This window comes from Tympanuchus pallidicinctus, unplaced genomic scaffold (assembly GCF_026119805.1).
Source record: "Tympanuchus pallidicinctus isolate F22 unplaced genomic scaffold, pur_lepc_1.0 scaffold2, whole genome shotgun sequence".
In the NCBI taxonomy this organism is placed as follows: Eukaryota; Metazoa; Chordata; class Aves; order Galliformes; family Phasianidae; genus Tympanuchus; species Tympanuchus pallidicinctus.
In genome coordinates, this window is record NW_026294721.1 from 4,368,200 (window position 1) to 4,440,288 (window position 72,089).

The 72,089-nt window shown below is 38.8% G+C and overlaps 1 long non-coding RNA gene across 1 annotated transcript; it reads right to left on the bottom strand.

Annotated features, from left to right (window-relative positions):
- Positions 1-9,330: 9,330 nt before the first annotated feature.
- LOC128080661 (uncharacterized) lies at positions 9,331-41,174 on the bottom strand. The gene is made up of 2 exons (XR_008206841.1): positions 41,038-41,174; positions 9,331-9,850 (listed from the first exon to the last, which is right to left on the bottom strand). It is a non-coding gene; the product is annotated as an uncharacterized LOC128080661 (long non-coding RNA).
- Between the last annotated feature and the right edge of the window lie 30,915 nt (positions 41,175-72,089).

Below are 72,089 nucleotides of genomic sequence, written 5' to 3' on the forward strand. Positions count from 1 at the left end.
TTTGAGATGTTACAGAATGCATGCTTTGTTTCCAGCCCTGAAAGTAGATCTCTTTAGAAGGCAAAAACTCATTATCTAATCTATAAAGGCTGTAGGAACCAAGAGGGAAATGGAAGATTTAGAACTTTTATGAGTTATCTGTATGAGTTTTTCTACACTGTATATAGTCATCATCTGTGAATGTTTTTTGCTTGTTTTCAAACTCATATACGTGGCATAGTTTTGTAATATCAGAAGAAGTTGCTAATAGGAGAATGGTAAAAAAATATATATATTTGTAGCTTTTTTTTTTTTTTTTTTTCCCTCCTTCATCTTTTGGAGGATTTATCCATCCTCAGTGAGCTGGACTATTTTAGTCCAGAATCTATTATCCTTTGTCTATTAGGAGAAATTCTGCAGGATTTCAGTAGCAGAGGTGATCTGCGCGAGAAGGCCAAGAGCTACTCTAGGTGATGCACAGCTGCTTCCATGCAGTTCTGACAGCCCAAATCTCAGCCCAAGGAGCACATGGCCACTCAAGATGTTTTAGAAAGAGTAGCAGCTGCCTGGGTGAAAAGTGAGAGTTAGGAATACAAAAGGCACATTAAAAGAGAAGCTCAAGGTTCCTCATGGAAGGGAGTGCCTCACTCCGAGTAGGGATTATGCTCATGGGAGACTTGCACTGGGATACGGATGGTCCAAAAGAGACTATAACCCATGGATGTCTCACACCAGGGCAGGGACACCTCTGAAGAATCTGTGTCCTGTGAATATCCCACAGTGGATCAAGGATGATTCAAAATGGACGACAACTTATGGGTAACCCATACCAGAGCAGAGGAAAACAAGTATAAAAAGCAAGGAATGATAGATTGAAACCATTATATGCACAACCCTGAACTCCCGTGCTGCTCCCTTACTGAAGGGATTAAGATGGGCTGAGTGTAACACACAGTGAAAGCAATTAAAGTTGAGACTAAGTGGAGGAGAGAAACTGGGTTGGAGTTGAGCATGGGTAAGGGGAGAAATGTGTCCCTTTCAGTTTGCTTCACCGTTTATCTGTTCTTCTTTTTCTCAATTGCCAAATCAGTAAGTAAAATTTTAAGTGGCAATAAAATAAAATAAAAAATTGCAAGTTGAGACTCTTTTGAGTGCAATAATACCAAATAGTGTTTGTGTAGCAGCAGGGAAGGTCTGGATTCAAGGTCCTGCCTGTTTGGTTGTCTGATACCAGGAACATTTTATAGCTCTTCACTACCTGCTGCCTTTACACTGGATGGTTTTTATTCTTGGCATGCATTCAGAATAAAGTCAGGCTGTGTGCCCCAAAGATAGAAAATCCAAAGCACTCTTGGCACCCACAGCTTAAACATAAACTAAGAAAGATGAGCACTTCCAGCAAGTAGTCAAACTAACTGCACAAGGAAGTGTGGACGGCATAAATTAAAATAATAACTACAAGATAATCCGCCAAAAATCAATCCCCAGATGATTAAAAATGGGAAATATCAACACGTGTATAAATCTTGCAGTAAAGGTTCTCACGTTAGTTTATGTTTAGGTGTTAAGCCAACATAATACTGTACCTCTTCTCCATAATTAAAACAATATATTTAATGCTGTACTCCCATTTCCCTGGAACTATTGATAATGCAACCTGTATTTTAACAGATTATGAGTGTTTCACATAGAAAACAAACTCCTGTGTCAGAAGTTCTTCCTTGTCTTCTGATCACTCTGTTTCAAACAACCAAACTGTTTTTTCATCATTATACTTTGACTACAGGTTCCTGTAGGGTGCAGAAGTCCACTGATGTGCTAATGTGCACCACAGCCTTGCACATCAGTTAGGTCATATCCACACAGGAAAAAAAAACTTGTTTTAAAAATAACGATAACATTCTTTAAGCGTAAAGAGAATATATATATATATATTCATAAATATGTAGAGATATATGTCTATATTTACGAATTTCAAAGATTTTTTTCCTCAATTTGTGTTTTTTTGTTTGTTTGTTTGTTTTTTATCCTAGGTGTGGATTAAAAGATTCTTCTGGTAAAGTGCCAGATAAGCAAAGAGTGACACAGTTTCCCACATGACGCTTAGGCTGACCTGCTTGGTTTAGCTTGCTGAATAATACAGATCCCCAATGCTTTTTTCAACAGCCAACACGACTGGCCTAGCAAGAAACGTTTCTGCATACCAGCGATAAATGATGAAGAAATGATTCCATACTCTTCTCCACTTTCCTCCAACTAAATTCACACCTAGTGTAATGCAATGGAAAACTCAGGAACATCAGCAGAGCAGCAAGGTCCCAGGCTGCAGCAAGTGAAGATTTACTCAAATACAACAGCCATGGGCTGAATGCCTTCTTTACGTCTGTCTTTAAAAGTCAGACCAGTTATCCTCAGGATACTCCTCTCTCTGACCTGGTAATCTCGGCTGGGGAGCGCACTAACCCCCCCGTGATTCTGGAGGAAACAGTCAGAGACCTACTGCTCCAACTGGACTGCCACAAGTCGATGGGGCCAGATGAGATCCACCCAAGAGTGCTGAGGGAACTGGCGGAGGTGATAGCCGGGCCGCTTTCCATCATCTGTCAACGCTCCTTGTTGACTGGTGAGGTCCCAGAAGACTGGAGGCTTGCCGATGTGACTCCCATTTATAAGAAAGGTCGTAAGGAGGATCCGGGGAACTACAGGCCTGTTAGCCTGACCTCGGTGCCAGGGAAGGTTATGGAGCAGATTGTCTTGAGGGAGATCATGCGGCATGTGCAGGGTGACCGGGGGATCAGGCCTAGCCAGCATGGGTTCATGAAGGGCAGGTCCTGTTTGACCAACCTGATCTCCTTCTATGATCTAGTGACCCATCTGGTGGATGAGGGAAAGGCTGTTGATGTGGTCTACCTAGACTTCAGCAAAGCCTTTGACACTGTCTCCCACAGCATTCTCCTGCAGAAGCTGGCAGCCAGAGGCTTGGATGGATACACTCTTGGCTGGGTAAGGAGCTGGTTGGAGGGCCGGGCACAGAGAGTGGTGGTAAATGGAGTCAAATCCAGCTGGCGACCGGTTGTGAGTGGTGTTCCCCAGGGGTCGGTGCTGGGGCCTGTCCTCTTCAATATCTTTATTGATGACCTCGATGAGGGCATCGAGTGCACCCTCAGTAAATTCGCAGATGACACCAAATTGGCTGGAAGTGTGGATCTGCCTGGGGGTAGCGAGGCCCTACAGAGGGATCTGGACAGGCTGGAGAGTTGGGCTGAAGCCAATAGGATGAGTTTCAACAAGGCCAAATGCCGGGTCCTGCACTTCGGCCACAACAACCCCAGGCGACGCTACAGGCTTGGGGCGGTGTGGCTGGAGGACTGCGTAGAGGAAATGGACCTGGGGGTATTGATTGATGCTCGGCTGAACATGAGCCGACAGTGTGCCCAGGTGGCCAAGAAGGCCAATGGCATCCTGGCTTGCATCAGAAACAGTGTTGCAAGCAGGAGCAGAGAGGTGATTGTTCCCCTGTATTCAGCACTGGTGAGGCCGCACCTCGAGTACTGTGTCCAGTTTTGGGCCCCTCACTGCAAGAAAGATATTGAGGCCCTGGAACGTGTTCAAAGGAGGGCAACAAAGCTGGTGAGGGGTCTGGAACACAGGCCATATGAGGAGAGGCTGAAGGAGCTGGGAATGTTCAGCCTGGAGAAGAGGAGGCTCAGGGGAGACCTCATTGCTCTCTATAACTTCCTGAAGGGAGGCTGTAGTGAGCTGGGGGTCGGCCTCTTCTCTCGTGTCATTAGTGATAGGACCAGGGGGAATGGCTTCAAGCTACGGCAGGGGAGATTCAGGCTGGACATGAGGAAGTATTACTTTTCAGAAAGGGTGGTCAGGCACTGGAACGGACTGCCCAGGGAGGTGGTGGAGTCACCGACCCTGGGGGTGTTCAAGGAAAGACTGGATGTTGTATTGAGGGACATGGTTTAGTAGGAGCTATTGGGAATAGGTGAACGGTTGGACTGGATGATCTTTTAGGTCTTTTCCAACCTTGGTGATTCTATGATTCTATGATTCTATGATACAGTGGAAAAAAAAGAAGCTGCTTACCTTCAGAAGGCCTCAGGTGTTTAGGGATCTCCAGCAAGAGATACCCTCACCTCCACTGCCAACCCTTACATGAGTTCTGGAAAGGGGTGGATCCTGGCTCCACTCCTTGTGGTCACTCAGGGACATTGCACACACCTGGGCTCCCCTGGGCTGGCCCTGCCTTCTCACCAGGTGCTCAACCACTGGTTCAAGCTGTGGCTTAGCTACACCTCAACACAGAGAACAGTTGTAAAAGAGGAACAAGAGACAGGAAGGGAAAGACCTACTCATTCTTTAATGAGAATTAGCCACCAGGCCAGCATCCAGCTATGATTGTGACAACTATTTTGTTCTAAACTAGGAAAATCACTTTAAACACTGTTGTGAACAGATGTCCATAAGAAATACAGGATACAAATCAGCAGTTCACAGGGTGCACAGCATGTAGCATGAAGGTGTTCACATGGGGAGAAGCTGATGTGTCAAGATCCATCTCAGAAACACAGTTCCTGTGCTCCTATGTTCAAAACATTATATGCCGCAAGAAAGTTTACAGCCTAAGGGATATATTTCAGGTTGGATATCAGGAAAAATTTCTTCTCTGAAGGATGGTATTGCATTGACACAAGCTGCCCAGGGAGGTGGTGGAGTCACCATTCCTGGGGGTGATCAAGAACCATGGAGATGTGGCACTGAAGGATATGATTATTAGGCATGATAGGGATGAGCTGATGGTAGGACTTCATGGTGTCAGAGGACTTTTCCAATTTTAATGATTTCTATTCTTATATCAAAAAGCAAAACTACTAGAAAATTTATATATCTCGCTATTTGTTTGCATTCTGTTGGGTGCTTGAAAATCAGCCTAAGCATAAACATTCTGCTGCAGTCCACTCTGAGATGAGCCTGGCAGAAACGCATCAAGAGCACCAATCTCAAGGCTCTTAAAACGTAGGAATCCAGCCACTGCAAAAAAAGAACCTGGGAGTACTGGTGGACGCCAAGCAGGACATGAGCCAGCATGAGCCCTCACAGCCCAGAAAGCCAACTCGATGCTGAGCTGCATCAAAAGAGAAGCACAGCCAGCAGGGCGAGGGAGGAGATCCTGCCCCTCTGCTCCATGCTGGTGAGGCCTCACCTGGAGTACTGTGTCCCTGTATACACTAAAGGTCAGGCTGGACAGCAAGCTGATGGAGCTGTAGGTGTCCCTGTTCATTATAGGGGAGTTAGGCTAGATGACATTTAATGTCACTTCCAACTAAAAAGACTCTATGCTCAGAATCTCAGAAAGTTAACAGATGTAGCAGGTGAAGCACAAATGGTGCTACTGGGTTTTCCTATGGGACCTGTGGCTGTTAGCATCCATTCTACAATTTTGTCTTTATTCATGTTTCGTACCTCTTCTTAACAATACAAAGTCATAAATACAAATACTAACGACACTGCCCTCGTGAGAAATAGATGGGTGGTTGCCTTCTCCCTCAGGTAACATATAAATTGCCTACTCTGAAGAAAGGTGTTTAAGGTGCACTGGTTTCATTGTTTCTAACCACTTGCCATTATTGCCACCTCTTTTCATTTGAAAACTATAAAGACATCCAGTTTTTATACATTTTAGACAAAACACCTCACAGACAGAGCTAGCTGAAAGAAACCATCTTTCAGTATGACAGCGTAATAGTGTCTATTCATCTCAAACAAACAGCTTCTGCTGTAGAATAGTTGAGAATTCATAATAATTCCTCCATACAGAATGGAGTCCTTTCATTCAGTACATCACTGCTGCTTGAACGGTGGATTCTTCTGTGTCACAATTTAGAAAGTAACTCATAGATACACCTGTACAGTAAATGTGATCAATTTATTTCTTCTGTACATTTTTCCCTTGAGTGTTTGCCTTTTTTTTTTTTTTTTTTTTTTTATAAACAATGCAACAAGTTGGATGGCTGAGCTGACAAACACACATGAAAATTTTTTAGTACTTGTAAACAAAAAAAATTCTGATGGCTATGCAGATTTCCAATAGTAAATGTGTAACAGCAATGACACACAACTTATCAAATGTACAGTATAACCAAACAGCATTTCAAGTAAGACTCCCATCTAAAATCAGCTTAGAACTCTCCCACCTATTGGATAGAGTAAACCCTCTGGGAATCCTACACTGATTTCTGTAGACCTTCAGTTAAAACCAAGATTAGGAGATACTTCTTTTGCAACCATTTGCAGAAGCAGCTGAGATTAAACACCTGTCTATCGTTGAGGATCTTGTGCTTCTATGATGAAAAGTATGGTCTCCTAAGGACTAATACAGCTTTGTTCCTTAATGAATCACCCAGCAGAACAGGGTTGGTCTGTTGGTTTTGCATCTCTAAAAAATTGCATAGGTACAGGATATTCAACAACTCTTACTTCAACATCAGTTTTATACTGAAAAGGACAGAGATGGATATTAAGTTATGATCAAAAGAATAGCCTACCTGTACTAATCAAGTCCAAAGGGAAAAGTCCACTTTTTAAATTCCACTCACTGCATCGGAGCCAGAACAGCAGCTCTACACCAGCCCAGTTCTCTGCAGCATGTGGCCCTAGCAGATTAGCCCTAAGAGTCACACCCTAAAACTGAAATTATCCATTCACAGCCCAACTCATTTCACCTGAGACTATTCTAAAATTTCAACCAAGCAGCAGCTTTCAGGGCTGGAAACATGAAAGGAACCAAATAGCATAAACAGCCTCCTAAAGTCACATTTCTTCCTTCTTTATCCAAACAGAATTGTTCTTTCTTTCAGCTGCAAAGCAAGTGAGTTTAGATCAAGCCTTAGTCCTCCACCACTGAAAATTTGCTGATTTTCTGTACATACTGTTGTAAAGAACCATTCCATTGTACAGGGGTAGAAACAGGGCCTCTATCCACCTGAGAAAGAATTTTCTGAGCTCTGTAGTGGGACCTAGATTTCTACTCATTGTATCAGGTCTTAAACTAATTGACTGCACAGAAGAGCCCATTCTGTACATCTAGCCTGATTTTTGAGCTTTAAAGCTGTGTGTAACATCTCCAAGACATTTAACGGCATTAAAAAATACATCCTTTCATCATCCTAGCTTTGTGCTCACCCTCTGTCTCTCTCTGTCCCCTTCCTGCCATGCTCTCTCTGATCTGTGCAGCTGGAACACACAGTGCTTTTTAGGCACCTGAAGCACAGACATTCCCACCTGAACAGTCTGTCACCCACTTTAGGATCTTTTTTCAGTTAGATGAATTGTGGCCTAAAATAGCACCCTTTTCTAATCATGCAGCTAGCTCCAGTAGAGGAACCTGACTGATAAAAATTAAGTGGGGTGAAAGAGTCATATGGTCACAAATACACGCTAGGACAACCTCAATCCCAATTTGGAATAGGAGGAAAAACTGCCTAAATAACAAAGTAACATGTCTATCAAGCCACCAGGATTGAACCAAGCTTGAAGCAAGATTAGTGAATGGTAGATTGCTGCAATTCCTTTATCACACAACCACAGAGTGATAAATGAAAAGCATTCCTTGCTATTTTTCAAATCAGGTAACTGAAAGTGAGAATGCAGTTTCTCCAGTTTTGTATCCTCTTTAAGACAGTCCAGTTAATTACTGCTATGGACCACCAACATCAAACATTGGAAGGCCAAGAGTTTCAAAGATTTCAAAAATGTCACTGCGTGGATTTGCTATAGAAGGAGAATTGCACTGTATTCTGCTAGATAGTAAAAATTTATAACTTCTTCCTGAGGACCCTGCAAGAAGAGAACATTGTACAATCAATGTTTTTTTTGTTGCTTCTTTTTCCTTCTTTCCCCCCCCCCCTGCAGGAATTAAATGGAGGATTTTCATTTCTTATGATTGTTTTTCCCAGCTGTGTTAATTCTGTGCCATTATTTATTTCATAGAATTTAGGGCGTGAATCCTGCATTTTGCAAGGTCCTAGAGCTTGCATTCTTCATTTTAAACACTGTCACTTGTGCTATTAGCTTTGAAACCACATGCAAAGTTAACCATATCCATAAACATCTTCAGGACTGAACCTGAATCAGAATTGCATACAGCAAATCTCCCAGTTACAAGTACTTGCTAGTACAAGTACTTGCTTGTGTATCTAAACAAGGATGTATTTTTAGAGGCTTATCACAGAATCACAGAATCACAAGGTCGGAAACGACCTGCAAGATCATCTAGTCCAACCATCCTCCCATTCCTATCAGTGCCACAAGCTACTAAACCATCTCTCGTAGCTCCTCATCTAGGTGCCTCTTGAACACTACCAGGGACGGCGACTCCACCACCTCCCTGGGCAGCCATTCCAGTGCCTGACCACCCTTTGAGAGAAAAAGTTTCTCCTAATATCCAACCTAAACCTCCTCTGGTATAACTTCTGGCCGTTTCCTCGGGTCCTACTATTTGCCTGGGAGAAGAGGCCAGACCCTTTTGCACTACAACCTCCCTTCAGGAAGTTGTAGAGTGCAATGAGGTCTCCCCTGAGCCTCCTCTTCTCCAGACTGAACAATCCCAGCTCCCTCAGCCGCTCCTCGTAAGACTTGTGCTCCAGACCCCTCATCAGTTTCGTTGCCCTTCTCTGGACATGTTCCAGGGCCTCAATGTCTTTCTTGTAGTGAAGGGCCCAAAACTGAACACAGTACTCGAACATTCAGAGTTTTACTGTTAGTGCAAAACTTTGCTCTCATCAGCGTGACTGCAAGACTTGCAATGGAAGCAGTCTTGAGTTCTTGTCAACATTTCTGAATATCCAACTCTTACCCTAAACACGGACAATAAAAAGCATGTCCCACAGTCAAGGAGAAAAACATGTAACAGACACTTTAGCAAAAGAAAAGAAATGGCCACACTCCAATAATCTCACTGTAATTACTTATCCATAGTTATCTGCATGGAGCTGGAATGCATCATTATCTCTATTTCCCTCATTTGCAGTAGCTTTTGCCTTTTTTATCTCATGATTATACTGCAGTTGTATTCCTTCCTAATGCATGGGTGATTAGTTATTTCAGTGGAGCAGTAAATTTCTATTTGTTTTCCTTCATGTGTTGGGTCAGTAAACTTATGACCCAGACAAAGAGATGAAATAGCCATTCTGGGTTGATTATGAAATGGTTTGGAATGGGTCTGTGTTATGAACAGAGTCTGATACTCTTACTTTGTCTGGAACAATTATCCTACACTGTTCAATTTGGTAAGAAATGACTGCAAAACAAGAGATGGAGAAGAATCAGAAATATGGTCCAAAATATTCCAGCATCTTTTAATAAAAAACAGAATGATGAGCGTGACATTCTTAAAACAATTGAAAAAACAGAATTGTTAGATTTTGATTTGTCCTAAACATTAGCTTCAGTGGCTTCCTGCTCTCTCCACCACAACATATATCTCAAACTTTCAATCATTCCTTTGTGCACTGCTCCACTGACTCCATTTCCTCGTTTCCATGATGGGAATGTGCTTTAAAAATAGCACAGTTTAGCCTTTGGCTAAGACAGCTTCAGATCACCACAACAGATGTTTTCCTGAGCCGATGAGGTGAATTCCCATCACATATTTCAGCTGATGGCATTGTATTTCAGCTTCATTAAATGAAGTTTAAGTAGCACGAGAAAAGCCGTTCCTGGACCATTTCATGCTCCATATAATCCTCAGTGTGCTGTTTTTCACCAGTATTGAGAGAGAAGGTGACGGAGAAAGCTGCCATGACCACAGGTAGCAGGGAACAGGGCTGCTGGCTGGCAGCAATATATAGCAGTGCTAATAAGCCTAAGGGAAAAGGCAGAGAAAGACAGGTCCAAATAAATGGATGAATGAGTGATTTAACGGTGGCCTAAAACAGCAAAAGTGTGCATGCATGCCTGGTACAGAGGTTACAGTGTAGTGAGAGGTAATGAAAACAGCCACAGCAATGGAAAAACATATTTAGAGCAAGAAAAAAATCTGTGATTAGAAAGAAAGAGAAAAGGAAGTAACCTATACAAGTCCCCTGATATTGCTGTTGTATTGCTTTAACTTTCCTTCTAGATTTATGGAACACTGACCTTATGAGACCTACCAGCGATTCAGTATCATCTCAGAAAAAGAATCTGCTATGAAATATCCATACACTTGTATTGTTAGAACAGCAAATATCTAACATGACTGATTTGAAACATGAAATATCATCAATGAATGAGAAAAAAACGAACAAAAAACCCTGTTTCATTCCGTAAAAAAAACATGGAAGCCACGTAGTTCTCATCATGGTTTCCTTCAGGATTCTAACTGTTGGATTTTCAGTCTAAGATAAAAGGCATTAGGTGGTGTCCAATAGTAACTGTCCAGAATTACACAGCTGCTTGCATGATATTCTTCTATCAGAGATGGGCATTCATTCTCAAGACTGCTTATTAGAATGCATCTGTAAGGATGAAGTACGAAGATTAACTAAAACTAGATGAAAAGTTAAGACATTACTCTGCAGAGCATGCTCTCTCTTAAAAAAAAAAGTTAGTGCTCCAAATCCATATCAGATCTATGAAACATAATTGTTTCCTTTGGAAAACTGTACTTTGAAAAGCTGTACATTTCTTTTTGAGAGTGCAGTACTTTCCCTTCACAATCCCTTGATTTTACTTACACAATTCAATGAATTACTTTGGCTGTAAGTAGAGATTAACATGCAGTATAAGTAATGCTACACGACATTCCGTAGTGTTGTCCTCATAAAATCACTAAGAATAGATTGCTACTTAATATTTCATAGAACTCTACTGATAATTCTACGACAGTAAACCGAACAATGCAGCAAACTATATCAACACCAATTGTGTCAGTCAGACAGCATTGCTAAATTCAGAAGGGGAAAGCCTAGACTTATATTTTGGAGGCAGATGAAACTTGCAAAGTGATCAATCTGATATCTAATCTTCATTTTATGACTTCAAGTCACCAGATGATAAGTTTTTATCTTGGGTTTAATTGAACTTGACCTTTGGGAAAAGATCAGCTTAGAATCATAGAATGATTTGGGTTGGAAAGGACCTCAAGGAACCAACATCCAGCTTCATTAAATATAACTGACCATTAGATCTTTACATTTTGATTTAAAATATGCCTAAATGCATTATCCCTCTCAATCTCTAGGATCCATCTGCACACTCACAGCACCACAGTGGCTGCATCCGATTCCCTATTGCCTTTCCATTCAAATATCAATTTCAGAACTGTCAGGTCAGTTTGAATTGGCAGTCAGTTTATGCCTAGAGAAGCCTTACAGTGTGGGTGGTATGAAGATGCCACCAAACGTATATCTTTTCAAGCATCCAATTGGCTTCTAAAAAAACAAGCATTACATTTGGAGAAGACACTTCTATCCCACAGAAAAATCAACACTTAAATAGCAACATTCATTTTAGATCTAAGTAGGATAACCTTTTTGTAAATAGGAAAAGTTTTTTCCTAGTAAGGTACCTGATATCACATGAATTCATCACTTCTCCACATTAAATCATATGCATTAAGTGCTACAATTTTATAGTTCATTTAAATTAGGAAAAGCAAACTTATGCAAGTAAGGGAAATTCAGGTTCTGTTGCAGAAAGAACAGTGTGAATTCTAACATAAGTAAAATGAGTAATCTGAGAGAATATGCTTTGGGAACCAGAGAGAAGGCATTGCCATGTAAGTTTGACAGGATTTTGAATTTTAGCCACTGTTCAACATATATTTGACATTTTTTCTGGCTCTTTGTTAGACTCTGTTAGACTTAGACCTAACAGAAAAGTGAGAAAATTGTGTCAATCTCTGGCCCTCAAAAGAATCTTCTCTGGGCAACATTCTTGTTGCCTATTTAATCAGAACTTGATTTTATCTACAGTCTTCACATGCAACACAGTAAACAGTGATCTAATTTTAGCATGAAATCACTCCTTGAGCTTGTTTCATCTTCTGTCCCTCTCACCTGTGAGGAGCTCAGCACATTGTAGCTCACTATAATTTCACAAACTTTATCCAGGGATGGATACCAGAGGGAACTTTTACCTTCTTACAGAGAATCATAGAACGGTTTGGGTTGGAAGGAACATTTAAAGACCATCTAGCTCAACCGTTCCGCCATGGCCAGGAACACCTCTCATAAGATTAGGCTGCCAAGTTCTCCTAAGTCAAGAAATATACACTCTGTAGCACTTTTTCCAAATTTCTTTTAGGGAAAGAATTAAAAATACTACCTTGCAAAACAAATCGAAATGAATAGCTCCAAGTACCTGCTCTTACAAGGTGAAGTGATAACAGCCACTAGCTGCCTTGGGAATACTCAAGTAATTCATCACACTCTGCACATAAAGACACAAAGAAGCAACACATTACACAAAGGCTGAGGGAAAAGTGTTCACTGGAACACTCCCCGGCAGCTCCTGCATTTGCGAAGTTCTGTAATTCATTCTTTCAAACAATTCTACACCTATTGTCTATAATCTGTTCTGTAATAACACAGGCTTTAGGCAAAAGGTATTTTTGCACCCAGTACATTAACCATTACAGTCCAGTCACTACCACGCTTGAGCTGCCTGCTCCAATATGCTGCACTTACGATATGCACCCGTAAGGGTTAAAGTTTCAGCTTTCATGACATCTGCTTTTCCCATGTTGACTCATGTCGTACATGAAACTCTTGACTTCAGATTTAGTACCGTGTTAAGAATAATTCATCAATTTTCTACCATCATTCCTATTCTCTTCTACTCATATTTTTTTGCTAAAAGTAATATTCTTTATTATATGGATTAAGGCATCTTTTCATTAGTACAAATTAACAAGAATGCATATTTTTTCTTATTCTTTCTTCAAGAGAACTTTCCTTCTTCTCAGCTTTTTACCTTGTTTGTCTTCAACTATTGTTTTCACAGATCCAGTTACACCATTGCAGCTTAGCAAATCCTAGCCTTTATTTAACAGTCTGAAGAGAAATCTAAAATCCTACCCTGAAATTAAGTTATAACGTAGAGAAGGAAACTGTAGTCAATTAATAATGAAGCAGAGAATTGCTTACTGGGCACTGAGCAGTTTTATCCTCAGAGCAAGTAATCTTATTCCACTACAAAGAGCAGTTTCTGGTATAAAACATTTGTTACAGGCATTCATACAGTTTAAATAACAAACCACAGAAAATACAGTGTGAGCTCATGAATGCTGAAATAATGAAACATAGTTACCCTATTAAAATTGTTAGCAGCACCAGCAGAATACAACAATAATCTCAATCAGAAGAAAACAGAACCTGATTAAAATCTTGCTGCTTTGTTTTTTTAATTGCAAAATGGAATAGGTTAATTACATCATCATCTCCTAATATCAACACTCTGGCCTGTGAACGGGATAGACTGTGGAAAAAAATAAACTAGACTGAAAACTAGACTACTGAGTACCATCTGTGATAAAGGTTTCTTATCTTTTTCTCACAAATTACTTGCATTATGTTAGCACTATAGATATACAGACTCTTAGAAGCTTGCTATAAAACACTGAATGGAGAGACAACTCCAGGCTCTTACCTATTTCATTCCACCTGATGAGTTCAAATGCCACTGGGAATGTCTTTAGAAGACTAACCCCAGGTTATTCTATGGATGCTTCAAGTACTGATATGAAAACATTTTTTAATTAGTTTCATTTTTCATTTTTTCATTTTCAAAATAGGCAAAAAAGATTACAAATTTTCATCAAAATGTGCTTTGTTTGTCAGGAGAAAAATACTAATGAAATATTAAAGGAATCAAAGCTGATATCTACTTGAACTTACTGATTTCCCAATGTATTTATATCTTCACAGCCACATCCTAACATGGCATAATAGACTCAAGTCCTATGAAAATGAATAGGACTACTCTGGCTTTTATGATCAGGATGATTAGCTTTGTGAAGTTGTGTTGTTTTGTTTTTTTTCTTTTTTTGTTTGTTTTTTAAATAAAATCTATGTATCATGGAATCGCTCAGGTTGGAAAAGACCTTAAAGATCACCTTCCCAACCTGTTTAAAACACATCAGACTCTGAAAAATGACTCCAAATGTATCAGTATGAGTCTGTATTTACTATTATTTCACTCCCCAACCACTAAATTATGTATATGAAAGTGTTTTTAACATTTCCCAGCCTTGCTTCCTATCAGAAAGCCAAGTTCTGTACTTTCATGTTTATGTATAATCTTCAATAACAAATATTTTTCTGGAAAAATTTCATTCCTGCTTTCATCCAGGCAGCCATCCTGCCCACAACAGATTTAAAAGGGAATAACAATGAGCAGAAGTTGTCGAGGAGATTGGAATTGAGTAATTGTGCTGATGTTTCACGAGACAGAAAATGATCTCAATTCAATCTCATTGTTGTCCTGCCCAAGTAGGTCTGACAGGAGAAAAAGAAAGAGATAAAACTAATTTCTTTCACTAACATAAGTAAACCAAAAGGAATTTCCCAGGTCACTATTGTCTGTCAATCGGGCCTGCTTATCATTTTTGCATAGCTTCTTCTGAGGTAACAAGTAAATACTTCCTGGCATCATCATTATTATTATTTTTTTTTTTTTTGCCAGAGATTTCAAATGTAAGAAGTACTTGTATCTTTACTGATTTTTTTTATTTTTTTTTTTAGGCTTTTTAGAAAAGCAAGTACAACTGTGCTTGCAAAATTTAATCAAGTAACAGGATTTTAAAAATATGCAAGAATAATCAAACATTAGAAATGTTTGTAAGGAAGAAGAAGGCAAATCAAAACTATCTTGACTCATTCAATTAAGTCTGTAGACCCTTTCAGAAAAAACATCACTCGTAATTACACATTAAGTTCTCGGGTGTGGTGCAGAAATACCTGAGGAGAAAACTGATTTTTAATATCCTAAGTCCACAGAAATTATTACTTTCCTTCTTTTCGGCCTTAGAATCTGCAGTATTTTACATAACATGGTGTTACGTATTTTATGTATTACAAAGGAATCTGATTAGTTTAAGTTTCCTCATGAACTGTGACACAGCTCAGCTTCATTGTAATTCACGTTGAAGCAGCTGGGAGTAGATCTTTTAAGTAGGACCAGACAGCATTTCACAGAACATAGCCAGAGGCAAATCTTGAAGACTGCTTAATGCTATTACTGCAAGTATAACTCACCAACAATGTTAGACCACAATGGAGTCAATGGAGTCAAGCAAGAACTTATGATTTAGAGGACTGTAAATGTGGAAAGGTCCATGTGATTTTGATTATTATGTTTTACTCTAATATGTATGCCTCCAATTTTTCTATCCAGGGAATCATAATTCAGGAGCAAGCACAATAAAAGCAAAGATAAATCCAAAAGTTTCTCTGTCTATCTTGGACATTAGATACTATTAGCCAGATCCCTCTCCTCCAACCAACCTTAAACATCAATATTGCTCATGCAGAATGAAAGCAACCTTCCTGTCCTTGTCCAGTTCTTTTGTGAGAACACAAGACTGTATAAATGATGTATAAATGATAATTCCTCCTTGTCTCTCTGCTTGCAGCCAGAATGCCTCTTCTCCTGCTACGTATACTTTAGATACCACCCTCCTATGCTCACTGTATTTCTGTGCATATCAAGGAGAATTTAAATGAACAGACATATACTACAAAACTATAAAACAGTTAAAATGGCTGTATTCTCAACCAAGAGCATACAGAAAGGTTTACTAGTGCATTTTGAGCAGGCTTAGCTGACAGAACCACATGCATAGATATTTGGTGAAGGAAAGAACAAACACAAAGGCAACAAAACCTTACTATCACGCAATACTGACCAGTCCTACAAAATGATATAAATCTTTTCAAATAGTCTTCACAGAATTCAGTGACTGGAAATAAGGTTTCTCAACCCAAAAAAATAAAGAACATCCCCAATTTTTATCAGAGATCATAACCAATCTTTTCAAGAGTATCTAATTGTTTTCATCCAGGATTTGATTCAGTAATTTTGGAGGCCTGAAGGGAATTCCCTGTGCTAGCAAATTAAGAGCTTAGTAATTAGCTGTGACTAGGGATACCAACCTAAGTGATCACTGAGAACATCTCCTAAAACAGCCTGGTCCTTCCCAGCAAACAAGGAAAGGAGAAAATACGGTTAAATTGCATCTTGTCATTGAATTGCTTTGTTACATAAAATCTAAAGCCTTGAGCAGTCCCAAAACATATGGAGCTGAGGACCTTGCACAGAGTTTCATCTCCCCCTGATACCCAGATCCTTGATAACAGCAGCTGTCAGTTTGGCCTGGATCCAGTAAGTCCAGGGCAGCCATTTCCCAGGCTGAATCAATGGCAAGGTTCACATCAAAATCCCAGCACTGAACATGATCTCTAGCCAGCATTCTCCTTTTATTCTGAAATTTTCTTAGGCAAGTCATGCAGCTTTTTAAGAAGTAATGCCAGTACAGATGGAAATTACTGGACATCTCAAGATTTTCCACGTACAATCTGGCCTAGTGATGAAGGAACTCGTGAAAATAGACCAGATGAACCTGGCTCTGTGGTAACATTGTCAAACATATCATTATGGGAAATAAGACTGCTTTGCTGTGCTGTGGCTCTGGGCAGCCCGGTCTAGTGGTTGGCAAGCTTGCCCATGGCAGAGGGTTGAAACTAGACCATCATTATGGTTCTCTTCAACCCAAGCCATTCTATGATTCTATGAAAATGTAGGGATAATGTAATACAAGACATAGAGGCCCCATCTACTTTCTAAAAAGAAAATTCTAAAGTCTTTCTTGTTCAATCCCCATAGTACAATTCATATTAATTAATGGAGTAGACCCTGAATAATGTAAAAATCTTTATCAGACAGATGGAAATTTAAAGCTCCAAAGCATAAAGACAATTAACTAAAAATCATCTGAAGTACAAATCCTCTCAATAATCACAAATCACATTTCAACCCATCAAAGTAACTGTGGAAAAGTATTTTCATCACTGTTAATCAAAATTCTTGTTATTTCTGTATGGTATCCTTGTTAGCTCAAAATGGTATTTTACACATGAAACATTTATATATTTGTTTGTATGTATTTGTATTATGTGAATGTGTTGGCTTTCTGTTTTTTGGTTTTTTTTTTAAATGTATCCTGTATGTTCATGTGCCTACCAATCTATCTGTCTGTCTGATAAAAACACCTCCTTTCACTTCTTAGTTCCATTATTCTTATTTTATTCTACTTCCAGGGAAATTTGACAGGGAAAGAGTCAAAATTTTAACTCTAGGGAAGAAGTGTAACATCCTGATGTCACACAATCTTTCTCAGGAATTACAGAGTTCCTTCTTGACATGCAAAGACATGTTTTTGGTTCAGGAATGGAACTTGGGTTGAAGGAGGCAGCTCTTTGCACTCAGGCTACCCTCTGTAAATCACTCAGGATAACTCTTTGGAGTACTCTGAGATGCATAAGCATTTCACAAGGTTACAGACAATGTTATAGTATGAATTTGGTTGCATTTGTAAAACAGAATAAAATACTTGTTTTATCATATGGTCTAACTGCAAACTTATTTTAAGACAAGAATCTGGGACAGGTCTTCCAGAAGACATTAAAGGTAAAATATGCCACACTCTACCTTGTCAATTTACTTACCCAAGATCACCTGACATGACTGCAATGGCACAGCACTCCCCTATCTATTATAACTATGATCTGGGGGATCTGTCTCTAGTGTCCACTCTTTCACTCTTCACATGTAAGACATTATGGCACTCTATTGCATTATAGGGCACATTGCATTATAAACAATAAGCAATAAACATCATTTTATTCTTTCTTCTTTCCCCGGGTGCCTCTGTTTTTTAAGCCTCCTTCTGAATAGTTCTGACTAAAACAAAGTGGAAAGACTTCTAAGTCTTATGTAAAGTTCAGAAACAGAACAGGAAACAGCCCGTTAAAATGAATGACTTATGATAAATGGAAGAATGTGGCAAATGAACCATTTTATCAGCTTCCAATGTAGTCAAGTCTGCTAGGATCTTCAAAGGCATTTGGAAGAATTGCTCACTGTTGTGTGAAATTTCTCTAATGAAATATCTCTCATACTGTCTGCCCTCCATTACTCATACAGGGTGTATACAGACTGTCCATCAAAATACATGTATTCTGGAAACGAGTAAGATGAGTTCTCTCTGGAATCACAGAATCACAGAATCACAGAATCACCCGGGTTGGAAGGGACCTCAAGGATCATGTAGTTCCAACCCCCCTGCCTAGCAGGGCCACCAAACATACACATTCAGATCAGGTTGCCCAGGACCCCGTCCAACCTGGCCTTGAACACGTCCAAGGACGGGGCATCCACAACCTCCCTGGGCAGCCCGTTCCAGGGCCTAACTACTCTCCTTGTGAAGAACTTCCCCCTAACATCCAACCTAAATCTTCCCTCCTTCAACTTGGATCCATTTCCCCTAGTCCTGCTATTGTCAGCCCTTTTGAAGAGTTTACTCCCCTCCTGGGTGTAGGTTCCCTTCAGGTATTGATAGGCTGCAATGAGGTCACCCCGCAGCCTTCTCTTCTCCAGGCTGAACAAGCCCAACTCCCTCAGCCTGTCCTCATAGAGGAGGTGCTCCAGCCCCCTGATCATCTTAGTCGCCCTCCTCTGGACCCTTTCCAAAATCTCAATGTCTTTCTTGTACTGAGGGCTCCACACCTGGACACAGTACTCCAGATGGGGCCTCACAAGAGCCGAGTAGAGAGGGACTCATAAGCCAAATTAGAACTGCACCTGTATCGACATAAAGCAGAAAAGCAGAAAAGAATTAAACAAAACCCGTGTCTTTTGAGGCATTATGCATGGGATAGATTGTCAAGCTGGAATAAATCAATATGGTGACACGCTGATTAACAGAAGATTGCATTTTAACCCCAAAACAGATTGTGTTCCTTTACACTGGAAACAGGAAATATTTTTAGTGCATACAAAATCCAGAGTAACATATTGGTTGTAACGGTTGTCTTTACATCTGAGAGAGAAATAGCATTTCTCACCTGAAAGACTTACCTCCAAACTTAAAGCCTGTTCAAAGAACATTGTCTAGACCCCTGTCTAACTGGTCTGCAGATTCTTCATATGGGTGTTTAAGATCTCTGTCTATATCCTTTCCGTGAATCACTTCTACACAGGTAAGAAACCCAGAGAAGACACTCGGCTGCATATGGGACACTGAAGTTAGATAAGGTGGGATCATCCTCGTGCAGTATTTACCACGTGTGGAATGGTTTCACTCTGACCTGGTCCCTCTGAGTTCTGTAGTCAAGAGAGCAAACCTGGGCCCTTCATCCTACTTCAAAGCAAACAGAATTATTTGGCTGACTCACACTAACGTTACCTTCTACTGATAATAAGTAGAGCTGAGGGTAACTAGATCAGATGTAGACACCACACATTTGAACAACCTGAGATAAATCTCCACACTGCTAGTCAAAAACAAAATTCTGAAATGTCCACCACAACTCCTACAATAAAATTCAAGGATCTGCATCTGACCACACAACTGTTTTATGAAGCAGAAGCAAAATGTGGTGATGCATACACTCAGCATTTCTTTAATGACTTTCTCCATCAGTTTAATGACTGTTCTGAACTAAAGAACTTCACAAAGATCACAAATGCAATGAGGCAATTAACACTTCACACTGAACAACTGTCTACAGAATTTGATTCCTTCAGAATCTTTTATTTCTGGTCCTGTACTTACACCTGAACTTTATGAATCCAAAGGGAAATCTGGGATTACTGAAGATAAAGGCACCAATATCACTGATCTCAGCAAGTAAATATGCAGAAGTTCTCATTATCCTGTTTTATTGATGCACAGTCCAAGTTCCAGTAGTAGACAGGTGCCTAGCTGCTGGACTGTATCAACCCACAGCAGTTGTTTAACTCCATACTTGGCTCTTCTAACAACAAATTATTTCAAGAATAATGAAAACAGTCAAGGTCATCACAGGCAATTCATATACCAGACTGACTAGTGACAGAATCTTCATGCTTGTTTGGAATTATTTACAAAGAGCTCTTGGAATGAGTCCAGAGGAGGGCCACTAAGATGATCAGATGATCCCACACTAAGGCTCATGCCACAGGTCATTTGTTATTCCATGACATAAATATTGAGCAGGTGCATTTAAAGATGAAATGGAATAACAAAAAAAAAAAAAAAAAAAAAAATTTCAAGTTTTTTTTTTCCTGCATTATTCATTATTATACACTTTTTCAGGTCCTTTCCTGTTTCATTTTTATAACAAACAAATCCCACCTGTTACATATCTCTTTCTATTAGTTATTATAGAGTTCGTGCTGTTTAACTTCCTAGGATAAAAGTCTTTGCTTCTTCTGTCTGGGAGAGGAATCTCAGCCCTATATCCAGCAGAAAAGAATGATCCAAATAAATCACTCTACTGATACCTTAAAATTAAGGGATTGATTGAGAGTGAAGAACACTAGAGAAGCCAATAAGAAGCCTGTATCATTTGCAACATGGACTAATGCCTTGAACCTAAACATCAACCTTCCAAATATTCTGAACAGAAAGGGAATATTCTCTGAAAGCACTGGAAAGAAAACTTCCTTCTTGAGTCAGTTTCTATCTGATCTGAAACCCTCAAGCAGTGAAAGTAGTCAACTCCTTCTGGGCCCTTCATGCTACTTCAAAACACACAGAATTATTTGGCTCACTCAACACTGTTACCTTCTACTAATAATAAGTAGAGTTGAGGGTCACTATATCAGATGCAAACACTATAGAAGAACCCAAGATAAATCTCAACACAAGAATTTACACATCTTTACTTGGACACTAGTTTAAAAATACAGAAAATCTTCAGTTCCCAGATCAATGTGACCAACACTGGACTCACTGGAGTGGCACACCTATTTGAAAACCTAAAACATGGCTTTCATTATCAAAGATGCTGTTGTAAACTATATTTAAATCAAAGACTTTCATGCTCTTTTTCCATTTAATTTAACAAAGCAGATACCAATTAAGCTGATCTAACATCATAAAAATGTTTCTCTTCTTTGGATGTTTTACACAGCTGAATGTCTTCGAGCAAAGTTGAGGGAAATAGAAAATCAGAATATAGAAGAGATTAGAATAGGATGAGTCTTTGGTACGTATAAATATATGAGACAAAATAAAATTGCTTTTTACTTCGTGTACTAATCTGCTTTTGGAGTTTTGAAATGCCAAAGTGTGAGGAGAGAATGTGGCTTTCCCTGAACATTGCAGAGAGGAAAACTCTGCTACTCCTGGTCAATATTCACCAACTAATCAGAAGATTTCTTCACTCCAATAAGCAGTATAAATGTATTATTTATTATTTAATGCACCCATTTATTCTCTATGTGTGCACATACATATTTTTTCCCAAATAAATCCGATTTATCCATAAGTGTGAAGTGCAACTGCTTCAAATTAGTTTGATCGAAGATCAGACATTCATTGCTGAGTAATGAAAACTAGTCTAATAAAAATTCCATGGCTTCTGGCAGAGAAAGGAGGACGATAATTTTCTCCAAAACCAACTCCTTGCAGCCTTTTGTAGGGCCATTTACATCTAAAGAAGGCGTTTTCAAGTTCATAGTGGTGTTAGGAGAGGTTGAATTTGGAATATTGCTCTCAAATAAATAGTAGCATTTGTTTTTCTGCATCAAGTTCTTTCAGGCTATTTAATATTGCTATAACTTGCACTGTACCCCCAGCTGAGATCAATATCTTTTTGTGCTTAGATACTGAACAATCATTCAAACAAAGGCAACCTCATTACACAGTATTTATAATGGATATATAATGTAAATAGCAAACATCCAAGCCATTATTGAGTAGCAGAAAAGGATAAAATGCTTTTTACTTCCTAGTGAAATATTGAAAGGATTCTTGCTGATGATTGATATGCGTTACTGGACTGGCTCAGTTGCTATTCCCAAATTCCTGCTAGCAATAATAGATATTTGCTTTGTTTATCCATAATGCTGTAACTTCATATAAATAGAAAATATTTGAGGGGAAATAAAGGAAAGAATAGAGATTCATATGGATTCAGTATAAAAATGGTGAAGTCAGGATTAGAACCTAAAGTTCCAAATTCCCAACCAGTGCTGCACCCACCAGAACTTACACTACTTCCTATCTGGTTATAACATCAGCTGCTCATGGCTGAGTGGAACTCTCATATAATACAAAAGTTTCTACATAGGTTAGATTTATCTGGAGGGAGTATTAAGGAATTGCACAGATATCTAACAGTCTCTAGAAAGGTCTTTTCCTCACACGTTTCACTCTTAGATACCTCATTTTATCAGCAGAATTTCATCAGATAGAATGAAACTTGATGTCATTTGATGCTCTAGCAATGAAGAGGAACACAGAGGAGTTTCTTATGAGTCCAACACGGAATTTAAAGATGCTTCCAGTTCCTTATGGGGCCTTCTGCCTGTGTTCTAGGCTAACCCATGGAAAGATTGCTGACACATCCCCAGAAAAATAAGAAACAATTACACTAACTTAAAATAAATCATAAACCTAAAAGCAAACAAACAAACAAAAAAACCCCAGTAAACAGCATTTAAAGTATATGATTAAAAAAATAAATTAAAAAATCATTCTAGAGACTTTGTTTGCTGCCAAATTTATTTTTCACCTACTACAAGGATCTATCTTTCTCCATTTGGACACCAGTTTAAAAGCACAGGAAATCTTTAGATTCTAGATTCATGTGACCAACACAATGAACATCACACACAGCTCAAGCCTTGTAAAACTTATTTCTACTTATATAACAAATATAATGTGGCTTCCAAGACAAAATTTTATGAATATCACAGCAAAAACGACCAATTTTCCAAATGGCTTTGGGCCACCTTACAGTTCAGCCCACATCATTTTCCTCAGGGTCTTGCTGTAAGTTCAGATTGCCACCCTTATGGCATCGTAAAAATAGTTTAAGTGCTCTCAGATAACCAGCAAAGACAGCAAGGACAGATAGTTCTTAAAGCCTGTTAGGATTTCAGATTCTCTGCTTATAAACTGTTAAACAACTGTCTTCCTCAGATGTTGGCTTTGACTTTCACATTTTATTTTTCCACTTGCAAAAGATGACTTCAGTATGATTATAAATGCACCAAGCTTCCAAAAACCCGGGTTGTATTACTGTCCCTAACCCATCTCTGGGCAAGATAAGCAAATACAGGTTTGTATTTGATAAAATTGTTGAAAGACATCGAAGTTCCTAAATGCAATTGGAATCAGAAGAATCAGCAATATGAATTTTTTTTAAGGTTGTGAGTCCAAACAACACAGAAAATAGAAGGGATGTGAGGAATGCCTTTTCCTGCATTCTCCTCCCTGAGAATAAACTAAGCAAGTGGAAGTATTAAGTCTCAGGAAACACATTATTAAGTTTCTTCTGAAGAAAGGAAGTTACTGGTCTCTCTTACATGTCAATCTTTACAGGAATTTCCACACACATGAATAAAAAACAAAAATGGACAAAGATTCCAACAAGAACTCTGGTTTTGGATTTTATAATTAACATTTATACACCACCCTCTCTGGTCTCAGTCTGCATCAGTAAAACAAGTTAACTTTACTGTGCTCTATGTAGAAAGACCATCCTTCCAGACACTGAACCTTACTACATCTTCCACCATGGGACCCAGCTGACACACTGGGAATTGTGCAATTACGTGCCTTTTCTGCCTTTGACAATATGCAGCTGTATCATGAATTATATACTCTCTTTTGTTTTGAGGCTAGTGGTTAAAATCTCACCTGAATAACTCAGAACTTTGTAAGATGTATGAATATGCAGTTATATTTTTAAAGTTAAGAAATGGGTGGAAAAAATGATTTTCAATAAACTTCTCTTTGCAACTGAACAAACGATTGTGGTACAACAAATCAGCCTGACTGTTGTTTCTTGCATACATGTCCCCATCTCCTTTCCAAGATGTAATGCAGCATTCTGAAACTTCCAGCATGTGTTTCTGAATAATCAATGTTAAATATATGCTATTAGTATTTTGGAGACTTTTACTCAAATAGCAGTTAAGACAAAAGTTCTCTACTCAGAGGAAGAGCCTCAAGGTTGGGGGAAGAGGAAGACAGAAAGAAAGGTGTTACACAATTTGAATTTATTTTATTTTTTTAGATATGATCACCAGAATGGGAATAGAAATGCTGTTTTTCAGCTCATTTATATGTACCTGACAAGCAGTAGCAACCTCCTATGATGTTTCTTCTCTTCTTATTTTTGCTTTATCTACTTAATGACATAGATAAATGGATATCTTTGAGGAAAAACCATCTCCAATTTTTTTTTTTCTTCTTTCCCTTCTCTTTCTTCTCCTCTTAAATTTATTTTTTAATTTCAGGGTGCACACTGAAGCATGACTGCGCAGTGTATCAAATTGCAAATATGTCCTGAGAACCAAGTGCAAAACTCAATCCTTACCACTGTGAAAGAAGAGAGATGAGCACAGAGGATTTATCAACACAAATTGGCATCTCATTTCCATCCAGAAAGAGACCAAGTTCCCAATTCTTTCTGCTCCACCTTTTCCTAGAACTAATCTCAGAATTTTTCAATAAACAGTGAGGAAACTTCAATAGAATAAATCATCTGAATAAACTTCCAATGTGAATCTTATCTGATTTTTGGCAACTGATTTTTTGGCAGATTTTACAAATTAAGTTCACAGCCAAGGACAGATGTCCTTGGGACTAACTCTAGGCACCAGGTTAGCACTGCCTTTTTACTGTTGTTTGTTGTTCAAGCTATCTCCTATTTTACACTTTTCTTTTAACCTGTTTCTTTTCCCATCTGTGTTTGGAAGGAAATGAAAATGATGTAAATTCTCTCCTGTAAACACAACACAGTATCCAAAGAGAAGCATCCAGAGAAAGTATTTTAAACAATATGGCAATTGTGAAACTCATCATTTCCTCTGCATTGCTCTTTTCAATCTTTCTTTTTACTTCTGTTGATACTTTGGTATGCCCTTTAATTCCAGCTTTTTCTCTACCATCTCCTATAGTACATAACCAAGACTGTTCAGAACAAATGTCCATCTAGCCCAGTAACTTGCCTCAAACAGGCTTTTACTATTGGTCACTAGCAAAAAATCTATAATCATGGCACATATGATATCCTCCCAACACTCCTACTCTCAGTCTGCAGTTCATAGCTTGGAGCCAGTATTTATTTTATGTAAATAATCATTCTTAGTGGGTTTTCTTTTAAATAACAGTCTCCCCTTTGTCATTTTGAGTATCCACATTTTCTAGTGCAGAGTTCTACAGCTTACTTTCACAATACAACTTAATAATTTCTTCCTACTCCCTTAGAATATCTTAATGCTATATAGGTTTTTTCCATCAGCATATAACACATCTCAAATAAACTCAGAATTAGGTGCTATATTCTCCAGCTGAACATATAGGGTCAATAGGGTCCCTAGTTTTTGTGCATGAAGGCAACAACAACAGAAGTTGAGCTCACATGCATTAGCTTGATGCAGAAGCAAATGTTTACTATATCCATCATCTAGACAAGATGACTACCTTTTTTAAAGAGTACTTGTAAGCTCATGTGCCAACTGTATTTCCTACTGCTGGTCACAGCAGATGAACTGGGTGAATCTGAGGGCACAGGCAGGTATAGGAGGAACTGAGGGATGCAAGTGAATAGTTTTACCTCCAATCCAATGAAATCTGTCCTGCTTCAGAAGTGAATGAGAGGCAAACAGGTTTCTAGAGAAGTCATGCCAATGTTATCAGACAGAAGGAGCAAGCCTGAAGGGCCAGAGGAAAGAAAACAACCACAGTGTGTGTCCTCCAAAGTGGAAAGTGGCTGCATTTTTTTGTACCTCTAAAAATCCTTCTGGAAACACATATGTAGGTAATTGTGGCTTAATTAACCATCAGCCATATGAACAGCTGGGTTTTTTGTTTTTTTTTTTATCTTGAGAAGAATCATATGATTTTGGAATTGAGCATATATCCATTAGAGTAAGGAGAGATGCTACAAAAGTGACAAATCACTACAATCAAAGGAACCAAAGTGTTGGCATTTAAAGAGCTCTTTAAACACCTGTTAGAGTGCATGGGGGACACAAAAAGGTGCCAGAGCACGCACATTTGTACTGACAGCACCACGGTGGATGAAAATTTGGAAATTCTGTATTTCCAAAAAAATGGTAGGCCACAGACTGGAAATAGTTGCATAAATGTCCTTCTCTATTTTCCTTTTCCTAACTAGGATGACAAGAAGGTAAACAAAACCATAGGTTGCAGTCTTTTAGTATTTACGTAGGAACACAAGAAAAAATGGAAGAATGAGTTGCCAGAGAGCCTCTTTTTTTTCCATTTAAATTTTTTGCAATAATTTCTTTTTACATTACAACAAATCCACAAGAGTTACACTCTGCTTCAAAAACAGGAGCTACAGAAAGGAAGAAGCCCTTAAAAAGCACTTCAAGCTTCAAGAGAATAACCTTACAGTTGACAATAGGTAGAGTCAATAAGGGACATTAGAAAACTAACCTAGCAACTTAAACAGGATATAAAGCATAATCACAGATTTGAAGTAGTTTCTATATCAAGGAATCAAGATTCATAAAGAATAAACTAGGATTCTTCAATGACATAAAACTGAAGTGAGAAAAAAAAAAAAAATTCAAGTTTAAAAGAATTTCAGGCCTTTAATAATCTATTCTTGTCATCCCAAAGGTAGACACCAAGCTGAACATGACACAGCAGTGTATCCTTACTCACAACAAGGGTGACATCCTTGTATGTACTAGGCAAAATACCACCAGCAAATTGAGGGAGGTGACCTTTCCCCTCTACTAAGCATTGGTGTGGCCACACCTGGAGTTCTGGGCCCAGTACTGGGCTCCCAGTAGAAGAGACCCCAGATACACTGGAAAGAGCCCAAAGGAAGCCACCAAGGTGCTGTGGGGCCTGGGGCAGATAACCTTAGTGGTCTTTTCCAACCTTAATGATTCTATGATTAGCAAATTACCAATGTCTTTCTAATTTATGTTTATTACTAAAACTAGAGAAGTAGACTGAGACAGAACTTTTGACAAAGATATTGCAGCTTAAGAGTAAACAGCAAACACGTAGCTGAACTCTATTAGCAATGAGTTTCAGACAACAGGTGCTGCTGTTTAGAACACAAAAATTAACAGGCAGCAGCATTAGTAGGTGTAATTGCAAGCACACCATGGTCAAAACAGTGCTGCTTTGTATAATATCAAGTTTTGTGTTTTCTATCCGTTTGCCAGCCTATGCAACTGTGTTCCACAAAACATAAAGGACTAGAATGTACAGAGTGCGCCAAACAGGGGAAAAGCAGTCTTTGCATAACAACAGCAGCTTGTAGCAAGGACTCTGAGGTCTAAATTACACTCAGAATTCTATTAAAACTCACCTTATTAATTCTGATGGCATGGCACTTTCTTTTAGGCAATAATAATGGTTTCACTTGTCATTAACATAAACATACAAACCAGCCTCTGCATATTCGTGGGGGACTTCTCATTACTTAATGGAAATTGAGAGAAGTAGAATTATGTACTGTTTCCATTTTGGCCTCTAAAAAAAGCCAGGCTGGGCGTTGTGTTTTCAGAACCATAACATACTTGCCCTTGAAGAGCATGCAGATTCATTTCAAGGCACTGAACTTTCTTCCTTCTCCTGATCTTTGACAGAAAGCTAATGTCTGTCAGGAGAAGGAAAGTTGGTACTTAGCACCCAAAGCAATTAGTAGGGAATGAAAAAAAGTTGTCTTGAATGAAGTTCAGTGAAAAAACTGGCTCCCTGTTAAGGATGAGATTAGCTCACGTTACATCAGACTATGTGTCAAAAACACAGGGTCCGTATTTGCTTGCACCTCCCTCTCTGCTACCTGTCTCACCTCTCCAAGAGTTTAATGTAGGTAACAACATGTTTGCTACAGGTTTTGCAGGTTTCACACATCTTGCAAGTACTTCAGATCCTCATCCAAGATATTGCTGTTGTTCTGCTGTGTTGGTACTGTGTGAACAGTAAAAATTATTGCCACTTCTAATGTACTATAAAACTTCTCTTTCCCTTTAAAATACTTGCATTTCTATTCCCATTTCTCTCTTAGAGCCCTTCAATGTACTTGTCAAAGTAGAGCAATATCAGGCTGCATTTGAACAAGTTACAAGATCCAATTAGTTTAAAACATAATTTCCTGATGACATCAGAGTGGTGGCTGTGCTGATGTTACATTATCTGGTAGTCCTGAATAATAAAGTAATAAAAAAGTGTTGTCCTGTAGATGGAAAGAACAAACCTACAGGAAGATGCAGCCAAAACAATAAAGTCAGATTGATTTACTGGAAAAGCAGGATTGCTGAACAGCATAAGGCAAGTCTAAGAAATTGCTTTTAAAGATGAAAATCTCATACCTGAACAGTAGAAAACACAGATCATTCACTTAAAAAATATAAAAATGAAATCTTCAAAATGCTTTCAGTACCTAAGAATACACCAACTATGCCAAACAACTAGGCTGCCACCAAAGTGAACTGTATGTGCGAGTGAAGGAATGAAAAATTAGGGCTCCCCACCTCAAACAGGGATGCATCTGTAAGAACAAGGAGGATCTGGCAGTTAATGGCCCAGGAGCTATCCTGAGAGGAAGAAATCACAGCCAGTCCACATCATTAATAACCATTCCCTGGCAGTAGATAAGAAACAAGGAATTAACTGTGATTCTACTCGCTGTCTGGCTTCTCGCGAATAGTCCAGCTCACACACCCCTTGGGCAGCCTCTATTTAGCACTGCCTTAAATAAGAGAGCCTGTCTTTCCCCACCTTTAGTCAAGCTGAGTGGAATCCAACTCTGTAAATCACCTTGGGAACGACTGCTGGAAGAAAGGGGCTGCAAATCATTCTGCCTGTAGTTCTGTAGGGAGCATCTTCATGTCTTTATGAATGATGAGCAAGAGCAGAGCCACAGCCAGAGGAGGCTCAGAGGAGAGAGAAGTGCTTGAAATGAGCAGAGGTGACCACATCTAAATCCTTTCTGTGCCACTGCTTACACACTGGCTGGAGCAGGCAGTAAGAGAAGCTTCAGTAAGAGTGAAGGGACAGAGAGAAGTGGTGGTAACAGTTTCATTACCACCTCAGATTAAAAAAAAAATCAACAGGATGATATAGAAGTCATGGAGTACAAGGCTACCAAGGACATGAGACTAGTAAACCAGCTCACAGCAGCTTGTTGCAGCAGTTTTGATACGAAGGGACAGAACAAACAGAACTGCCTTACAACTTTCAGGTATTAGCTAACAACATTTATATTTGTGCTTGCATAAAGAAACAGCTTTCAGATGAAAAGGAGGAAATACAAAAAATATCCTGTTAAAATCCAACCCATTTGGCCTAGGAAGAAAACTGTTCCCCAAGAACCACAGAATTAAGGAGCAGCTTTAATTTGTGTGAATGAGTAATGACTGTATTCTGAGAGCACTGATCATTGTTGGACACTCATTAATTTTCCAAGTACTGACTATAGTATAAGTGACAAGACATTCAGGCAGGAAAAATGGGCAAAGAAGGGAGCTAAGCAGGGAGCACTAAATTGTCCCCAACATTTTTTCATCTACAGCAGTAAATAACATATATCTAGAGCAAGTAGCCTAAGAACTCTTAGAAGAAACCTAACATTTCTGTCACTGAAATCAGCAGGGAAAATCCAAGCGTAGATGAAACTCTATTCTAAATTCTGCTCAAATAAATGATTTATCTTTCAACTTCTCCTTGTCAAAAAACAGGGACTATTAATACTTTGGCTAATGAATTGCTCTTGTAATATCAGGGCTCAGTTAGAGGACTAGGAGTAGAAAAAACTCTAGAAATTCAGTCAATGTTTATTATATTAATAGTATCATAGAATCATAGAACAGCCTGGGTTGAAAAGGCCCACAATGATCATTCAGTTCCAACCCCCTGCTATGTGCAGGTCACCAACCAGCAGACCAGGCTGCCCAGAGCCACATCCAGCCTGGCCTTGGATGCCTCCACGGATGGGGCATCCACAGCCTCCTTAGGCAATCTGTCCCAGTGTGTCACCACCTTCTGTGTGGAAAAACACACTGAGAAAGTTAAAGATCAACCAGGAAGCTGTTATTGAAACCAGCCCAAGGATTTGCTTCTGTAATAAGAACTACACTGGGGAAGTTTGGCTTCAGTGAGTAACTGAATACTCTCAGAACAAGAAACCTATTTGACATATATTATTAAAATCCTAGTGTCAGTAGGAAGCACATCACAATCATATAAAAAGAGAATAACAAAGTCAAAGTCATCTGCCTCAGGACAACAAATGAAACGAAACAAACAAAATTAAACATTTTCTTTGCAACTTCCAAACACGTATCCAAAGAACCAGCAAACTGCAAGGCAGAGAACTGCTATAGGAGTTATATGTGAATAGCACTGATGTACATTAACAGATGCATACAGTCCTCTAATCTAATCAGGATTGAAAGCAAACCTCTACCTGATGAAAACCAATTCTGTGCTTGCTACATTTCAAAACATACAAAACCAGAATTCTGTAGCCCTCAAACATCACTGACTTCTAAAATAACTGTCCCACAATAAACAGTAATTTTATTTAATTCATAGCACAGACAACAGCCTATTTATTAGCTTTGAGGGTTTTGAAATATGCGTTACAAAATCCCAGCATTAAAAAAATAAACCAAGTAAAAATGTCAAATAACAGCAAGAGAGATCTCTTCACTGTCTTATCTTTAGCAAGTCACAACCTTATTGCAAGAGAATTTTGCTCAGAAGGAGGTCACCTGCACAGCAGATGACATAGAGGGAACCTGAGCAAAGCAAGGGGATGCCTTTTAATCCCTTTTTCTATTACAGGGATGTATATTAACATCATAACTGCTTTAATTATGCAGCCTTTACACTGACAAAGTTGCAGCCTTTTTCCTGATTTCACCTACATAGTACACTGACAGCTGTTAATGATGATTTAAAGACAAATCTGTAAGTGGCCGCAGTGCAACACACCACTGAAAGAAAATTCTTGGGTTTCTCCTCAGGTACCAGCAAACCTGTCTGCTCTTCAGAGCACAGGAAAACCAAACACCAAATGAAAAAGCATCACTACAGAAGCTAGCACTCCTTAAGTGAGTATTGGTGTGTAGTCATGGATTTCAAAAAAGAAAAAAAAAAGTCAGTGATTTTGGATCCTTATATATCGTTTTCCCTTTTATTGAAATTATTCTATTAAATATTACAGTGTTTCATAATTATTGCAATGTTACATTTCCAAGAGATGGAAATGTATGATATGACCAGTTTTCTAGGTATGAAAATAATAAATTTTACTCATCTGGTCAAACAGTGTTAAGAAACCCTGCTTAAATCTACAGTATTATATGTCCAATGCTCCCTGGAAAACATATGCTTTACAAATATTGGTGTTAAAAGAGGTAAAGAGTAGGGGAGGAATCAGGAAGAGAATGGTCTCTGAAATACTCAGACAAATTTACACACCAAACAGATTTATTTGAAGCTATTTTGACACTGAACAAAAAATAAAAACAAGAATTTTCATTTGGTAATTTATTTGTGACTTGTTATTTATCTACTCAACATTAATCTCAACATTTTGACTGTTTTCTCCTTTAATGACAAATTAACAACTTTTGTCAGGAACGATGTGCTACAGTAAAATTTGTAAGGAAGAGTGAAGAACCAACACCTATGGATATTTGACAATATGCTGTCATCTGCATATTAAATTACAGTCACAGAGAAACATTCAATTACATTTAAATTTCAGTTTCACTTCTTGACACAAGAAGCTTGTTTCATCCATGTAAAATTCTCCTCTCTGACATTAGATAAGAAATAAAAATAATCTATTCCTCTCTACATTACTTGCATGCAGTAAAGAAATATTTCCTATCTTCAAGAACTACAGCTTGTCCAGCTATTTCTCCACTCAAATGTCACCAGATCTGGCAGAAGCAAATCACCGCTATGAAAACCAATCTTTTTAAACCTTGAGATGACCTTAAAGAGTGGCCATATATAAGAGGTATAAGATACAGCAAACCCAGATCTGGAAACTCCGCATAATTAACTTTTTCCACCAGTAGCTTCTCTGAAGCAATCAGGTTTCTACAGAAAACAAAAATGTTGATGGCTATTGTGCTTCTTAAACAATTGAAAAAGGTAACAAAAAAGCAAAATGGCACTTCATACTACAAGTAGAGGAAAATAGAATGTTCTTATCTGAAGTGAATAGAGACAAGCCGTTCCGCTCAGATGTCTGAGCACTTGTCCTGTCTGTTTTGTGTGAACTGAGTATCTCACCTCAGTGTCTTAACTCTATCACAGAACTGAATCAGAACGGGTAACATTTTGAGTGTGTTAACTTCTTATCTGACAGTGGTTTTGGATGGAATTTATCTGACCAAATGCATTTCGCTCTTTTCCAACAGGAGACCCAGAGAGCATAATAAAAAGCCATGTCAGAAGCAAGCCCCAAACAAATGGGATGAAGTAGTTCTTCATTCAAAATAGAGATGGTCTCCGAAACTGCTACCTATCAACCATTATGGATGCTTTCATTGCTTTTTTGGTTGAAGTTTATAGAAAATAAATGTATTGAGGATTACATAGAAACCACATCCAAGCTATTAAGTCTATAAACTACAAAAATATGCAAGCAGGGAAAATACTGGAGAGTATTAGATACATTTGCTTTTTCTTATACTTTCCCATCATTTCCTGTTGTTGGACACCACCAGGATTTCCTTCTTTTGAGAGTACACACGTACAAAGCTAAAATAACTAAATTTAGTTTTCTGTTTGATATTTATTTATTTATTCCCTTTCTTGTGTCTGTTTCACGCACATATTTCTTTTTGCTTAAGTACCTGTGTGTGAGAGATTTTGCCCTCTGTTTACCCTCTGCTTGGATCAGTCACTTTCAATTGCATAACTGAAAGTTCCTATTGATCAGGCTCCTCCACTGCTAATATTTCTAGATCATTTTAAAACACAGTTAAAAAGTATTTCTGACACAAGACCACCAGGTAAACAAGAGAAAAAGAAAGATCAGAGAAAAAACTCTTAACCAACCTTGGCAAAAAAGGAAGCAATTGATCTGATTCTCTTTCTTCAAATACCATTTGTCTTATGTCTTTTCTTGCCCTGGTGTCACAACTGAAATCAATATTGCTTCAGGATTCTGGATGGTTTTGAAGAGTTAAAAGTCCCTCTTTTATGTTGCAAAAGTTTTACCTTGCAATACACTGCATCATGTCTACACAGGTTGCTCTTAAAAAAAGCAGTGGCAAATACAGGAATTAAAAGATTTCTGTTGCATTCATTTCAAGCTACCTGATGTCTTCAGTTATGTTTAAAAAGTATATATGTCACGAATTCAAATGGCAATTCTGCTGCCTAAACACGTTTGCAAGTACTGAGCCATTCCCATTTAGGAAATGTTCTCAGTGAGCTGGGAGATGCAGTACTTTTAACACAACAGAAAACAGATTTTGTCCTGCAGTGACTCCAATCATATATCTTGTTTCCTGTGCTTCAGAACTTTGAGCAGATGCTCTGAAATTCATATTTGATTCTGATTCCTACCCATTAGTCTCCAGATAGCCACAAGCTTAGAAACAATGAACTCCTGAATAAACAAACGGTGAGTCTACAAGAGGACTGAACTGCCCATTGCAGAGATAACAAAGGTCTTCAGGAAACAAACAACAACAACAACAGAATGGGCTTAAAAAATAACAGAACATAACTATAAACCATAATATGATCATCACTATAATTCTACAACAGACTGTACTGTGATGAATACCTAAGAACACATCTGTACTGTACAATGAAGTGAAATATATGGCTATACATGGCCTCAGCAAGATTTGCAACACAATTAAGTCTATGGTGACTGGCTTCAATGGAAAGATGTCACTAACACAACCTTGCTGAACACAATTCAGACGAATGCGTACTTTCAAGTATTAAAAGATTGGTGATCAGCTCTGGTTAAGTCTTTGCTTTGAGGTTCTCAGCAGGAGAGGGGCACAACACAAAGTACATTAACTTCAGATTAAAAAAAAATGCATGGTGGTGCATGAGTTGTTTCAGGAGTCTCAGTTGTTCTTAGACCCACATCACCATGCCTTTCCTTCTGTACTTGTTTAAAAGAATGAGATGTACTTATGGTGATTCTCTTACTTTTGGATTCCTGTACACAGAACAATTTTGGTCTATTTTAGAAATTGTTACCCAATTTTATTCTAAGGCGTATTATCATCACTCACCCTCATCTTTCACATACTGTCAGCATTCTAATGGCACAGAGTCATCTGTAACATTTTGCTTCCGAAGATATGAAATCCTACACAAATCATTAAAGTGTACCTACAGTGATTTTGGCATTGGTAAGCCTAACAAAAGGAGCTTAAGTCATTTGTCCAAGATGAATTGGTAAGGACAGGAATAGAAAAAACCTTGGCTATTTAACACTTCTCCCTAAAAACAAGATGAAAACTGTGTTATATCATCAGCCTGTCTTCTTTCAAGTGAAATCCTTTCCACCAATACATGGTCTCTGAAGTTTCATTTCATTGATAACAGATAATAATTTTCTTTAGTTTTTAATAAAATATATAATGCTACTGTTCATTTCATCCTACTCCATGCTAGACAACTAGGAAGGAATAATACCCAAAGCCTATCCACTATGTATCTTCAACAGGCTTTTCTTCTAGAACAGTGCACAAAAGACATTTAGGATGAGATCTTTTCAAAGGCCCCCTAAAACTTCTAGAAAGTAAAATGCCATTTAAGATAATAACCTAACTTCTACATGTTCTTTTTATGTGGAAAGAATGATTATTTCTACAATCATGGCCTTTCCTGAATCCCAGACAAGCAAATACGTCTTCAAGTATGTACTATTTAAAATGAAAAAGTTATTCCTACCCATTTCATTCCAGACATAGAGCAACACTCTGTTTGTTTTTTTTTTTAGCAGTATAATGTGATAAGCTTCTTCATAAAGCTAATATATTGCACCCTTCACACATCACTTCTTCATTTGCAATCACATGCTGCACCTTGTTTAGAAATCTGCCTGAAAGAATAAGCTACCTGCACTTTCAAGATGAATGGTTCTGGTATTAAAATATCAAAATGCTTTTAACTCAGAGACAAGAGGATTAGTATTGACTTAAAATGAGGACTCCTGCATGGATTTCTATCTTGCATCATTTTGTTTTCTAATGCAGAATCTTTGAGCCAGTCAGTTCTACTTTGTTTCTGTCAGATGAGGAACAACATCTGACTATCATCTGCATAGAAATTAAACTCTTGCTCTCAAGTCACATTTTTATTGGTTCTGTGCTTTACTGAGTTAATATGACAGACATATTACAGCTGTAGTATTCTAATAAGTTGTGTGAGTTTCTATTAGTTTGAAAACATTTTTTTTCCCCACTAAGTTTTGAACTCAAATCATTTGCAGTTCAATACAAAAGGGAATATACCAAGGAAGCCATTGTATTGTACACCATACTGGTCTGTCTCATTAGTGTCACACATTAACTGCAGCATGCACAAACATTTTTTTCTACTATTTTTTTCAGCAACACCCAATTCAAATGCTAACTTTAGTAATTTATGCTAAATGTGACATGGACCTTCCTAAGCAGTAGATATTGTTAAGTGTGTAACTTAGTTGCCAGTACACAAATGAGAATTTGAGATTCTTGAATTCGATTCTGTCAGACTGGCTACAAATTTGTGGTATAATCAAATTCTTCATGCCACAATTAAAACTTTTCCTATTAAAATCACTAGTCTTTGCTGATTTTTTTGGCACTTCCATATTCTATTAACTTCAGAAAAAAATATATATTCATTGTATTGTCTATACTACATTACAGTATAAGCTGATGTTTAGTGACTGTGTAATTAATCAACCATTCCGTAGATGGCTTTCCCTTGATGGTAGTGATAAAGTGATAGAGGGACTTGCCAGACTTTTCTAAATTCAACATGAATTGCCATTTAAATCTACACATTTAAGTTTGGCTAGAGAACTCTCAGAACACAGAAGCTGCCACAGCAATTTGGCAGTTTTTAGGACAACTTTCTCATTACTTTACCTGGGATGTCTCACTCTCTGTGTGGTCATGAACTCTCCCATATTAAGGGTGAGAACAGGTTAATGGGAACAGAGCAACAGAAGGAAGAAATAGTTCTGATGCTTCTACTTAGTCCAGTTAACCAACTTGGATGGACAGGCCTCAGTTTTCATAATGTGCACATTCTGATTCATTTTTTAAAAAAATAATAGATAATAATAGGACAGACAGATGTACAGTAGATGCAATAGACAAATAAATATGTGGAAAATATAAAAGACAACCTTGGCTTCTTCCAATCATTTGAGATTTTTTGTCTTCATATTAGTATCAGTATGTATCAACAGCTCCAAACCGTTTCTACTCCTTCAATTCCCTGGCACTCCAAGTGTTTTAATCTTTAATTTAACTTGAGAAGTTTCCAACACTTATATTTCCTTACTGCATTAAATGCTTTCTGCCAGGAAAAGGAGATGAAGGACATTTCTAAATTTCAAAGAAAGTTATCGCGTTTTGATTATAACTGCATACGTTTTTGATCAGCTTTTATGAAAAATGCCAAGTTTTAATAGTGACTGACTTCACAGAGATAAATTTCAGATCCTATGCTCCAAACATATATTTCCCATGAACATGACAGGGTTCTGCTAATGCCCATCTTTATATACCCAAATATATATATATATACACACACACACCTGTCTCTATATTGCAAAAATTAAAAATATATTCATCTGTTTATCTCAATTAGCATTCTAATGATGACAACTCATTTTGTTTCCTTCTTATTTTGTTTGCAGGGCCTGGAAAGGGTCCCAGTCAGAAGTACCTCTAGCATGGCTACTGCTCTGTGGTTGATAAGGACAAGGCTGCATTTGAGTGTTTCTGGTCAGGCTGGAGTGCATTGAGTGAGCTCTCCAGGTACCAGGGATGCAGCTGGCAGCAGACATCTTGGCACAAGCTGCAGATCAGCCATGCTACTGGATGGATCTCTTCACCATTGCTCACAACATTCAGCATTATCCTTCTGACAACCACATAACACACAGAGATCAATGCCATTTTACTGCTAGCCTTCTGCTCCTGTATTTTACTTGATTTATTGTGTCTGTAATACAGGAAGGGGGTGCAGATGTTTTTTAATCAGTTGGAGGGCAGAGATGGAGTGCCTCCACTACACAAAGCTGTGCTGCTTTATAAAACAAAGTATGTCAAGTTCCAGAGGACGTGACATTAAATAGCGAAGGTGCAAGAAGGAAAGCTTCTGGTGTCAAAACAAAAATGAAACATATGGCTCACAGTTAAACAGTAAAACCCCTTGCCACAGTCCACTACTACTGCAACACTCTACTTCAGGTCAGACAGTAACGTGAGAAATTCAGGGTGAAGCAGAGGAGCAGAACATCCATCAAAAACCTTTGTACACACAGTGAACTCCCACTAAATTCGGAACCACACATGTCAGCAGACTAGAAACATACACTGGGATCTCCAGTGAACACTTGTCTTCCTATGTTCTTTTAAGCACTCAGTAATTCTTTGGGCTTGAGGCAAGGCTTGCTGGAACAGATTGCCTTCCCATCCTCCCCAGATCAGCTCCTCATATCCCACTTATCTGCCAGTTCAGGATGCAGAAACAGCATGTGTGCACCCACAGGCAGGGCCATAACACAAATCCTTTCCAGTGTCCAGTGGCAAGAGCTACTGGAAGAGCCTAGTGTGATGGAGGGAGCCTCACACAACCACCACTCTGAAGAGTGGCACCAGAGGTGCCACTCTGAGTTGCCTCTGAAGAACACAGCTACAAAGATGGCAAAGTTACTAAAAGAGAATATGTATGAGAAGTAGCTGACATCCCTTGGGTTGATAAGTCCAGAGCAAAGGAGGGGAGACCTCACAGCAGCCCAGGGGAACGGCATGGAGTTGTGTCAGGGATGGTTTGGTGGGGGTTAGGTAAGGGCATGCAGCAGGTGATGGTGGGCATGGAACAGGCTGCTGAGGGTAGTGGGCACAGCCCCAAGCTGCCAGATCTCAAGAAGGATTTGGATAACAGTCTCAGACATAGGGCTTGGTTTTTGGGTTGTCTTGTACAGAACCAAGAGTTGGAGTTGATGACCTTCACATGCTTCTTCATGCCCTGAATCAGTGTGAATATGTCAATCTGTTTCTAGATCCAGCAGTTCACTACGGTAACTGCAAGACCACTGAGACATCCTAGGAGCAATAAATAGTCACAGAATATCCTGAATTGGAAGGGACCCAAAAGGATCATCAAGTCCAACACCTAAATGATTAATAAAAAAAAATAAAAGAATGTCACGAAGGGTAATGTAAGCATTTAAATGAAATGATAAGTTGTGTAAAAGACATTATGGAAAGTATATAGGTGGAATCCTTATGTGAGACTGAACAACATAAAGCACTTTGCTGCTGCAGCAGAGATCGTTATTATATCTGCTCTCAGTGTCTTGTTCATTCAGGAAAAGCTTTAGGAATTTCATTACAAATTACAATGCAGGATGCACTTTAAAAAAAAAAAAAAAATCTTCCACAGAAATGCATAGTTTCAGTTCTAATCTACTCAGTTCTTGCAGTTATCCAAAACGGAAGCTGCCACAGACATTTATTTTTTCACATTTCAGGTATGGAAACAGTAAAGGTATGATATATAAAAACTACCACCCAACATAAAGCTGCACTAGGTCAAAAGGGCTTCGTAAGACAATAATTAGAAACATTATGCTAATCCTATCCTCACAATCTTTTCCTTTCCTTGAATCCTTCTATACTTCAAAATCCCCCCAGAAAATACTCCCAACCCATAGATTAACTCCAAATCACCACATATTTGAAAGATTCTCTTTTTCTCCCCCCCTCCCTTTTTTACACCGTTTCAACTTCTCTTCCGTAACCAAAGGCGTATTTCATGGATTTTGGTGTGCCCTTGAGTCAGAATAGGAATAGAACAGTGAAGAAGTTTGCAAAACAAATGAAGGAACATTATCATGGATTTCAGATATGGAAGACAACTGGTACAGTCAGAGCATTCTAGACTCCAGGTAGCTCTCTATGTTGAAAGGAGTCAGGATTGCAGAACTTAATTTAGAGGCTTATTCTTTCATATGTATGGATGAGCTTCTATTTGAAACAGGTTGTGAAGTTACCTAACTTTGCATGATTGCTCTCTTCTTTCCTGGTGTAAGAGAAGAGAAACTGAGGTAGCTCACTTTTCATACTACTTACTTTAGTGAAAGAACCATTTTGGTTGCTGAAAAACTCTTGTTGCTATGGGCACTGTGAAAGCAGAAATGTTTCTGTGGGCTTAGATAAGGAAAATCTTTGGGGGAAGTGATAATAGAAAAATTCACAGTGTGAGAAGTACACAATAATTCTGTGCCACCTCTGAAATAACCTTGTTTTACTACTGGCAGAATAGAAGCTTTAGCAAAAACTTATAACTGAGGAATCAGCTTTCCTTGGCACTACCCTAGGAAAGATATGGAGACAGACAGATGCCTTCTCTTCTTTGTGCTTATTAGTGCTGAATTTATTCCTTAGTGTAAGGCTTTGCTATGTAGTACAGGATCTCTATCCACAACAAAGACAGAAGCAAATATTAAATACAAATACACTTATATTTTTCCTATTTTTTTTTTTCAGTCAGACATAGTTACTTCCATATAGCAGCTGCATTTACTTTATTAGCCTTCTGGCAAGAATACTACTCAGGAGTAATACCTATTGGTGATTAGAAGGCTGCATATTCTTTAATCTGCACTAGTCATCACCAGCCAAAAACAGTTTTCATTTGAACGACATAATAAATTCCTAATAAAGGCTTCCAAACAATAATTCTTCTTCAGCAAAGACTCGTAGCCCCAAGTAGCTATAGCGCAGCAGCACTGAGGTTAGCACAGCATACTGCTAGGAGAGGTTTGCAGCTGTGGCTTCAGTAAAGTTCAAGGCCTACAATGCTTGAGATGCAATATGAAAAATTGTGATGGATTTAAGGAAAAAAATATTTTCTCTGTGAGGATAGTAGATTGCTGCAAATGGAGCCTTTGTGGAATCTTCATCCCTGCAGATTACAGAACTGACCAGGACTGATTTCACAGGATCATAGAATGGCCAGGGTTGGAAGGGACCTCAAGGATCGTGAATCTCCAACCCCCTGCCATATGCAGGGCCACCAACCTCCCCATTTAATACCAGACCAGGCTGCCCAGGGCCCCATCCATCTCACCTTGAACACCTCCAGGGACAGGGCATCCACAACCTCTCTGGGCAGCCTATACCAGCGCCTCACTAATCTCATTGTAAAGAGTTTCCCCCTGAAATCCAACCTAAAATCTTCCCTCTTCAACCTAAAACCATGTCCCCTTGTCCTGCTGTTATCTACCCTTTCAAACAGTTAACTCCTCTCCTGTTTATAGGCTCCATTTAGGCACTGAAAGGCTGCAATTAGGTCAAATACTGTCTTACTTTGCATAAGACTGCAACGAAACCAAGAAGTTGCACCTTCTGCTGTAGTCAGGAATACAGAACTGATCACTCTCACAACCAGTGCTGATGCATAATTATTTTTATTATCAATAGATAAAAATAAAGTTATGGTTTTTTACTTTGATCTGACCTGTATTACTTAGTTCTGATCCACTCTTAGTCCCAGACTTAGTCAACAGCTTATACCTAAAAGGTTATACGTGCACAGTCAAATAGAAATCTTTAAGCTAAAACTAAGTCACCTACTGAGGATCATATTCAGCAAGGCATCATAACATCATGCTGCAAGGAAACTCTGCACAGATGTAACTTCAGGAGACACCATGCTCAAAAAGAAATTCTGTCTCACAGTCAACTGACACAGAGAAAAACTCAAAGAGCACTTGACTTCTCAATGTTTATGAGGGAGTAAGATGGTGAACTCACTGTTTTTAGGTCAGCGCTTGATTGGCCTCAGCTGTTGAACCAGGTGTCTGCTAACAGTTCTTTCAATCCTCCACACTGAGGCAGATCTGTAGTTGTTAACATGGTTTGGTGAGAGATGGTGTTATAAGTGCAGTTGCTCACTGTTTGCCTGTGCAAGGCCTTGCGTGTTTAATTGTATGGTGTGTGTTATATTTTGTACTTGTTTTGGACTTTGACTGTAGTAGTTTCTGTATTTGTTTCCACACCAGGCATTTAAATTCAGTCTTCTGAATTGCCTATTCTATCCCCTCACTGTGTAAGAACTAGAGAATCCTCTACCCGATTAGATGCCAAAAACCAACAACTTTAGAGTGGCATTAGCCAGTACTTACTGCATAGATTTGACAGTGTGTGCTTTAGTAATTTCATACTATTTTCTTCTTCCTTGAAAATTCTCAAATGTTTTCCTTTCAGAAAGCTGATTTTTGCAGCCAGTGAGTGTATGATGCTCCTGCCAAAGTACACTTATGGAGTAAGTACCTCTATTTGCTAAATGTTACTCCTAAACCCAAGTATATTTAATAAATACATTGGGCTGTGTTTTCTGTCCAGACTGTTCACCTCTATGTGGTTACAGAGTTGCCTGACAGAAACAAATGGATTTGGAGATCTCATTCCCTCAGGTGGGAACTGAAGAACACAAAAATGTCAGGAAAAGGGGAAGAAAAATAGGAAGAAAAAAAAAAAAGGCTGTGGAAGTACAGAAGGGGAAAATGTCTTTGAAATTCCCCAGGGTCTTTCGATCACTCATATTTTTCCTATTGACAGCAATTTTTGTTTTCTATGTATTCAGAAGAAAGAAAAGATGGGTTCTTCCTCTGTGTTGTTCTGGTAAGTTTAAAAAAAAAAGTAATCCTAGGTGATACACAAAGAAAAGAAAAAGTGGAGGAATAAAAAATCGTATGTGGTTGATAAGCAGAGGCAGGAAGAAATTAAGAAAATAATTGGAAAGATAAAAATTAAACCTGAAAATCAATATTGTATAGAAATACAGTGGTAGACAGTTAAGTACTTTTTCTGACTTTCATACTGTTCATTAAACACATATTTCAAAAGCTTCCTAAAATATTTCAGAAAAATATTCCTCATCAAGCAAGTTAATCAAGTATCTGATTCAGTTAATGAAGCTGTTTGAGACTCAACTGTCTTGCCATTCTTCTGATTGTTTTTCTTATGTAAAAAAAGGGGGAAGAAAAACAATCACCTAGAAGTGAAAAATATTCCACAAATTGCACAGGAAGGAGCAAAGAGAGACACTGAGCTAAGAATTTTGAAAAAGAACAGAGAGAAAATAAGAATAATTGGATAGCTGGATCATACCTATGGTCCATCATCCCAAGATTATGTGTAGTGTTTATCTACAAAAGAGTATCAGAAAATGGAAGCATACCATTTCCTTTTAGGTCTTTACTATTTATCAGTCATCTTAAAGTTAGCATTAGGAAGATAGGGTCTTCCTAACTCAGATGTAATTTCAATGTATTTAATCTCACTCTGCATTTCTTTATCACAGGTTTGTTTGTTTTTTTTTTCAGTTTTAGTGCACTAAGGACATACTAGTGTGGGCAACAGTGACAATCAGAATTGTAAAATGACTATAATTTTTTTTTTTTTTTTTTTACATTTTATTTTTACTCTTAAATTACTCTTAATTCTAATTACTCTTAAATCTAAAAAAAAAAAAAGTGCTTAGGCGCATAAAATCAAACAAAATAATAAGAAAATAATCTCCCTATTCCTTTATGACATGTTCAGTTACACTCCCACATGTTGTCACAGTGGCCAACAATATGACAGTTTAAGAAGCTAAGATTACTAAAGAGAGTAGAATTTGATTAAGTGTTTAATACAGTGGTCTGAATGCAACTTCCAGCCAAAGAAATCATTAAAACACAATTATCACTATGCAATAAGGCATCAAGAAGAAACCACATGTTCAGTTTCTAACATTAACTTCATGTGCATCTAAAACTGTGTAAGTAACTAGCTCTGAAAATTAATCTTGACAACTTTGGTTATAAACCCAACATGTGTGAATCCCTATTACATAGAGCAAAGATGGAGAAGAGCAGGTGAGAAACAGAGAGATGAAAGATGTAACACACACTGCCTTCCTAAAGAATGTTTACCATGCCTCAGTTAGTGCCAATACTTAGTAAATTATCTTTGTAATGTTTATATAACAAATGCAAACAGAATCATAGAGTGGCTTGAGTTGGAAAGGACCTCAAAGCTTATCTACTTACAACACCTCTGCCATGGGCAGGGTTGCTGACCTTGTGGTCAATCACAAATCAGGTTGCCCATGGCCCCATTCAGTCTGGCCTTGAACACCTCCATAGCATTCACAACCTCTATATACGATTGTTGAAAACACAAACTGCTCCATTAATCCCATGGATTACTCAGCCAGCAAGACCATGTGTTCACTGAATCAACCAGTCCAAATATTAGGAGCTAAAAAGTCAGGATTATATTGATGAGCATATTGATTTAATAGCCTGTCTTGAGAATAAAGAGCCCAAAAACTGTCAGAGGCATATTTTCTGATTCAGTTATGACTCATGGAATCTTTATTACTATGTTGTATTAACACTGTGTAATGTCTATCGTGATCATATTTCCATTATCAGAAGAGTTGACATACATGAAGACTTTGTGACCTACTGGAGAATCTACCAGACGGCCTTTCAAAGAATAAATGAATGTGAAACTAAGTGTCACTCTAGCATCTTAATTACTGAACTTTTCTTTCTTTATAGCTAAGTCTAATATATAGCCTGCTGAAGTCTTTATCAGATCTCTCTCCATCATGAAAGTGATGTGCAGCTGCAAACCATTTAGTCTGAAAAGTTCCTATATGTTAACTAGAAAGAAATCACTCGCAATCACTAAACAAATCCTATGACTTAAGCTCTCCCAGGATCTTTATGTCAAAGCATCTGCATCTAGGGATCTCTTCAAACACATTAGATCAGAAGCCCAGTGCCCTTCAGATGGCAGTGTGTGAGTACCTGTATCTGTTGCTTCAAAGCCACAATTTGGGACTAGAAATTCATCAGACCGTATAACAGTTGCAGAAATAGAAGTGTTTTGTTGCTTTCTTTGGCTAAATATGCTGTGCCATGGGTGTCAGTGTCATTCTTAGGGCATATCTGTGCCTGCTGGATTCAGTCAATGACCCAGATGTCCTTTTCCTACCTTTTTCCATCACCTTGCTTCCTGTGACTCATACCCAGTTTCTCTGTGTGGTTCACAGTTAACAGGGCATAATGGCCCCCAAACCCTCTGTAACAGTTATTAATAAAGACTTATTCTCATTTATAGTGCACTATCCTTTAATAAATAGCATGGCAGTTGTGATGGAAGGATCCAGACCACCCTAGCAAAAAACGAGTCTCTATTGTCTGTCATTTATTGCTCACAAAGGAAATCAGTCCTTCTTTCTTTCTTGCCCTTGGAGTGATGGGAAATATGCTGAAGCAGTTGTACAGTAGCCTAATTACTTATCACAAATCTCTTAAATGAGTTTATATTCATTAATGTGGCACCTGGGAACAGGGCATTAAATCATCAACAACCTTTTGGTTAATAAAAGGCCTCTAAGCTTGTTAGTTGGAGTATACTTCCCAAACAGAGCTTTACCTCCATGCAAGGCTAATCAGACAGGTCAGTTTTTCTTGCAGAACATTAAAACACTAAATACAAGACTGTAGAGATTGATGTTTAAAAGACAGGTAGACATACAGACAGGGCTGTTTCTTTATTCTGCTGGTATACTTTACCATAAATAAGCTCCACCTACTTCCTTTGGGAATATCTATGATGCTACTTAAGGAGTAAGTAGGCATACCTGAGCTACCTGTAATCCAGGTGGAAGGAATAATGATACTGTAGGGAGACTCGAGGCACAAACTTCATTTCAGTGTAGCTGCTGAGGTATACATGTAGGATTACAAATGTTGCTGAAGGCCTTGTGTTCAGTTACTGCTTATGGCATAGCTCTGCTCTAGCTAGCTTAGGTATGCCTAAACCTTCTACAGCATTGTAGACCTCAGTTGCTGTGTAGGTCTAGCTTGGCTCTCAGTTTGCTCAATCAAATTCCATCACATCCTATAGTTTGCCATGTTTCTGCTTGCTAAAGTAATTAGCATATTTATAGATTGCTTGCCACCCAATAGAAAATCAAGATGAATTTTCTTCAATAATTTCCCCAATGACAATATGAATACATTTAATTTCACATCTCCAATAACATTCCAGAACTCTTACCATGAGTTTCCGTAATTAATATCATACTATAATCTCAGCTCTAAGCTACAGCTGTACCCAAAAATGATTCCAGCTGCCAAGAGTGGTCAAGCATATTGCCATGGCTCAAGCACAATTGTTATCATATTCTTTGAGAGACTGAATTCATTCTTATATAGAATCCTCTTATATAGGAGAACTTCAGTGACAGTTTTCTAAAGATATGTAGCAGTTTCACCGCACTGAAATGAAGTAACTTCTGTTATTCTGCAGTTTGTGATAATCTACTTTTGTGGATATTAAAATACACACTGAGTTAAGGATTTGTCTTCCTTATCAAAACGACAATGTTTATTAGCATGAACAGATATGCCAGACTGGTTTGTGGCAATGTACTTTCTGTCTATATAATGATGTCATCTTTACTCCAGTTATCTGTGACTCAAAAGCTGCAGTGAAGAAAAGAGTAGATATCCTAAAATGTCTGCAACTTCTGTGCATTAATTCAGTTTCTGATGGCACCAAGGGGTGCAGGGGGGAGCAAAACCAGAAGTTAGAATCGTGTGTTCATGTTGTGGCTATCCTTAACAGGATGCTCTTCAAAGACTTATCAAAAAGTTTGACTCCCAGTGTCAGCTTGTAGTTCATTGTCCAAAACAAGCCTGGATACCTAGGAAGCTCCAGTTATCTAAAACTGGCTTTAAAAAAAAAATGAGCCTGTATGACAGGCCTGCTTCAATGGCTAAGTTGAAAAAAAAATATTAAGAAATGAGAATTCTAAAAAATACTCTAGTGGGTTTTCCAATTCCTTGGCAGAATCCTTGGCTATTTTAATTGCTTTAGATAATTCTTGTGCTCTTGGAGGCAAAGTAACTTCATGCAGAAAGAGGAAAGGACTGTAAATGAATATCAAAATGTTAAAATGTTGATTGTTACTGGTGCATTATATATTATGGAAATTAAGTTCAAGTAATTCACAGCTAACAAGGAAGCACAGTCTTAATGAAATCCTGACAGTGTCCTACCTGTTCCCCAAATCCTTTGCCATGAATATATAAACCTATAGAGACATTTTGAAGTGGCTTCCCCTGGCTAAGATTTTTAGTTTATCCAGAATTATGTGATCATCTCACAGAATGAGGCAAAAATCCATTGAAATGCAAGTAGTGGAAAGGAGACTGTTTCTGTGTCACTGTTAGAAAAGTACAAGCCTGGGATACAGAGCTGCTATATTGCAGTTCTTACCCTGAGGGCTCTCCAGTGTTGTTTGCTTGATTTGTTTTTCTTTTTTCTTTTTTCTTTTTTCTTTTTTCTTTTTTCATTTTTCTTTTTTTTTTTTTTTTTTTTTGCTGGGAGTGGTTTGCATCCTAATCTATACTCACCAAGTTAGTGAACAGACTAAACACAACGCTCACATTAACACATAGCATCTGAACTGGTTTTATTTTGCCAATATCTGATTGGGTATCAACCTAGAAACAAACATCAAACAGAGGAAATGGAACATGCATCTTAAATTGAGCAATAATGGAGATGGGGCTTTTTTGTCAAAACACAGTACAACAAATCCATAACTGCCAGGATGTTTCACACCTGTTACTTCGCTGCAGGCCATAATATCTGAAACTTCCTGGGCTTAAGTTGAAGGAGAAATGCTATTAGTTGTTCCTAGCTTAGAGCTCTTGGTGCCCATCTAAGCAATTCCAATAGACTTGTCCTTGCAAGTTTAGGCTCCCTTGTGTTCACACTGACTAATAGGTGAAACAGGATGTTTACTGTCCATTATTTATCGTGACATTTCCTCACCATTGCTTCGTTCACTTTGAAGCTGGCGCACAGAGTCATTGAGTCCAGATCCTGGCTCCACATTGGACCGTGCAAAATTTATATTTCTGAAAGGATAATCCCAATGCTCCTTGAGCAGCTCAGGGCCATGCCCACTGCCCTCTGGTGCTGACCCTTTCCCTAGCCCCCAGCTGCTCCTTCACTGACATGGCTCCATGCCATTCCCTTGGTCCCTGGTGCTGTCACAGAGAGCAGAGCTCAACGCTGCATCTCTGCTCCTTGTGAGGAGCTGTAGCCACCATGAGGCCTCCACTCTGCTCTGGGCCCAACAAACCGAGCAGATAAACAAAGAAAAAAGCAGATAAACAAAGGCTTCATTCCACCCACAGAGAAGGATGCACAGCAATGCACTGAAAGACCATTTCCTTCTGATCTTCCCCATTATGTATTTGAAAAAGCAGACCTTTCATTTCTCAAAACATAGTACTCCACTCCTCCTCCTCTTCCTCCTCCTCCTCCTCCTCCTCCTCCTCCTCCTTCTTTCCTTTTTCTTTCACTTTTCTTCCTTCTTTCTCTTTTCTTCCTTTCTTTCTTTCATTCCCTTTCCTTCCTTTCTTTTTTTTCTTTCCCTTTCTGTTTTTCAGTGTTGGATGTCAGGTTCACTGATTTCAATAATTACTGTAGGCCCCCATACCTGCGTTCTTTCCCATTAATTGAAGGGTTTATTTTAAACTGGGTACTTTAATATGTATGTCTTGATTAAACTAATTTCCCTCCAACTTCAGATCTTTAATTGTTTTTATTGTGTATTCCTTCCTTCCTTCCTTCCTTCCTTCCTTCCTTCCTTCCTTCCTTCCTTCCTTCCTTCCTTCCTTCCTTCCTTCCTTCCTTCCTTCCTTCCTTTCTCTCTCTTCTCTCTCTCTCTCTTTCTTCCTTCCTTTCTCTCTTTTCTCTTTCTTTCTTCTCTTTCTTTCTTTCTTTCTTTCTTTCTTTCTTTCTTTCTTTCTTTCTTTCTTTCTTTCTTTCTTTCTTTCTTTCTTTCTTTCTTTCTTTCTTTCTTTCTTTCTTTCTTTCTTTCTTTCTTTCTTTCTTTCTTTCTTTCTTTCTTTCTCTCTTTCTCTCTTTCTCTCTTTCTCTCTTTCTCTCTTTCTCTCTCTCTCTCTCTCTCTCTCTCTCTTTCTCTCTTTCTCTCTTTCTTTTTCTATTGATTATGTGCACTGTATAATTGTGATGGCCTCTATCAGATCTTTCTGAGTAATCCAAAAAATGAGGAGAAATGACAGAAAGCAATACTGTATTTCCACTAGGATGTATAAATATGGATGGATCAGTGACACATACATCTGCACATATATTTGTATTATTTTATGACTTCAATACAACACTTCAAAATTTGCTGCACCCACTCTAGTTACCTGCAATTCCAGTGTGAATTAATGATCCTTGTATACAGTTTATGCATCTGCTTTATACTGCACATCAATAAAGGTACATCAAATTCAAATCCTTCTCTGTTACGGATGGAAACATTGAAGCAAAGCAGTACAGCAGTTACCTTGTAACAAGTTATAGGTTGATCCTTTATTCAGGTCAAAGAAAATACTGCTGTACTTCCAGCTATGCAATATAAGTACAGAATGTGACCCCATATTGCACCAACTTCCTGGCCTAAAAGCAGGTCTTAAATAACCACCCAATGACAAGATTATCCATCCCATAGGGGGCAATCTGAAAACTGGTGTGACTCTCCAGCCCCAGTAGAGTGAAAGCTTTGTTAATGGGAGATAAAAATCCAAAGCACATTTACCAGCATACTGGCTGGCCAACACAGACGTGGTGCTGTCAGAGATATGTAAAAACATATTAAAAAGCTTTCTGCAGTGCAACATGTTTTACAAGGGAAAAAAAAAAAAAAAAAAAAAAAAAAAAAGGATATTGTCTCTTTCCTCCCTTACCCCCCTCAAATCATAACATTGACATTCTCTTGACAAAATAAGGCATTTTAGCCTTTTGAGTATAGCACATTGAAATTCTGCACAGTGCCGTACAGAGACTGATTTAATTGAACCTAACATTTAAAGGAAGGGCATTCCACATACAAGAGGTACGTACTGAATCACAGGGTAGAGGACACAGAAAATGTATTGCAGTAACTTTCTCTCTATTTGTGTTCCTGCAGTGCTATAGGTATTTTGTGAGACCTGACTCATATGATCTGGGCTCATCCCCTTCCTCTGCAAGAAAGTTCTGTGCCTCAGTTTCCCACATTTCAACGAAGGATATCAACGTTTCATTTCACTATTTTACCTTTCTCTCTCTCTTTTCTAATCTTTCTCCCACATCCCTTTCTGTCTTCAAGCATCAAAGACCTTTTTTTTCCCTAGAGATGATCTAATTTCAGCATGCCTATCTGGACTGTGAACAAAGAAATTTCAGATTGCTTTTAGATTTGAAGCCTGTTGCTTCTATCTTGAACATGAAGAGGAGTTTATGATGGTAAAAGTTTGCTTAATTTTTCAACTATACTATGTATATAAAAATTCTTCCCTACTTTACTCTTGAGAGCTTCTTCCAGTCCTTTTGGGCCACAGTCTGAAAGGGAATGACACAGACTAGAGGGCATGGAGATCTGGCAATCACCACAAACCAAAACAGACTTTGAGCAGTATGAGAATGAAATGAGAAAGTATTTAGGGACAGAAAAGCACTGTACTCCCTCTTTCCTCTGCACTGCACAACATAACATAAGCTAGAGTAACTACCCTGTTCCATACTGCAAAGTTTTGGATGCAAAACCCTTCTGAATTCACTCTGCATGTGACTGGGTCCACCTCCATCCCTAGGCTGAAAAATGGATTATGTGATTGTTTGGGAAGTTTCCCATTCCTGAGACCTGCTGTCTGCATCAGTTCCCAGGGTGATCAAATAGATTGCCTTTGCACTTGGAAACTCAGCACTTTGCAGGATTGATATAGGTTGGTGCTGCACAGTCAAGGGGAAGTAGTTTGGTATAGACCTTCAGTTGATACAACTATGAAGGATTTTATGTAGTCCAGCTGCTTGTTAATGCAAACATAAATAGTATAGAGTGGGAGGAGAATGGGAGAAAAGTGGGAAGAAAGAAAAGTCCAGCAACATAGGAAAAATGAAGCAGTATAGCAGGGGAGAACAGAAGATGGGAACAAGGAGGGAAGATCAAATCCTGGTACTCACTAAATTCATTGAAAAGGAAGCATTTAAGCCTCTGATAAAGTCAGTTTTTGATATCATCCACACTCACATTTTTCCTTTATAGCCTCAAATGGGCAATAGACAGGAAAAAAGGAGAGTCAGTGAAGCTAAAACTCATCTGCTCCACTCTCTTCTATTTATTCTTCCTAATCATCTAACTTCATAATTTGTAACAACTATAGCTTATATATAGATTGCTAGGTTACATTTTGTTTAACCAAAACATTCAACTATGTTTGCTGGGCAAAACTAAATCCAAAGCTAAAGCAACTCCAGAGTTAACCTCATATAAAAGATCTTCTCCTGGTCTTATTAACCCCAGGGACTGACTTTTCATTGATTTTCTGCAAGCAGGGTCAAGCTCAAATAACCTTCCTGATGTGAGCAACCTGAATAAAAGCAGTGCAGTTCAGCAGGAGTTAGACACTTGACTACAATCCCATACATACAAAGCCTGATTTGTTCTGTCTTACGTGGAGGTTAATTAATATTAGTTCCTTCACATTGAAGTCAGGAGACTCCACGTCTTTCAGTGGTTTTGAAAACTTCAGTCAAAACACAATGCTATGGGTATTACATGTGCCCACTCATAGGGGAATTCGCACTGCAAAGTGGTGCATTCCTTAATTAGTCTACCAGGTTAACAGAGGCTCTTGCAAAAGGTGGGCTCAGCAGAAGCCCAATTTAGGTGCATATCATAGAATCATAGAATCACCAAGGTTGGAAAAGACCTAAAAGATCACCCAGTCCAACCGTTCACCTATTCCCAATAGCTCCCACTAAACCACGTCCCTTAACACAACATCCAGCCTTTCCTTGAACACCCCCAGGGTCAGTGACTCCACCACCTCCCTGGGCAGTCCATTCCAGTGCCTGACCACCCTTTCTGAAAAGTAATACTTCCTAATGTCCAGCCTGAATCTCCCCTGCCGTAGCTTGAAACCATTCCCCCTGGTCCTATCACTAATGACACGAGAGAAGAGGCCGACCCCCAGCTCACCACAACCTCCCTTCAGGAAGTTATAGAGAGCAATGAGGTCTCCCCTGAGCCTCCTCTTCTCCAGGCTGAACATTCCCAGCTCCTTCAGCCTCTCCTCATATGGCCTGTGTTCCAGACCCCTCACCAGCTTTGTTGCCCTCCTTTGAACACGTTCCAGGGCCTCAATATCTTTCTTGCAGTGAGGGGCCCAAAACTGGACACAGTATATGAAGACCCCCATGGAAACTAATCACTCGAATCCATTTTTAGAGGTTTTAGGGAGACTGTTGCTGGAGAACCAACAGCAAATGTTGGATATCAACAGTTTTTTTCTGTGCATTGACTGCAATACCATCACCGTTCCTGCTGTTCATGTCGTGGAGGACTCACAGTCTTAGGCAATGATATCTGAAGCAAATAACACCCTGTAGACTTGAGCTCTTAGTCCCTATGACTTATACTGCATCTAACAGATGTGCGAAAAATGTTGCCCTGTAAAATGAAATAAAATTAAATGAACAAACAAAATTTTAAAAATGCAACTGGAATAGCAGTAACGACTAAAAGAAAATCCAGCCCTTCAAAGCTTCAAAGTGCTTTGCAAATGTTATGTCATTAACATTAAGGTAAATGCACAGTGTTCTTATGCTTATTTAATAGGTTTGGAAGGGTGGTTCTTTTCCCCTCCGTGTCAGGCAATTAACATAATTTTACAAATGCACTTTAATTATACTTAAAAAATAGAATAAATATTTTTCCAACATTTTGATTTAAACAAGCATTTAATCTAGCCCTATTAAGACCTACCATATGTTTTGCATACCATAGGCTATTAGAAGAGCAGCTCCTCTGGAGGTTTTCAGTGTTGGAGGAAATTAAGTTATTTGACATGGGCAGCCTCGTTTGTAATTGACTCAAAATTATAGACACAATAAATAATTATTATTAAAATGCATTAACAGTGTAATAACTGGGTAGTCATTTTGATGGCCCTTAATAAACCATTATAGCTGAAAGTGCATCAAGCAGCATTTGTAAAGTACAGAAGATCTGGCAGCACTGCAGCTTCAGTGGTAGTTGAAATGTCTTATTCAACTTACTGCCAATTTTGGTGGCAAGGGTACGGTTACTTGTTTCACTCAGTGCCAGCTGTCATGATGTAATCTGAATTAGTTATGCGTTACCTTAGAATCACACAAGCCTAAAACATTTTAAGTTACAGGGCCAAGAACTGTACTTGCCTTATGGTTGTAGGCACTAGCATAGCATTCACTGTATTCACTCTGTGGCAGAGGAGCTGTTAAAGCACTACCTCTGAGACAAAGGGACAAACACCATTTCAAATCCAGCAGTGACACTATAAAGAAGAATTTCCCCTATCTATGACTGCTTACAAGGGTGGATAGTGATAGGACAAGGGGAAATGGTTTTAAACTGAGACAGGGGAGCTTTAGGTCAGATATTAGGAGGAAATTTTTCACACACAGGGTGGTGATGCACTGGAACAGGTTGCCCAAGGAGGCTGTGGATGCCCCATCCCTGAGGCATCCAAGGCCAGGCTGGATGTGGCTCTGGGCAGCCTGGTCTGCTGGTTGGTGACCCTGCACATAGCAGGGGGTTGGAACTGGATGAGCATTGTGGTCCTTTTCAACCCAGGCCATTCTATGATTCTATCATACTTGGTAATGATCCTTTCTCTTTGTATGAGTTCATACATGAGTTCATTTGTATTAAGCAATGTCAGTTCTGTGTGTAATCTCTTCAAAAAACAGTACTTCCAAGGAAGCTCTGAAAAAAATCTGCTGATGTTGACCTGCTCATAAGTGGGTTTGTTGTTCTTGAGTTTGAGGTTGATTTTGTTACTTTTTAACCAGCATCAATTTTACTCAGCAAATGCAGCTGCTCTATGCTGATTTCTGTTTCTGGAATTCACAGGTGCTGGGGGCCCTGCAGAATAAGCTGGAACCTTCTCAAAATAATGCACGTTTTTACTGACTAAGGGAGCACAGTGCTTTAAAGTTTATACAGCTTGCTAGGAGGTAAGTTGGTGTTGCCTCGGGACTATTTCCTGTATCGCTGCATGATTCTGAGTTATAATGCTCAGAGGAAAAATTCAGCTTAATGAGCAGTAATGAATCACCAAAACTCATGTTATTATGAAGAAAAAGCTGACCTAGCAGCATTTTGTTTATTTATTTGAAAGTGAAGATAGTAAACACTTGCCTGTCATGTCCCTGAAGGTGTTCAAAAACCTTGTGGAACTGAGGGACATGAGTAGAGGCATGGTAGGATAGGCTGGTGGTTGGACGTGGTGATCTGAGAGGTCTTATACAAACTTATTCTATAATTTCATGTGTGAGCAAACTAAATTTTACACAGCAAGGCAAAGTGAGGCATTTGCGTATGAGAAGTATTACTGGGCTATTCTTCCCACATCCAAAGCAGTTTTTCCTTTCACCTCTGCCCATAGGATGGTGACTGTATCCCTTGCACTCCAGCATTACAAAATATGGCTGCACATCTGCTGCCCTTGTCTGTAACTAGAGGTACACCCTTTGCATACAGTTCATCTCCTGTTATCTGACCTACAGGGAAAGCTGACTTCAGGATAAGTTATTTTTCTAAGTTTCTTTTATTGCAACTGAAGAGAAGCTGTCACCTCAGAGCATAGGTGCTACCATCTGTAGACATCTGACTTAAACAAGGAGGTTTTCCACTGTGAAGACACTTGTGACTGTTTAGTGATTGTGTGGAAAAACTCAGATAACTAGCTGAGATAGAGAAAGAATTTTAAACTGTCTAAAAAGATTTAACACAGTTCCTCCCTTCTGCCTTTACGAGCTCTTATTGGTGTTTGTCTTATACATGGTAGAGCAGCTTAGCCAGTGTTCCAGTAAAAAGATGATACTGTTAGCCTAAATTACAAATTAAAATCAATTATCTATTAATGCCAAAACTTATTTTCTCTCCTGCCTTTTGCCATTTGTCTCATCTGCTCTTTCTGCTGGATTTCAGTCTTTGTACTCACTGTTCTCTTTTTGTTCTGGTCTTTCTTTGTAATGCTTTGACTTTAAGCTAAAGTGAATCTGTACAGCCACTCTATTTATCTGATCGCATCCTCTCTTCTGCCTTAATCTGCTTTTTTCCACACCCTCTCATGGAACAAGCAGGTGCAGAGACTAACCTGGCTGAAAATTGAAAAGAGAGGAGAGGAAAATAAATTGTTTCCTGCAGAACAAGTTTATTAAATTGGCTCTTTGTGTGGCTCAAAGGCAAGGTATAGAAGGAACATGATTGTCCACAAGGCAGGGAAGACAAGGCTTGTACTCAAGAGTACAAATTTAAGCCAAATAAATGTGAGCATGTAACCCAGCCTTAGTGATTCACCTTGTCTGCTTCTCAATGGAGTTAACTACTTTCTATTATTTGGAATGTGTATTCCTTTGCTAATGTCCAGATTCTGGTTTGGACAGGCTGATCAGTGCAGTAGCAATTTGTTGATTCTATTTTTCATTTCTCCCCTGCTGATGACTTTTATTTAATTAAATCCAAGATACTGATAAGTTTGACTCCATGAATCTATGAGCTTCAGTTTCCCATTAGTTATTGTCTTTCTTTGCTCTGGTTTGTCTGCGTGTATATGCTGCAAAATAACTTAGCTTACTAATACATTTCCAGGTTGTGACACTCCAATCATCCAAACTGCATGTATGCCACTGCAGCCGAAAGGCTTTGGTCTGGAGTGAACCAGCTAGGTATGGTAAAACAAAATTAAAGTTTAATTATGGGGATTGTTTATACCACAGACTACTCCACACAAACAATATCGACAAAACCATACTACGTCTGTTTTCCATATAGGAACTACCTTGGGTGACCTTGCCCTCTCAAATATTTCTAGCTCAACTCTTCTAACAGGCCAGGATGTAAGAAGCATGTTATAAAACTGGTAACTTTTATAGGCTAAGATACAGCCTTTAAGACCATTTTAAGCATTTGCAAAAATAAATGCAAGCACATCCACAGAATAAATTTATTTACAGAGGTACCACATTGGATTTGAAGAGACAAGGATTAAACATAGTGTAATAAGGATATAGTCTTCCTAGAGGCTAACCAAGAACCTGACCTGTGCTTTTGAGATGCTTGCTATCGTATAGCCAATGTAGCCTAGGAATTATTTTTTTTTAGTTATTTTCTCTATAGAAACTCTATATGCCTTCAGTGTAGTACATAGGGTATCAAGAATAGTGTATTATAAACTGAGCTGCTAGGACACATTTGGCAGCAGTCTCATATAGTGAAGCTAGATTCAAGGGGAGACATACAAGGAGCCAGGTAACTTTTGCCGGTGAAGAGAGCTTTGAGGTTCTCAGAGCTGTCAATGTATCAGATGTGCTGAAGGACAGAGGTTTTCTATGGTTATTTATTACTCATGAATGATGCCATGCAAAGAAATAATGAGAAATGCAAGTTGTGTATTTCCACACATAGAAACAGATGCTGGAAGTTGTAGGATTTCTGTTTTCATAGTAAAGAAAATTAATGTTCCAGGTTTTTAATGACTGGATAATGGAATTTCTGCAAAAAGGGTACTTTCGAAACACCTATGTAAGTCCCAGGTTAACAAGCTGACTCATACCAATGTTGGTTGATTATTTCTGCCCCAAAATCTGAAATATTGAAGGTGTTAGATTTATTGGAATTATCAATATGATTAATATAAGTCATTTGAACTATGCTGATATAGATGTAAGTTGTGTATTAATACATTCTGTGTAACATAGTCTCATGCATCTTTAATAAAAGTTGTGAGTACTTCAGTAAGAGAGGATATACTTCATCTTACATGTACTTTCATGCATGAATCTTTGATTCTTATGCATAAAGCTTTATGAGATCTTTAATGTACATACATCACTCCAAAAGTAACGCCTCATATTTACTTCCTATTTGATAGAGTAAATTCTCAGCTACAAAATACTGGTTTACAATATATTCACTACCATCAACTACGCATTTTCAGCAGCAATGAACAAGAACCCTCATGCCATGCTCATAAAATTCTGTGTCAGGAGAAGTGACCCACCCCACTGTTGCTATCATCACTGCTGAAATGCGGCACCCACCACCTCACTTTGCTCCACTTTTGGTGTCCATAAGTGTTCAGCAATAATTGACGTATGTCAATAGGTGTGATTTTTTCAGCATCGTGGAATTCAGTGACACACCTCTGTTTCATTCACACTTCCATGTCAGACACCATTTCATCAGATTGCCCCTCTGCTGCCATCTGTCACACGACAACAACATGTAATGGGATACTGGTGGGAAGGTTCCACCTCTACTGCCTTACCACCAACATCAGCCTCTGTCATAATGGCCTAACAGAATAAAATAAGAGGTTACTTTTGGAGCAAACTCTGTGTAAGAACAAGGGCAGAGAAGGACGTTTCATATATTTAAGAGCCATAATGTTATTTCTATGCTATTCTAAAGAAACATGAGTAGTTTTTCATGAGACTGTATCCAGTACACATTTTCCCAGAAAAATGCCATGAAGACATTAGATGTAGCTTTGTTTTGAAAATGTCATTAAATATTTTTTCCTTAGAAGAAATAAAAACAAGAAACTACTATATCTTCTGTAATGCTGTATGGAAGAGCTCGGTGAATCAGAAAACTTCGGACTTGCTGCCAACTAATTACTGTGCCTCACAGCCAAGTCACACAAAAGAGAGACATTTCTGAAGAACACTATTTTTTGACATTATGTCTACAGACGTGCCACCACATCATTCATTCAACAGGCAGAATTGATTTTTGCAGCAAAGTTCACATGTAAAGGAAAGAGAAGGAGAAAGAATCCCTAAGTTTTTAGATGTGCAAAAAAAAAAAAAAAAAAACAACAACAACAACAACAAAAAAAAAACACAAAACCCTGTTAGAGAAATTCTTTTAAAAGATTGTATTAGTGACAGTAGGGATTCAAGTTGTACATTGCAGTAGTCATTGCCCGAGTACATTGCAGGAGGAATGCTCCCAGCTCACACTTACTTTCAAACAAAATTGACTGAACGTGATTATGGGCTCTAATCTGTCCTGATGTGGAAAGGATCAGTTATGTGCTGGTTGTGGACTGTGTGCTTATGATGGAGATGCATCCAAGCACTTGAAGTGGGGGAAATTTAATGGAATCACTTCATAGTATACTTCTAGGCAGACTCAAACAGTGGAGTTTTTTAAGTATTTGCTTCTCAACAGCAAAGCTGATGTATCTTTATAGATCTTTCCTGATTTGACTTAAATTTGTTTTTCTAAATTTCCTATTTTCTTTTCCTATTTGACATCTTGTGAAAGTATATTTGATATGCTTATAGCAACTTTCAAACTCCTCCTCCTCCTCTGACTCTGGTGTTTCCTCTGCTGCTTCCTTCCATCTCTCTCCTCTCTCTAGCCTTTTCTGCCTTCTCTTAAATGTGCTTTCCCAGCGATGGTACCAGGTTTGGCTAATGGGCTCATCTGTGTCCATTGCAGAGCCAACTGGAACAGCTGTGTCATCTGATCTCACAGAGGCCAAGACATGCTCATAATTATGCTGGATTAAATTTTCATCAGTGGGAGGACTCACTGGCATTCCCTTTGGAAGCCATCTGTACTCAAAGCCCAGGAAGGGGTTCATGATATTGTGCAAAGACCTTTTTTTACAGCCTTTCATGAGTCGAAAGATAAAGGCAGACCCAGAGGCTGTCTTAAAAGTGGTGGATGAGAGAGAATAGGGAAAGGGAATTTTCACCCCTTGTATCGTTTCGTTTCAGGAATTAGTGGAAGGAAAGGCAGCTTTGCTTGTCAGTGTGGCCTCTTTTTCTCCTGATCTCTTTCCACATTTCACATCTCTTGAATGCTATTGGAAGCATTCAATGCCAGCCTGGATGGGGCTTTGAGCAACCTGGTGTCCCTGCCTATAGCAGCAAGTTGGAACTAGATGATCTTAAAGGTCCCTTCCAACACAAATCATTCTATGATTCTATGATCTCTGCTACATGAAATAAGACTTCGGGGTGGATGTCTGCACTGAACTAGAGAAGAAGCACTGAACTAGAAATAGGACAAGCTCAGAGCTCACTGTTGTAAACTCGATTTGGGAACTGGTGGAAGCAACCAATGCCTGCTGGATTCTTGCCTCTAGTGAATCTACTAAAGTTATTGTAAGCATCAGTGCAATCAGGAAGCAGGCACACACTTTCAAAATGCACTGAATTTTTTCTGCCCAAAGTTTGTAATCTCGTTAGGCATGATAGCAATGCTCTACGGCTGCTTGTAGTTATAATAGATGAGGAATGACCAAACTGTCAGTTCTTCCCATTTACATCATTGAACTGGAAGAGAATCAGAAGAATATTATGACACAGGACTGGACAAAACGGTGATAATATTGCCTGTATAAATGAATATACTGTGTGAAAGCTTACTTTATTTTTATTAGTTCCAAAGCTTCATTAACATAAAGGGGAAAAACAGTGGGTGGTAGATGAATTTTTGTAGATTAATCTGCCACTGAATGGAAAGGGCATATGATTTTCCTTTCATTAGAGTTATATCACCACAGTGTTCCTGAATACTTAGGCAAAAGTGATGTTGCGTAAAAAATGGGGCCTGTTAGACTTTAATTGGCAATTTATTTCATATGGGGTAACAACACTGAATCAACAGGATTCCCTCCCTAGTATAGGTACTCTTTTGAAGTAATACAAATTTGAGGTCATGATGAAAACATCATGTTCTGCAATTGCAATTCCTCCTAGGTGTATTCACATGGTTTTCCTTGTTACAGAATCCAAGTGTTTCATAACTGTTCTAAGAGTTTACTCCCACAGCAGGTCTAGCAATAACAAACTGAACCACGGGTCAATTAATCTGTGATTTACCCAAGGTCACTCAAGGAGCACCTGCTCAGTAATCAAACTTAAGTCTTTTAATTTCCTGTCTAGTCTATTGACTATTTAATTCGTTATGTAGTAGCAGTTTTGGCAGAAGAGCAAAAGCAAACCCAACTGTGTTTTCAGAGGACTCGCACAGAGTGAAATTATAACAGCTTTACAAGCTGCCATGTGTCAACTGAGCTGTGCTAATTGTTTGTCTGAATATTTATTATCTGCACCAAGTCTGACATTGGACTTGGTTTAGCCTATAATGAAAAAGAATTATACTGCATCACTGCCATCGGATGAGAGTGTAGATAGCAGCCATTACCACTTCTTACCTAATCTGTGCTTACTTCTTTGCAAGTGTCCTGGGCACCTGGGATCCCTATGTCCTAAGGGTCACTCTGAATGTGACAGTCAGCAGAAGCCAGGCTTTAAGTCCCAGCTGCACACAGCAAGGGATTCTCCATGCCTGAATTAGTGCCCATAGAATCAGACTAGGTGCAGGTGAGAGCAATCACACAAGCAACACTAGCAAGGATTTTAAATCACAAGTGAACTGTAGGGTATTGATGTGAGGAGTTCAAATTTATTTCTGTAATTTTGGTTATTTTCAGATATTAGCTGAAACTTGTGTTTATTTAGTATGTGATTTGCAACAGGTGCTTCAAGTGCAGCAAGGATGTGAGAGGTGGAAGAAGAGAGTAAGTAAAGAGAAGGGTGGGAATTATATTAAATGAGGCAGAGTACGGAGGAGAAACAATAGCTGGGAAGAGCATAATGGGCATTCAGAATTAGAATAACATGAAGACAAAGTGAGAAGTAGACCAGCAAGCTTTCTCTAACAGTGGTACCAGCAATCAGTTCCAAGGTCTCACTCACCTTTGCCTGGTTATATCCGACTTCAGATGTTAATTCCCAAATGATGTAGCTATTGGCAGAGGTGAAGAGGAAGTAGCAGGAGCTGAAGAATCACTTTAGACTCTCAGATGTTTAACTAGGAGGGACTCCTGGAGACCTTGTCACTGCTGAGATCTTTGTATGAATGGATGAAGAGAGGCATGATGTCAAATCAGAGCACAGAAGACCATCTGAGGAAACATTCCTTCATCCGCTGACTACATGGGGAGACTAGAGCAATTATGCTGCTAAAATAGATGAATGGATTTAATGCCTTAAAGTATTTGTGCAAATGCAGAGTTCGGTTTTCCGAATTTCTTTTCTCTGAATGTATATCAGAAAAAATTCTTGCAAGTGGCATGGGTGAGAATGACTGTGTTATCTGCTGCACTTCACATTGCCACCTGCTGAGCTTGATGTACCCTAAGGAGAAAGAATAGAATTTTGCTTCTAGGAATCTCTTTCTATATTGTCACTAAAAAAAAAAGGGATTCGAGGTTACCCTCACTTTTGTAACAAACAAACCTCTGAAGCACAATTTGACAGTGACTTTTTTCTTTGCAAAAAGAAGTGAAAGTCTGCGTTTACTAGCTCAAATCAAAGGTTTTTTCCTTCTTTTTAAGGTGTTGAACAAACATTTCAAAATGTGAAATCTTGTCTCTTTTTTATCTGAGACACATAAAGCCGAACAAGATAACAGAGACTTTGAAAGCAAGGTGAGAGTACTTACTCATCCTGCAGTACTACTCTGCCTAAGGTTTGAAGGATGCTGACTTTACATCCTTTCTGGAAGAATACTTAGTTATAACACGTACAGTTCAGAGTTGGCATAGTAGGTTATATCTGATGACTTCTACATTTATCAAGGTTAAGTGAAAGATCAAAATCACTAATGTTCTCTTTCCTCCAGATCAAAAGATGGATGTCAAAGCAGAGAATCTTAACAGAAGAAGAAGAAAAATAAAATTTTGTTGAAAGGACTAAATGAGATTGAAGTTCATAGAGATGAGAAGGAATAAAAGAGATGGAAAGAAGCGGTTGTCTTTTGTGCTGAAATACATAAATGGGATGACAGACTTTGTGTAATAAAGCGTTGACAAGGTGTTAATTTTATTTACCTACTTTTGAAGTTATATAAAAGTTCCCTGAATTAAAGCTCTTAACACATGAACAGGAATAAACAATGAGAAAGCAATAGGAAGAGAAATGTTACCCCAAACAAAAAACCTTAATGTTAGTATCATTTTTCCCTCGTGTTGTGCCCAAATATATGCATAAGTCTTATCGTAGTGTTATCCAAACATATCTTCTCTATTTTATTCTGGTTTATTGGGGATAAAATTATTTCAGTAATTAAAGACAAGTCGTGTTTCTTTGCTCTGTCTTCGTGTATTCTCTTCATATTTCAAAGCAGTGTGTTTTAGAAAGAATTGGCTTTCTTTTCTGCTCACTTGAAATTGTTTTATGAAATGTAATAATACCATAATAATTTTCTCATTGAAGATTTTGATACTTCCTTTTCAGAGAGCAGGAAAAAGAAACATCTTGTTCATGGTTTTGACAAGATGCAGCTTCACAGCAGAAGGACTGTGAAAATAGGATTCTGCTCTCATTTCAGTTCACCCCTTCCCTCATACGCTCCGTTTAAAACATGCCATGTGCTGATTTACTCTCAGCATTTGCTGTCAGCTCTGTCATCAGTCAGCCAGGGCTGATCAGAAGGCAGGAGTTAGTGATTTGCCACTTGGCTTCCATGAGGCTAACACAAGCCATGGAGCGATCCATGTCTTCCAGTTCTTTGTACAAGCTGCAAATGTGGAGATGTGGGGAGGAACAAGTCATCTATGTGTTGAAAGCCAAAATTATTTACAATTTATGGCTGATATCTCCATGTCATTTTGAATAAAATAGAAATGACAGTGTGTTTCAAATATGTCAAAACAGTTCGCTCACCAAATCAAAAATGCCAGTGATTCTCACAGCTCATATCTGTAACATTTCAAATATCTGGTGTGCTTTCGCTCAGCACATTCCAGCTCTCTGATGGTACATCAGGATGACTGCACAATTAGACTTATCACTTTACCGGGTGTGACAAAATGAAGTCTTTTCTTTTATTCTTTCCCCTCTCTATTAGTGCTGACAAGTTACAAAGAAGACAAAAAGTCAAATTATAGGAGTGAGATTTTTAAAAGCATGCAGCGCTTTTCTGAGTCATCACCCGTGGAATTCCATTATTTAACTCTTGCTAATTCCCATGGCAGCAGAATTATGCTAATTTTTACTACTCCTGGACATGTCATGCTCTGCTCCTCTAAGGTCATTTACACAGACTGATTTAATGGCTGTTTACAAGGGTGGAAAGTGATAGGACAAGGGAGAATGGTCTTAACCTGAAACAGGAGAGATTTAGGTTGGATATTAGGGGAATGTTTTCACACAGAGGCTGGTGACACACTGGAACAGGTTGCCCAAGGAGGTTGTGGATGCCCCATCCCTGGAGGCATCCAAGGCCAGGCTGGATGTGGCTCTGGGCAGCCTGGTCTGCTGGTTGGTGACCCTGCACATAGCAGGGGGTTGGAACTGGATGATCATTGTGGGCCTTTTCAGCCCAGGCCATTTTGTGATTCTGTGACCCTCCCTTTTCCTTTTCTCTGGTCTGGTTTTCAAGCATGTAAGTCAGCTGAATGTCTCAGTATAACAGTTCCTGATCAAAGTGCTCCAGGAAACAGCAGCAATTCTTCCATTCATTAAAAAAAATAAATCTGAAAACAACTGGCAGTAGCACTCTGCTGGAAAATATTATATAGTTTGCTAACAGCACATTGATTGTTAAACAAGGTTCATACCAATAATAGCTTCCAGCTTGCCATTCATTATAAGGTAGGACTGTTTATTTTTGTTTTTGTTTTGTGGTTTCTTTGTTCTTTCTTAAGCTGTAATACAGTTGAATGGATTGATTTTATTTAGCAAGATGTATTTTGGGGATTGTTCGTTTTTTATAATGCAATCTACTTATAAGCAAGGTAGGGATACAAATGTACCCATAAAAGCGGATTTACCAGTTTATCATTCTTTCTATGTTCTCTAGATCTATTGGAAAGGTGGTGCAATAAAATAATTTTAAAAGAAAGAAAATTGTTTTACATTTTTGGAATATGAGAATGACTAATTATAAAGCATTAAGTTTTAGAGCCTTGAATCATGGCAGAATTAAGAGCAGAAACAAAATATTTTGGTGTTCAGGTATGGGGCACAGTTTCCATGTAATTTAGAGCAAATGGTTTCTTATGAGCCTTCAGAGACTGACTACAAGAATCTTGGTAGCTCCAAGCATTCTATGCTTTCCAAAGTGTGCTTTTGCTCTCAAAGCTTTCTATCAAATTCTAATACTAACATATTTTGCATTAGACATGGTAATTCAGAGATATTTAAACAGCCACAAGGAACTAGAATTCCCTTCTTACCAGTGTTCTGTAGCACCTAATAGTCTCTTTTTCTTCTTTCCCACATCTTCCAAGAAAAGAGCTAGTCTTTTTATTATACATATAATGGCAGGCTGCTTCTGCCTCGTAAGAGTTATATGAGGGTAAGTAAAAGGCTGGGGAAAAATAGACTTGGGAAAGTGAAAGGCATTAATAGAATGGACACTGGAGGACATGAATGAGACAAAGATGCAAGGTACGCCTGCACACAAGGAACTTGGATTAGTGCTTAGAATCATGGAATCACTGAGGCTTGGAAATGTCCACTAAGATCATCTAGTCCAATCAGTTGGATGCCCTAAGTGGGCATCTGGGTGACAATTATTGCCTAAAATTCAGTGTCTCCTTTATCTTGAAAGGGTTTGGTCTTAAGAATTCATTAGAGCCAAGAAGCTCCTCTAAGGAGGTAATAGCCTGGGATGAAATGCACGGAAATACTCAGGTCTCCATCACAGAGCATGAACAGCCTGTTCCCACAAAATCACAAGGGCTTCACTAGGATCCCTATACTGGAAAATGTGACTGCTGATAGAGTACATGCACTAGTTGGTGATTTTCTCCCATCTGAGAGAAGATTTGGATGTCCCATCCCTGGAGGATTTCAAGACCAGGTTGGATGGAAGTCCTAGGTAACCAGGTCTAGTGCCTGATTTAGTGGTTGGCAACGCTGCCCAAGGCAGAGGAGGTTGGAACTGGATGACCTTTGAGTTCCCTTCCAACCCAAACCATGATTCTATGATTCCATAATTCTTCTATCACTGAAATGAGGACCTGAGAAGAACAAATAATAAAGGAAGTTTTTCATGTTGTCTGAAAAGCTCGACCAATTAAGTATGCTTTGGGTATATATATAAAACAACTTTAAATTCAGCAAAGAGCTCACAGCCCCACCACTTGAACGTGACTGCAAGAGAAAGATCCATCTTTAGCATATCTTTAAGAGGGAATACAGAATAGTAAACAGGGACCAAATTCACTGCTCTCCTGATCCTGGGTAGATACCAGTCCACATGTCCAACCTCCAAATGCCATCTATAACCACCAAGTGACCAGTTTTCATACCTCCAGGACAAAAATACTTGTGCTGGCGTAGACACCAGGAATTAGCATTCAGCTTCACTTCGCTACAAAGCAGACCAACATCTATATGTCTTTAAAAATTAGAATCTAAGTCACTTCACAGGATATCTGTCTTCCTCTTAAGACTACGTTCCACAAATCAAATAAATTTCCAAACCTGTTCAAAATTTTGTAGCCCTATTTTTCTCTTTTGTCAAGCATGCTGAGCCAAAGGGACCATATTTCTGTCTACATTGTAATTCACCAGAGCAGTGCAATAAAATATGTAGGTATGAATTGTCATATCTCTAGAATATATGAATTCTCGTAAACTCACCAGATGTTTTGAAGCAACCACTAGGTTTTAATTGGGATATTTAAACTTGGAAAGGCCAATCTGCAATGACACGGTGCTTCTTATTTATTTCAGGCTATTTACATTTTAGAAAGAAAGGATCAGAAAGCTTCTTGTCCCATTTTCTAGAAAACTAAAAAAAGAGGAAGAAGAAGATAAAAGAAACAAAGCAATCATTCCATTAACACCATAGCAGCAGAAAGGTGAAAGTAATAAAAAAGTGAAACAAAAGGATTTCAGAGCAACTTGGCTCTAAAAAGAGAAAATTCCAAGAAATCCTAAGTATTCATGCCCAGGGAGTAAGGATATAATTTCTTTCCTAGACAAAGGAACTATTCTTGGCACAAATTATTTGTAATTTGAAAACACCCATTTCAATGTGTGCATATTCATTGTTTGCCTGGAAACATGGTGGAAGGCCCATTGCTGGAGACATTCAGGGTCAGGCTGGACAGGGCTTTGAGCAGCCTGATGGAGCTGTAGATGTCACTGTTCATTGCAGGGGACCTGGACTAGATGGCCTTTAAAAGTCCTTTCCAACTCAAATGATCCTATGATTCTATGGCAAAATGCTTATAAATAGAAAAGACCTCCCAGCAAAATTTGGGCAACTCTCATGCAAGACGGATGAGTCACTGCCCTAGAGTGAAAAAAAAAAAATAATAAAAAAATAAAAGTGTCCCTGATTTCACTAGGAATAAAACATAGTATTTTTTCCTTGCTTTATTCTTGAGAAAAAAATCTGAAGTTGACAAAATTTTTGCACAGATTTAATTCAGGGGCAGACACCCGGCACGAGATATTTCAGTCCAAGCAATTCACATTTGTCAGCAGTACAAGTGTCTGAATACAGGTTCTTGTAATGGAAAGTGTCAGACAACCTTAAATACACAAACCTATTGGCCTGCCTGCAGTGCAGTTTTTAAATGAAATAACCATTTCATCACACAGATTAAAAAATGCAGCCTGTATTCACTCCAAAACTTCCTTTCAATCTCTCAGACAGCTTTTTTCGCCATAGTTACTGTTAGAAACAGAGGTTCTGTTTATCAACCATATATGTCTCACTGTTGCCAAATTGCAAAGTATTAGTGGACTAAAACAAACATATGCAGGTGTATTCCTTGGCAATAGCTTTGTCCGGGGCAAGAGAAATCTTGGATGTGTCTTTTCTATTTGTTGAAGTTATATATTGAATTAAAAGGTTTTTTTTTCCTTTTCCTGCTCTCAAGGTTGACCTACTCAATAAAGACTGAAAGTGAAATCTCATGCTACATAAACGCTGTATAATGCATATATTTACAGCTTGTTCTCTGTCTTCAGGCTTAGAAAATAACATTTTTCAAAGGCTCTTACTCTGTTTGAGGGGGACGTTGTTCACCTTCTGCAGAAATGAAACAGTTTTGGCATCTGGAAATGTGCTCTAAGTTAAAGCTAAGAATATTATAGCATGCTATACCAGGCACCAAATTGTGGCATTATTTCAGGGGTGAGATCTCCTGTACTGACTCGATCTTGCTCCAGGTGAGCTGCCCTTTCCCTAACAGAGGGCTCTATTTCACCCAGCTGTGCCTTGCAGAGGATAGTGCATTGCCAGTGTTCACTGACACTGCTCTGCCATAGGTGTGGGGTGTATCTGATAGTTTCAGCAGCATGGTTTTAGCCAGGTCACTTCAGCATTTATAAAAATCACTACAAGTCTTTTAACGAACTTCTGATCAGGATACTTACCCTAACTCCTATTCACCTTCATTTCAGGCTGTGAACCTCATATGTATAAGAATCACAACCCCAAACCTTAGCATAAGCAATTCATTTTCTGCTGTGCTGATGACTTTAACTGCCGAGGCTCTTGATTACCATCTCTGCCATTCAAGCAGCAAATGGCTTTTCCAAAGTACTTTGTCTTCTCAAAAGAACCATAATCCTTACTGTACCCATTACACCATTTCTTCCTTTACCTACAGATATTCTTTTGAGGAGTCACATCCAAACTGCATCCTGGCATAACCTTGTTCTACCCTATCAGTATGGCAGAGGCATAGCACTGTGATCTATGTAGGTCAGCATTTATATGTTCTGCTTCTCAGAGCAGGGTTTGTATATCTGAACTTTCTGTGGGCATATAAATCTTTGCCCTCATATAAGTCTGTGAAGTGACTGTCATAGGAAAAGGGGAAAAGCATACAGTAAAAAAGAAACAGGAGCTATCACAGTTTTCATGTTTCATCTTTAAAGCAGAAATGATGCAAAGCAATCATTAGAAAATATCAATCGGTGCTATCTAGAGACTGAAAACAGTTATCTCAGTCAGTTTATGCACAACTTAATCCTGCTCTAAAGTATGTGTGAGCTTGCTTGAAATATTTATGTTTCAAATAGCACTCTCAGACCTTCTTTAATTTTTCTTGTTTTCTTTTGTTTTTCATTTATTTTTTGAAACAACGCTTACTGAAATTTATGTTGACAAGTTGCAGACAGAGTGATGGAGTGCTCCTTCTCTGATCTCTAGTTAGAAGTCATTTGCATCCCTCCACCTCACTTTGTTTTTTTCCACAAAGGGAAGTTTCGTTAACTCAGTTATCAATCAACAAGAGCTCTGAAAGGCTATTTCATACAACAATTTGTTAAAGTGACGACAGTGGTATCAGCCACGCAGCTCCTCAGTAATAGCCCGAAAAGATCCATGTCACTGGGTTATTAATTGTATAAGGAAAAGAATTTAAAGCCATTAGTACTGACTGCCTTTGCTTCCAAAGTGATTTTTTTTTCCCTCTGAAATTGGCACTTTTTTTCTTATTCTACTGCTGTTCCAAAAGCTGACAGAAACAATAACCATCTGCATTATCAAAACTCATTTCTGCCAATGATCACTATTATCTTAATACAAAATTTCAAAACAAGACATCAAACAACAGAAAACAAATGAAATAAACATTTAAAGTAGAAAAACTAGTCACTCACTGACTAGTCAGTATTGTTTTGTATTTACTATGTGACATATGGCACAGGCTGCACAGGGAATCACAGTGGAGCCACTGTCCCTGGAGGTGTTCAAGAGCTTTGGAGTTGTGGCACTGAGGGACATGGTCACTGGGCACGGTGGGGATGGGTTGGGGTTGGACTGGATGATCATGGAGGCCTTTTCCAACCTTAATGATTCTTTGATTCTATAAATAAGAACTAGAAAATAATGTACATAACAGACATAAGGAGCAATTCCGGGCAGAATATTTTAGGCATTGTGAAAGTGTATCATGAGCTGATTTGTTTAAAGTGTCTAATAAGAACTGATTGAGGCATATCCTGAATCCAGGTGTGCATTTCTGAAATCTTCACCCAAATGAATGGTAGTGGTACAATTGCTATGCCAGTAATGGAGGTCATAAGCAAGCCAAAGTGACCCATTCCTCACCCCAGAATGTCCAAATGTACATTTACCTATACTGATTTTGCCATACACTTAGAAATCTGCTCCATTCCAGAAAACTCACAGTTGTATTCCTCTTGGTTTTTAAATGTACTAAGCATGTGCTTTAGCTTGCAAAACAACAAAATAGACTCTTCTTGCCACTGCTATGCTGCTATACACCCATAAAGGCAGCTACTGCCCAGTGTGCATCCAACTCTCCAGATGCTTATAGCTGGGCTTAATTCTTTACATATCACATCTGTTCCAGTGCTCTGATTGGAATCTTTCCAACTAAGCCAAAGTCTTTATATTTTAATTGCACAGTAGAAGTAGTCTTGGTCACTGGAACAGGTTGCACAAGTAGGTTGTGGATGCCCCATCCCTGGAGGCATTCAAGGCCAGGCTGGATGTGGCTCTGGGCAGCCTGGTCTGCTGGTTGGTGACCCTGCACATAGCAGGGGGTTTGAAACTAGATGACCATTGTGGTCTTTTTCAACCCAGGCCATTCTATGATTCTATGATTTTCCCATAGTTCCAGTGACAAATGGTCATAAGGGCGCCTTTCTTTCTCCCTGAACACTGCAGCGTATTCCTTTATTAAGGGAATAGACAAGTAACTCCATTCAAATTTCTTTAAATGTCCTTTGAATGTGAAAATTGGATTTGCCTTTGTTGTGGAAGAGCAGACTTGCTCTTTGAAGGCGTGTTGCATCACAGTGTGACTGACGTGCAAACTTTTCTAAACTTTAAAGCAGTGTTTGGGTGCAGCTTTTTTTACAGCTAAGAAATCATGAACAGAAAGGTGAGAGCTGCAGACTAAGAGAAAGAAATATAGAGGCAGACATGCTATGTTATGAGGAACTCATGCTATTTAAAATAACAAACAGTTCTTCACCTGCTGTTAAGATGACTAATAGCCCAGATGGAAAACAGGATTTGGTTGCATAAACTAGATTTAAACAGACTTCATCTGCTTATTTCCAAAATTTCTAAAGCATCATTCGGGTGTTTTCCTGATGTTCTGCAAGTTCTTATCTTTCACTTCCCCTCCCACTAACAGGGATCCTGTATGCCTGGCTAGTTCTTCATTTTATATGAACAGACAGTATTCAAACACTAGGGGTGATAGTTGGTTTTCTTAGTCTGAGTCTGCTAAGTTTACTCAGAGGTGACACTGAATTTCTGCTCAATTACTGTTTAAGTCATCTCACTGGAGCTTTGGGATGATATTTTCATCCTCTTTCTTCTTCTCCCTCTTTCCCATGCACTTCCATTCTCTTTCCAAACACTCTCACAAGACTTGATTCAAAGCCTGTTAGATTCAGTTGGGTAACAGGAGAAGAAACTGATGATAATAGCCTTCCCAAATGAACTATTAATTTTCCAACACAGAAAAATGTGTATCTTTGCTTTTGTATGCAGATACACGATCTGTTTCATATTACAATATATGCAGAAGCAATGTTGAAACCGTTGTTGAATAAAGCAAGCTTGCCCTTACATTTGTTTCCATGCTTTTCCATTTCTCTCTGCTGTTATTTCTTATTGTGCTGTGCAAGCCAGTAGCAGAGATCCTTACTGAATTTTGGGATGCAGTCTGCAAGAATAACCACAAAACAGTTTTTGCTCTGGGTCAAACAACTGGATCTAAGAAGCTTCAAACTGAAGATACATGATACATGCAAATGGCGTGTTTTCAATGCTTTAAATTAACATTAGCACTCAGTCATGCTGAGTTTATTACTGCAACAATGTAGAAGACAGTAAATAAAGCCTGGTGTAAAACTTTATGCAGTTTTTTCTTCCAGCTGAAAGAATTATATAAATCAAGACTTTGTGTTAAATGACTGGTGAAGTGAGGTTAGGTAACATCTGAATAATTCTTGTGTGCATTAGATTCCCTCAGCTGGAATATTATGATCTGATGAGCTACAGTTTATTATATGTTTTCCTACTGATGACGATAAAAGCAACTGGGATCATGTTTGATTTTTTAAATATTTGTTGTTGTTGTTCAGGGGAGTATATCTGCTGAAAGCAACACAGAATCACAGATTTGTAGATTGGCTTAGCTTGAAAGCCTCCTTAAAGATCATCCAGCTCCAACCCTCTGTGGTGGGCTGGGTGCCCTCCACCAGTTCAGGCTGCCCAGGACCCCATCCAGCCTTGAGCACCTGTGTCTATGGGGCACCCACAGTTCTTTGGGCAGCAGTGCCAGGGACTCACCACTCTCTAAGTAAATAGTTTCTTCCTAGTGTCTGACTTAAATCTCCCCTTTTAGTTTAAAACCAGTCCCTTTGTCCTATTACTATCAGAATGTTAAAAATCAGTCTCCTTCCTGTTTATGAGTTCCTTTCAAACACTGGAATGCAGCAATGAGATCTCCCTGAAGCCTCCTTTTCTCCAAGCTAAACAAGCCCATCTCCCTCAGTCTATCTTCATAGGAGAGGTGGTCCTATGAGCATCTTTGTCCACTCCAAAAGCTCCACATCTTTTTTTGGGCTGCATCCAGGCTGGATGCAGTACTCCAGATGGGGCCTCACAAAGGCAGAGTAGAGGGGAACGATCCCCTCCCTGCTCTGCTGTTGCTGCTCTTTTGTTGCACCCAGGATACTGTTGGCCTTCCAGTCTGTAAGTTCACATTGCTGGATCACATCCAGCTTTTCATTCACCTGGACCCCCACAAGCCTGCTCTCAATGAATTCTTCTCCCAGTCTGTACTCGTATCTGGGATTGCCCCAACTCGAGTGCAGTATCTTGCACTTGTCCTTGTTGAACATCTTTAGGTTCACATAGGTGTGCTTTCTAAAGCTCTGGTCAGAAATGCCTGCACTGCTGCTTGGTCCAGAAACCCAGAAGCTGGGAAGTGGGCACTGATGCTCTGAGCAGGACTTTGGGCAGGATTTTCCTGCTCTGTAAAGCAGGTTGCAGGGTGGGAGAGGGGAGGGCTTGTCCCCTCTGAACCTCATTGCTGCAGCTGCTACTGTGCCACTGCGACATGTATAGAGCTCCCAAACTGGTTGTCACAATCAGGGATAAACAGACAACCTGCCTGCAATCAGCTGAATAACACTGTTTCTCTTGCAACCATGAAGCTCTGGTGCAACAATTTAATACACTCTCTTTTTAAAGTAGATGAAAGTAATATCTTTTGCTATTGTGCACTCAAATGAAATAAAACATTGCTAGCTGGAGCCAGTCAAATCAGTCCTTTCATGAATTTTGATTGGTTTCCATGGAAACTCTGACATACTCCATTTAGCACCAGGGTCCATGCCTGAACAAAGGAACTGCTGAATGAAGTCTCAGAATCTTCCTATCCATATGCATGGCAGAGAGCAGCATTTTCAAGTAACGCTGGTGATTAAGTGTTTGTATAAACATGCACAGCGATGTGAGCGCAGTGGAGATCAAAATCAGTTGGGCAAGAAGCATTCGTCAGCTCTAATTA